Here is a 72,089-nt window from a genome sequence, read left to right as displayed (position 1 = left end):
GAGGAAATTCTTAGGCTCTTTAAGGCAGGCTTTATTAGAACAACCAGATATGTTGAATGGTTGTCCAATATTGTGCCTGTAGTTAAGAACAATAGTAAAATGATGGCATGCATCAATTTTAGAAACCTGAATTTAGCAACTCTAAAAGATGAGTAACCCATGCCCATAGTAGACTTATTGGTGGACAGTTCAGCAGGACATAAGATTTTGTCTATGATGGATGGGCATTCTGGTTACAACCAAATTTGCATTACAGAGGAGGATATCCATAAAATAGCATTCAGATGTCCAGTGAACATTGGCACCTTCGAATGGGTCAAGATGCGATTTGATTTGAAGAATGTTGGGGCTACATATCAAAGAGCAATGAATAATATCTTTCATGATCTCATTGGAGAATATTTAGAGTGTTACATTGATGACATTGTAGTAAAATCCTAATCTATGGAAGAACACTTGGTTCACTTGGAAGTAGCTTTCGAAAAAACGAGAAAGTTCAGGTTGAAGCTTAATCCTCTCAAATGTGCGTTTGGTGAATCAACTGGAAACTTCTTGGGCCATGTAGTACACAAGAAGGGGATATAGATTGATCAGAATAAAGCCAAAGCCATCATTGATGCCAAGCCTCCATCAAGTAAGAAAGAAGTACAAAAGTTCCTTAGTTAGGTTAATTTTCTTCGAAGATTTATTTCTAACACTGTAGGGAAAACTAAAGTATTTTCTTCTTTATTAAAGCTGAAAGATGAAGAGGAGTTTGTGTGGACATCAGAGCATCAAACTACTTTCGAAGAAATTAAAGCTTACTTGGCCAACCTCCAGTACTAATGCCACCAAAGAGCGACAAGCCTTTGAAGTTATACATTGCTGCAGCAGAGGATTCTTTGGGAGTTTTCCTAGCTCAGGATAATGAAGAAGGCAATGAGCAAGCAGTTTATTATCTTAGTAGGTTTTTAAATTCTTGTGAATGTAAATATTCAATTGTAGAAAAGTTGTGTCTTGCATTATACTTTGCAGTAATGAAATTAAGATATTATCTTTTGCCTAATGTTGTCTCGGTAATTGCAACCACAGACTTGGCTAAGTATATGTTATCTCGACCAATGTTGAGAGAAAGAATTGGCAAATGGATATTAGCCTTGTCAGAGTTTCATCTAGAATATGTCCCCCAAAAGGCAGTAAAAGGACAAGTTTTGGCTAACTTTTTGGCAAATCATCCATGTCAAACGGAAAGCCAGGAGATAATGGATCTTGATATGATCAATGTTAAGCCATGGTAACTGTGGTTTAACGGGTCAAAGGCCAATGGTCTAATTGGGATTGGTGTTGTAATTAAGTCACCACAGGGGGTAAAAGCCACACACGGTTTCAGAGTTGATGAAACTACTTGTTCCAATAATCAAGCTAAATAAGAAGCTTTAGTAATGGGACTGGAAATGCTTATCGGATTATAAGCTCATGTAATTGATATATTTGGAGATTCTCAATTGGTGGTTAACCAAGTGAAAGGAATTTTCAAATGTCAAAGTGCAAGCATGTTGTCATACTATGTTGTTGCATTACATTTGCTTTTTCAGTTTCAGATAGCAAATGTGACTTATATCCCAAGGTTCATGAATAACAAAGCTAATAATATAACTCAGAAAGTTTCGAATTTCAGAAGAAGGGATGACACTCAAATGAACATAAGTCAAGCAGCATATCAAAAATTCATACCACCTTTAGGTAAAAGGAATATGGTGTTAGAAGTCAATCATAATGACTTACAAGATCAAGATTGGAGGCGTCTAATAATGCAGTACCTAACTGGCCCATCTTCTAAGGCCAATAAAATGATCAAATTACAATCTATGCAATACATAGTGTATGATGATGCTCTTTACAAAATGAGAGCAAATGGATTGTTATTGGAATGTCTGGGGCCAAAGGAGGTGTTGACAGCCATGGCTGAAGTTCATGAAGGCATCTGTGGTTCTCATCAGCCTGGTGTGAAGATAAGATGGCTGCTTCGAAAGATTCCTACTATTGGCCTACCATCCTTAAAGATTGTATAGAATATACTAGAAGTTACCAGGCAAGCCAAAAGTATGGCATGATAAGACATGTGCCAATAACTAATTTGCATGCAGTTGTGAAACCTTGGCCATTTAGAGGTTGGACTATAGATATGATAGGGAAAATACATTCATCCTCTTCAAAACACCATTGTTTCATTTTAGTGGCCATAGATTACTTCACTAAGTGGGTCGAAACTAAACCATATAAGGTTGTAGACCAAACTAAAGTTATTGGATTTATTAAAGATCTGATTCACAGGTTTGGCATCCCACAGACCATAACTATGGATAATGGGTCTGTATTTGATAGAAAGATGATAAGGTCTTTCGCGGCAAAGTTTGGAATTAGCCTTGTTAATTCTACTCCTTTTTATGCACAAACAAATGGTCAAGCAGAATCATCTAATAAGTCTTTGAAAAAAGGAATACAGAGTGTTGTGGAAGACAATCCTAGGGATTGGCATAACTTATTGTTGGATGTATTGTGGGCTTATAGGACTTCTCCAAGGTCAAGTACATGAGTTACTCCTTATGCCTTAGTATATGGACATGATGCAGTGTTACCTATAGAGATTAACATTAAGTCCTTGAGGGTAAGAGGCCAGGACTAGTTAGCTCCTGAGCAGTACCATCAGAGCATGTTCTTGGAATTAGAAAATGTGAATGAAGTTAGAATTTTGGCATTAAATAGCATTCTCTTTCAAAAAAAGAAAGCAGCCAAAAATTATAATAAGAAAGTCAAGCACATTAGCTTTGATGAAGGTGATTTGGTATGGAAAACAATACTCCCAATAGGAATTAAAAGCCATAAGTTTGGCAAATGGTCACCTAATTGGGAAGGACCATATCAAGTTCATAGAGTCTTGCCTGGGGGAGCATACCATTTGAGAAACACAGGAAGTGTAGAAAATGTTAAAACGGAGAAGTATGAAAACACTCAAATAGTAAATAAAGATTTCATTTCATAAGGAGTTAAGTACATGTAGCCATAAATTGGCCCAAAAATCAGTACAATGTTTCAATTGTTCCCTTACAATTGATTCTCTACTCCTAAGGGATGAGAACAACTGAATGGCTGTAACCATGTCCTGTCTTTGATTAGCCAGCCCTTGATTGGTGATTTGTAGCTTTGTAGCAGTTCGGTCCAAAGCCAGATTAACTGTTGATAACTCTTCCTCTAATTGAGCCTTTTTTTATCCAAAAGCTGGGTTCGAAGTTGAGAAACAGAAGAATGTTTTCCTTTCAATTCAGACACCTCAGCATGTATAGGAGAAATAAATTCCTTGTTTTTTGATAGCTTCTCTTCTGCAGCTTTGGCAATATGGAAAATGTTGACATAAAAATCTATGGTAGTTGCTGCTTAGGACAAGTGACTTGAAATAACCATGTTAGATTGCTCAAGGGTCTTGTGGCACTGGAGGACACCATTCTTGATAATAGGTCTTTGCAAGGCTTCGAATGGAATCCTTGAGAATAATGTTAGCAATTCTAAACAGGTGTCCAAGTCCAGTGAAGGTAAAAAAGCCCTACTGGTAGTGGAAGAGCTCTCAAAAATTTCCAAGAAAGAGTCAGCCAGAACTAATGGCTCATCTTCATTACTGGCTAATGGAATGGTGGAAGGTATGTCAAAATGGCTAGCCAACCTAGCTTCAAAAATGTCCATCTCTTCCATTGATATTGGTGGCGCGGAAAGGGCTCTAGTGGAATGAAGAGATGGCTACATAGGGATAGGAGAGAAGGATGAAGTGTCCTTAGCAATTTCCATAGTCCTGGCCACCAGTAAGTCAAGAAAAGAAGGATTGAAGCTAGATAGTGATGGTGGACAAAGAATTGGTGAGCTACCAGTATCTTCTCTGGAGTATCAGCTATCACTAAAGATGAAGTGATAACTGGGATCTCTTCAGGTGGGGAAGCAGCAGCCAGGATTGTAGGAAGAGTAAATTAGGTTGAGGTAAATGTTAGATGAGGAAGATATGGAGTTAAGCTAAGTGATAAGGATATAGGAATACCCTGCCTCAAAAAAGGTATGGAGAATGTAAAGCTAGATAGTGGAAATATTGTTTGGATAGGCTCTACATTTAAGGGCATATTAGTGTCGACCTTCTTCCTCCTTTTCGAGGCTACCTCTAATGGTTTTTTAACTACAGATAAGACTGAGAAAACCTTTGTCGAAGGAGAAGGTGGAATAACTATTGTTGCAAATCAGAAAGTAAGAAGCAATGGTAAGTTTTATTGCTAAACTTTGGGAAAGGGAATTATCAAAACAAAAACAAAAACTGAAGAAAATTACCATCCTCGAAAGTAGTAGTGATAATGGTTGGAGAACTGCAAAGAGCATAATGTTAAGCAGTTTGTTGCCTCCTTGTAGTTTCTCTTTGAAGTGCATCCGCAGCAGTTGTCTCATTCATTATTATCTGCTACTGTCTCATTTTCTCGGACCTTTGAAAAACCACCAATTCTTTAGATTGCTCTTTCTTGACTGCCTTGGCAGCCGCTTGATGAGCAGGGTCATCATTGAAATTCGATGGGGAGATTGTTATTTTCTTCTTCCTCTTAAGTGGTGGTTCTTTAGATATTTTCTCCTCTTCAGGTACTTCCTTCTCTTCAGGACTAAGCACAAGTTTTCTCTTCCTTTGTTGTTATTACTTTTCTTTAAGAATGTTTAGGGCTTTAGCCCTTTGAAGAGAATTTACTTGTGAAGCTCTTGCATGAAAAAGAAAGCCATAAATAAAAGAGTTAAGCATTATAAAGAGAAGAGAAAAAAAAGATAAGGAATACATGCCTTTCTTCGAAGCAGCCTTAGTAACTTTAGGAGAAGGAGGAGAGGCAGAATAAGCTCTCTTTGTGTCAGCAGGAGCAGAAACTGGGATGGCAAGAGTTGTAGAAAGAGTAATGAATCCAGTCCCCTTAGGTTGGGTCTGAGAAGACCAGTCTAGTCCCACTAGTAGGTCTTTGGGAGGTATTGCTAGGAGCACCTCCATATTTGCTGACCACCAGTTCTGATACCTCTTCAGTACAGTGCCTTGTGGGATGAAGGGAATGAACTGAAATTCGATTAAATCCTGAATGAGTTTGGAGGCTGCCTTCTCTAGCCTGGATCTTTGTACCTTCAGCTCTCTGGTGGTAAGATTGGGGTTGGTTTGACTGTAGAGAGGAATAGGGATCCCTTGGGTAAGCCCAAATTTCCTGGCAAATTGAGCAGGGCAGTAGGCTTCTGCTATGCACTTGTAAGCTCTAGGGTTTAAAATGCCAATAAAAAGCTCTCTGGAGTCAAAATAGAATACCACATATCCTTGTGCTGAGACTGGGAACAATTTCTATCAGCCAAGAAAGTCCTCAACCAGGCTAGGCCAATATTGGCTTCGAAGGGACAGAAAAAGGTGTGAGAAGAAGGGAAGCTGGGAGTTTATGAAAAAAAGTAAAATAGAAGGCAAAAATGGAAGGATAAAGTGAAACTCTGGCATATTTTATTCCATAAGAGGTAGGGTTTGATAGTAGAAATCTCAAACACCTAGAATGCAAAACAGTAAAATAAGCAAAAAGCCAGAGCTGTATATACATGGCTCATAACATATGGAGCTAAGGCTATTTTCTTCCCCAAAGCCAGAGCCTTAGTAAGGGGAGCAAACTCAAGCATAATCCTTTGAGAAGAGGTACAAAATAAGAATTTACAAAGCCAATATAAAAGAAAGGAGAAGAACTCTCTGTCTGTCACAAGGCCTTCCTTTGGATTTTCATAGTGTGCAAAATCACTGAAAGAGGAGTTCAAATGAGGGATGGAAAATGACACGTTAAGATCGGGATAGTCATGACCAAAAAGAGTGCCAATGGGGGATAAACCTAGAAGATGGCATATATCCAGAATGGTAGGGGCCATCATATCGCATCGAAATTGGAAAAAATTAAAAGAAGAATTCCAAAAACATAATGCAGCAGGTATAAGTAAAGGGTCGTTAGGAATAGAAAACCTGGCTAGTCGAAGGGCATCAAGGAGGTAGAGTTCCTGAAGGTCAAGTGTCCTAGCAGGGACAACTCGATCATACCATTCTTCCCATTCAGGTCTCATTGTAGGCCAGTAGTGGTGAGGTCGGTTCAAACTCTAGCTTCCTAGTCAAGTGCCCCTTCATAGAGTAAGCAATGATCCTCCAGACGAGGATATAAGGTAGGGAGCTGAGCGGGGGCCTCCCTGAAAATGGGTCCAAGTACATACTCTCCTTGAGCATAATGGCGAGGAATAAGAATGCGTCCATCAATAGCACACCGTTCACTAGCTTTGTATTTTTCACATTCTTTATTGATGAGTCTCCTTAAAGCTAACGGTTTGCACTTTCAGAGAAGTCATTATTGAAGGGGTGGAGAAGGAAGGTAAATAAGAAGCGAAAGTTGCAGACAAGTTCGAAAAGGAGAGAAAGGAAATTTTGGGCAAGTATAGGTAAAATATGAAGGAAAAAGGTTTTCGAACCTTTTGATCCAAAAGTTATCTGAACAAGTTGAGTGGGTCAGGTGGATCCAAAATGATTATTTTATGATTTGGGTCCATGTGAAATTAAAACCCTCATTTTAAAATATGGAGGGTCCCAAATTTAAAGTAAAGAAAAATTTATGGAGGGAAACGTATGTTGAATATCCAGATTGGCTTCGAAAAGCAAGTATTTGGCTTCGAAATTAAGATTTGGCCTTAAAGCCAGACGTCCAACATCCTACAAGGGCTTCGAATGCAGGTAGTTGATTTCGAAACACATTTCATACCTAAGAGTACAAGAATGCTCAAGTTTTTGTTTGCTTCAAGGAGATTAAATACATGCTTTTAGGTTTCTTGTTGAAAATAAAATCCTTCGAAGTAGACTATGAAAAACTCTGCAGCTAGAATTTGTTTGTTTTAGACCTCGAAGTTGCAAAAAACCAATATTTGGTCAAGCAGTGAAAGAACCCAAAAGGACTCACTCTTTAAGAATAAAGCAATGTAATCCCTAAGGGAAGTTTTCATACTTCCAAACACGTAGATTGTTTTTTTTTTTCGAAGCAAAGATAGTCAATTCGAAGCTGTTGATTGTGTTAACCATATGATTGGAATTAGAAGACCTAAGGCAAAAATTGTCAATTATACTCCATATGTTGGAGATATTCAAATCAAGTTTCAAGTATTCCATTGGAAATGCTCAAATTAGGTTTCGAAGGACAAAATTGGTAAATTTGAAACTTTGATTTTGTTTGATTGAGGCGAATAGAATGGTCACAAGTATGCAATTGGAATATAAAACCAGACCATGTCGAATAAAGAAAGAAAAACCTAGCTTTATTGATAAGAAAATAATTACATTAGAAAGCTTTCTTGGCTACAAATTCAATTTCATAAAAATAAGGAATATAGAGAATAATAAGGTCATAAAATTTTCCCCAGTAGTGGTCGATGAATTTATGTTCTTTCTTCATTCTATCCTCTGCCCTATCTAAGCTGGTTTGTTGTAGCTGATATGTTCTTATTTGATGGAAAAGTTGTTCAACTTTCATTTCGAACTCCATTTCCTTCAATCCTTGTTCTATCTCATCCATATCTAGATTATCCCAGCATGCAGAATCCTTATTCTTGAATTCATTATATTCGTCAATGAGATTCTCTGCTTTGTATTGGGTTTGAATTCGATGGGCCGAGATTCTATCCAAAGAATTAGTGGTAGCCAAAGAAATTTGGTACCAATGGAGAAAAAGCGAAAGTTGATCCAAAAACATTTGAAGTTCTGCTTGAGCAACGGGGTTGAGGACATGACCCCGAGTCATAATGTCACAGGCCCATCGAAAGTTCTTAAGAGGAATATCATCTCCAAGAACATTGAAGGGCAAGTGAGAAAAGGCTGCAAGCAAAAGTTGAGCTTGGTATCGCTCAAATGTAGTGGGAAGATCTGGAGGGTGGTAGGAAGGAAGAAACTAATTCTCAAAGAGAGTAAGCTTCAGTTCCTCCATCCAGTGAGGATTCTGAGGAAGAGGAGGCGCAGGAGGGTCCATTCCAAGGGAAGAAGGGAACTGGGGGTTATTTACACATTCAAGCCAGTCAGAAGAGTAAAATTTTTCCTTCTTGGCTAAGAATAACGGATTGTATCCTTGTGCTTCCTCTGGACGAGGAGTTGCTCACACTATCTTCGTAGGCATGGAAGATGTGTACCATGCTACAAGTAAGTTGTCCTCCAGACTACGTCAGCGATTGATGGATGCATAAGGGTAAACCACCGAGCTCCGAGCAAAAAAAGGAATTGACAGAGGATCAGGGAATTCGACAAATCGATAGTGAATTCGCTCTCTTAGTTTGGATTCATTAGATTCTGGCCAACTTCCCCAGCCAATAGACCTGGAGGAAGAAGGAGCAGATGTGTCCCGTGTAGAGGTTGGTGGGGTAGAGGAAGAAGCAGTTGTGTCCCATGCAAAATATGGTGAGCCAGAAGAAGAGTTTCCAAGATCCATTTTTGCAAATGCTTGATCCAAGGGTTCTTAATTGGCAAACTTTGGGTCTAAAGGTTGGTACGTTGCAAAAGCTTCCATAACTTGCATAAATGGAGGCGGATAGGTGTGATCAATAAATGCTTTGAGATTCTTTCGAGGCTATAATCATCTTCTATAGACTCCTCGTATGCTCGATCAATGTAAGAAAAGGTTTGCTTGGCCATAAGGACTGTATTAGCCTTTTCGAATGCTCAAATAGTGGGAAATGTTCAAGGTGTAGAAGAGAATTTAATGCAATACAAACATTGCAATGATGGACGTTGTAGACACCCCATTTTTGACCGACCTTAAGACTCAGACGTCACCGATTGAGCGCTTGGTGATATTGCATAATGTGCTCGTTCAGAAGTCTCAGAGTCGCGACCGTGAGCCCTGCCTCCGGACTTCCGAACCCTTTTCTATGCCTTGTCTCGGTTTGCGAACCAGACTCGATTTTCTCTGTTTCTTTTTCCGAGGGAAGGGAGAGGTCCCGTAGACCATCTCTCAATGTCCATAGGCTACATTTGGTGGCCGTAGGCCGTTTTGCCCATTTCGGAGTCCGGTTCCCGGTTTTCGGAGCCGTCAGGCCGTGTGTCTCGGTTCGGGACCGCTTAACCATCTCCTATTGCTCTGATTTTTGGCATACATCTTATTTCATCCCTTTTGAGGGACACTGGGGGCTAAGAAACCCACTTCGAGGTCGAATACCATTTTCGGTGCTTAACAGCCCATTTTCGGGACCCCGAACTGCGTGTTTTGGCCCCGGAACTTTCGTTTTGCAACAGTTTTCGTTCATTTTTGGCAGGTACCTCTGTTTTATCACAAGGAAGGTCACTGAAGGGTGGGAGGCCAGCAATTGTTGCAACAACCAGTTATCTCTCTTCCGGAGCCTCCCGGCGCCCGTTTTTCGCACTTCCGGGCTAATGTTGAATACCTTGGAGCTAATGTTGTCAACTTTCAACCACATATCTGTGATGTACACACCTGAGAGGCCCCTAAAAGTTGGTGGCCGGCCATTAAGGTCACCTGACCCTTTTGACCCCTTTCTTCCGGGCTAATGTTGAACCCCTTGGACCTTTTTTCTTGAACTTTCAACCACATATCTGTGATGTACACATCTGGGAGGCCCCTAAAAGTTCATGGCCGACCAGTAATTCAACTTGACCCTTTTGAACCCCTCTTTCCGAGCCAATGTTGAACCCCTTGGACCCACTTTCTTGGAATTTTAACCACATGGTTGTGTTGTACACATATAGGGGTACCTCTCCAATAGCTGGCCGGCCAGAAAATCACCTTGACCTTTTTGACCCCTAGCCGGCCGGCTAGGGGGTGTGGCCGGCCGGCCACCTCCAGCAAAAGTAATGGGCCGGCCGTGTTCTTTGCACTGTGCACTTTACAGCTGTGGGGCAATGTCCCCTAGATATTTTCTGTATCCGGGGGATATTTTGTGGGGGAGTTTTGCCCTCCTTCTCCCCCACCTTTACACCCCATTTTGAACCCTTATAACCAGCTGGTGGCCTTCTTTGTAAGGGTTAGAAAATTTACTCTTCAAAGCTCCATAGCCAACTCCATCTTCTTCCTTCTCAATTCTTCAAAAAACCCTAAGTCCCTAACCATCATTCCTTCTACACCAGCAAGCTCTACCACCACCATCTCATTTCCAGCAACAAGGAAGGATTCTTGAAGGCTAAAGAATCTGCAAATCCATCCAAGAAGCAACAAAATTTTGAATCTTCAAGGGTAAGTAACACTTTTACCCTTTTGAACCTTTTTCTTGATCTATTTCTAAGCCCCACTTTTTTTTTGGTTTCAAGCTCTGGCCCTAACTGAAAAGGGCCATATTTTGAGCTCATCTTCACTTCTCATTAAGGGCTCAACCTTGTTTGAGCCCTCCATAATATACTTGCTTCATTGATCATCTTGTATGTCATAGTTTTGCATGCTATTTTTGACCCATGAGAAATTTATTTTCGAGCATGTTGTAAACTGATATTAGGCTTATTTTGAGCCCCTCTTCAACATTGAGGAAGGGCTCAACCTTGTTTGGTGTCTCCATGTGTCACTTGTAGCTCAATCCCTTATTTGGCCCCATTTTTGCATAAATTGGTAGCCCTCTTTGCTTCTGTTTTTGGACCTTGGTCCGAACTGAAAGTGGTCTTATTTTGACCTATACTTCATGTTTCATTCACACTTTTTTTCTATTTGGTGATTATTTTATATACTTCATGTTATAGCACCTTTTGAGCCTTGTTTTGCATCACATTGTTAGCATGTTTGTATACTGATTTTGAGGCTTCCATATACTGTAAATGTTCATATTTTTGGTCCATCTTCAGTGTTGTAGAAGGAAATTTTTCAGTTTGAGTTTTTCTTATACCACTTGCTTCATTACCCCTCTTTTGGCCCCATTCTTGCATGCTATTTTTCCCTTACTTATACTTGCTGTTTGGCCATGTTTATAACTGTGAAAATGCATCTTTTGGGACTGTCTAGCTTCTGTCTTTGCATTGCATGTCCATATTGTGCATGTTTGGCATGGCTATAGGCCATTTCGGATGCCTAATGTTGCATTTCGGGACGTTTCCTTGCATTTCATGTCATTTCGTTTCATTTCGGGACTGTTTTCCCCCATATTTTAGTGCTGAAATTCCATTAGTATGCTTGCATATCATTTCTGCCACATTTCATCACATTTTAGCATCGCCTCGGTTTGCGTGCCCGTGTGCACGCATTTCGAGGCACTTCATTTTCTGCCATCGGCATCTTATGTGAGTGTGGCTGAGGCCCTCTCATGTTAGTATAAGTCCATGTTGCATTTTCCATGTCCTTCGCATCGCTTTTGCGTCGCCTCGGTTTGCGTGCCCGTGTGCACGCATTTCGAGGCACTTCATTTTCTGCCATCGGCATCTTATGTGGGTATGGCTGAGGCTCTCTCATGTTAGTATAAGTCCATGTTGCATTTTCTATGTCATTCGCATCGCTTTTGCATCGCCTCGGTTTGCGTGCCCGTGTGCACGCATTTCAAGGCACTCCTTTTTTTACCCCCAGGCATCCGATGTGAGTGTGGCTGAGGCTCACTCATGTTGGTATAAGCCCACTTGTCATTTCCATGTCATTTCACAGCATTCCATCATTGCCTCGGTTTGCGTGCCCGTGTGCACGCATTTCGAGGCACCCTGTTTTTATCCACCGGCATCCTATGTGAGTGTGGCTGAGGCTCACTCATGTTGGTATAAGCCCATATCATGTTTTCATGTCATTACATTGCATTCCGCCATCGCCTCGGTTTGCGTGCCCGTGTGCACGTACTTCAAGGCATCTCATTGTCATTCGCATTGTTTCATATCATCGCCTCGGTTTGCGTGCCCGCATGCACGCATTTCGAGACACATATTATCGCCTCAGTTTGCGTGCCTGCATGCACGTATTTCGAGACACATATCATCGCCTCGGTTTGTGTGCCCGCGTGCACGCATTTTGAGACACATATCATCGCCTCAGTTTGCGTGCCCGCGTGCACGTATTTCGAGACACATATCATCGCCTCAGTTTGCGTGCCCGCGTACACGTATTTCGAGACTCATATCATCGCCTCGGTTTGCGTGTCCGCGTGCACGTATTTCGAGACTCATATCATCGCCTCGATTTGCGTGCCCGCGTGCACGTATTTCGAGACACATATCATTGCCTCGGTTTGCATGCCTGCGTGTACGCATTTCGAGGCATCTCATTTTCATAGCATTGTGTATGTTAGGATTGCATCTTAGTTGCATTTCATGCATATCATGCATATTGCATCGTGTCCGGAATAGGAGTTAGCCCGGGCGCGGGAAACGAGGTACATTTCGTACTCCGAGTGACGGAATGTGTCTCAATTCCCCAGTCACCGACACTCCGAATTATCCATGATGGAGTTAGGTTTTAGCTGTAGTTTCATGTGCATTCATCCTATATTGAGTTGTGCATTTCGACTCCTCGGCCATCATGCCTCGGTATGCGTGATTGGTGACACGAGGATCGAGACATGCATATATCTGTGTAAATACATTGCTATGCCCCTTTCTTGCTCTCTGTTACGCAGAATCAGCAACTTTTTCGAGGCTTGGCACGCATTTCAAGAAACAGGTGTAAACAGAGGCTAATTGGGGCATTCCGGTGGATTTCCGTACAAAACAATCCGGACATGCATCATCCATCAGAAGCAAGGCAGTCCCTGGCTTGCATGCCAGTTTTACTTGTTTTCTTAGTTAATTCTTTAATTAATTAGAACTTTGTAATATTTCGGACTGTAATATTCTTTTATTCGGGACTGTAATATTTGGACTGTATTTATTCGGACCCTCCGAGTGAGGGCACAACTGTAATAAGTGTGGGTGAGTGTGATGTATGTCTTCCAATCCCACGTCTTTCTCCCTTTTATTTATCCGCTTTTGATGGTTAGATTAGGGCATTTTTAAATTAGCATACAGTATGACAGCATGTTTTGCATTCATTCATCTGTATTGCATGCACCGGGCTCGGCGCACCATACTAACTGCATCGTACTTTCAACTCCAAATTGAATATATGGTAGTTGTAACATTTCATATACCATCTTAGAATAGTCGAGCCTGTTATAGTTGCATTTTGCATGTGTTGCATTAGGCATTTCTGTATACTTAGGATCATGCATGATTTCTAATACAGTTTTTGTTTTGGCTTGGAGTACTCGGTGAGTTTTATGCTTTAGCATCCTTGCATGCGTGTGAGTGTTGCCATGAATAGCATGCTTACCATGAGGCTAATTGCTTATATGACATAACTGCCTGAATGCCTGTGGGTGAAGGTTGGGTTATCTGAATTGGAATGAATCTGAATTGGAATGAATCATCAATTGTTTCAAGCCTACCTGCGGGTAGCAAACCATTTTCAAAAAACAAACATGAAATATTTTGTTCCAATTTGGGCGACCCGGTCTATATTTGTATGCTGTGCATCACATAGTAACCTAGGCTAATAACCGGAATAAGAACTCGCAATGTTTTCAAAAATCGATATCATGGTTAGTAGAGGCCGGTCTATGACCGGGCGAGCGGGGGTGCTCACGAAGTGACCTTCCCCAACCGTACCCAAGTTCCCGAGCCGAGGCAACTTTGGTGATGACGGACACGTGGCCTTTTGGCACCGAGTCAGGGTTTCCTAAATTTCCCAAAATAAAATATTTAGGTGGCGACTCTGTATCTGGCAAAGCAGTCCATGTTTGGCGCTTCTTTCAAAAAATCAGTTTTCTAAAAATGATTTGCCGGATTTGGACTCTTTGGTTCAGATTAGGAACCGTGACTACAAAAGTCGAGTCCGAGCTGTAGCGAGGTCCCCCGCGGGCTTGTTACAGTTTCTGGCGACTCTGCTGGGGATTTAGAGAACTTGACTCGAACTCATGATATCTGTTTTTGACTACACTTGTGTGCTTCTTTGCATTGCATTTGCATTGGTGCGCCTAGGACACCGTGTTTGCCATCTGCTATTCCTGAACGGTTTGCCGGAGGCTTGTCTTGTCAAGGCATGACCATAAGGCTGACCGGTTGTGGGATCTGCTAGTATGGGAACACAAACCCCGGTTTTTACCGGGGCACCCTCTTTGACCATTCGACCTAGTGCATATTCGGATCCATAGTGACCATTCCAAATTAGGACAGGTTGCTTACCCGATGCTAAGTTGTTTGAAACCGCTGTGTGCATAGTGAAACCCTAGCTCCTGACACAATAGGACAGGGAAACCTTACCCCAACATAGGGGTGTTTTGGCTCTCACTTATCTGTTATGTGCTTTAGAGTGCGTCTCTACAGGAATGCATGTATCAGTATATGAGTTTGGGCATCAAGCCTGCGGGCTTCAGTTCAGAATTGTCAGTATCAGGCCTGCGGGCATCAGATCAGTATATGAGTTTGAGTATCAAGCCTGCGGGCTACGGTTCATGTATTGACAGTATCAGGCCTGCGGGCATCAGTTCAGTATTGTCGACATCAGGCCTGCGGGCATCAGTTTTGCATTACGGGTATCAAGCCTGTGGGCATCAGCCAGTATTTGAGGATTAATTATCTGCGGATATCAGATTCTGTTTCAGGGAACAATGATACAGGGATAATAATCAGTGTTCGAGGCCAGTGTGTATTTCAGCTTATTGACTATGTGTTGATTACGCCCGACTGTGTGTCTTGCATTTTATTTTAAGCTGTTATGCTGTCCGTTTATCTGTTTATTTATTTCCTTTTCGCTTTATTTATCTTTTGCTAGGTCAGTTTTAGCACGATTGCTTCCAACCCAACAGGCATTCCCCAAGCACCTTGGACACGAGGTCGTCGACTCCACCGATCTGAGGATCTAATCGACGGACAGCCAGTGTTCCGTTCTCTACCCCCTGTTACCAGAAGGAAGCCGAAAAGGCGCAGTACGTCAGAACAGAGATTGTCAGAACAGTGGGCTACTTTATCAGAGGACTACAGGACTGAGGTCTCAATTACTGCTGTAGAAATAGACATACCGGTTAGACAGATGGATCAACCGAATACATCAGGGATGGAGGCTTTGATGCGCCAGATGCAGGAGAGTATGAAGCAAATGCACGATGATGCCGCCCGTCAAGCGGAATTCTCCAAACAGCAGGCCACAGTCATGGCCCAGCAGGCTGAGTTGATTGCCAGACTGCAACAACAGAATACAGCGTCTCCTTCACAACCAATCCCTCCTCCGGCAGGAGCCCCAATACCTGAGCAGGCACCTGTTGTTCAGAATATTCCTCCGAATGCCCAGAATACTGTACCAACTGTCCAAATTTTACAAGAGGACACGAGTCTTCCAACGGGGCCGGCTCCGCCCCCGCTTCCACCACAACTGTCCAAGGTCCATACATCCAATCACCCGGACTCTCCATCCGAGGTCGAGGTTGATCATACGGCTCTGAAATTGAGCAAACTGGAGAAGCTCTTCAAAAAATCCCAAGGAGCCAAGGCTATGCCGGATATCGGAGATGGGTATATCGAGGAGGCCGTGACACTCCCCGATAGGTTCAAAATGCCACAAATAGATCGTTTTGACGGGACCGGCGACCCCATGGTCCATATCCGACTGTTCGCGGACGTCTTGCGGCCAATGGGCCTAACACGACCACAGAAACTCTCACTATTCGGCCGAACCCTGTCAAGTGTGGCCTCCCATTGGTACGCAAGATTACCAGATGAAGTGAAGAAGAATTGGGATGAGATGGCTGAGGCCTTTGTCACACAATATTCATATAACACTCAGATCGAGATCACAACCCGTGATCTTGAGACGACGAGACAAGAGCCCAAGGAATTTTTCTCGGACTTTGTGATCCGATGGAGGGCAAAGGCGTCAACGATGACTTTAAGGCCTACTGACAAAGATCAAATTCGGATGATTGTGCGCAATCTCCACCCGAAATTAATGCAGAGAATGATTGTAGTCCCCTTTCCTACTTTCGCAGATTTACATGATATGGGGGTGCAAATAGAAGATGCTATGAGGCAAGGTCTGTTTGACCAGGACAGAGAACAACCGAGGAGGACCTTCAATCGCAATAACAATGCAGGCCCGAGCGGCGCTGCAAATACGAGAGCCTCGGAAGTTGGTATGGTCACCACCACTCCTCCTCCCCCTCCAAGACCTATGACTGCCACACCTTTCTCCGGCGCGTCCGGAAGCAACACACAAGCCAACAACCGATTCCAACCACGAGGCCAAAGAACCTTTACCCCACTATATATGCCTCTGACCAAAGTTCTAGGAATACTGATCAGAAAGAATCATTTAAAACCCCTAGAACCAAAGCCATTACCGAATCCACTCCCCCCCTCTTACGACCCATCAAAATACTGTGCATACCACCAACAACACGGTCATGACACCGACCGCTGTTACAGATTGCGTCATGAGATCCAAGATCTTATTGACAAACAAGTGATCGCGCCTCCTGATCAACCCAATGTCACAACCAACCCTCTCCCATCACATAACCAAGCTCCTCCTCCCAAAAAAATCAACTTTATCCAGACTGGGGTCGCATCTTACGATCCTAGCATCTTTATTACGCCCACCCACCTACCCAAGCCGGAGGTGCTCCTCCCCGATTGCACTGATTTCTTGTGCATGGTGGACATCTCCAAAACCCAACCAGAACCGATGGTGGTGACCGGCGAAGACGGGGCAGGGCAGATTTTGGGAGGAAATGAGATTGTTGAATCTGAAACTGGACAGAATTTTGTCGGGGGAGCCTATGATCCAAGCAAGCACATCCTATCGACGAGCCGAATTGGGCTAAGTGTAGAATTGCCAGAGACAGGAGAGCTATGCATGATCCGGGGGGATAGATCTGGGCTATGGGCAGATGAGCTGACAGCTGCAGGGGAGGACTTTGCCAACCTGCAACTTCTTGATGACCAGGAACTGGGGGAGGCGTCAATTAATTGGTATGATTATGAGGAATCAGAGGAGGCCACGGGATGGCTCGAAGATCAACCGGATGTAGTGGGGGAAGCCCAATCAGAACAGAGCCCGGCAGGGGCAGAAATATCAGTTGTGGCCGGAACGGCCGAAAATCAAGTTGTATCGCCGGAGAGCGCCGGTGTAGAGAATTCCGCTCAGGACATGGGCATTACGGATGTAGGAACTGTTGAGCAAACGACTGTACTGACGCAGTTGGAACAAGGAAAATTTGAGGAGGCTGAGAGAATTAGAAAAGCAAAAGGCCCTGAGGGGACTGAAAGTGCCGCGTGCACGAAAACAGACAACGCTGCGAGCATATGGACAGAGAGCGCTGAGAGTGCGAGTGGACCGGAGCCAGACAGGTGTCTGTTGGCTGCCGGTGGAATGTGGTGGGAAGATGACGACTTGTGTCTTGCCCACACGGATGAAGACTGGGGGAATAACCAGCCGGATGATACTTGGTACCTCGATGAGGTTGACCATATGACAAGAAGTGGGCGGTACTTCAAGCCCCCACACCTAGATCAACCCGAGGCATCCGGGAAAGATAGAGAAGCGGAGAGACAGAAGGAGAAGCAGATTGAGGATGAAGCTGTGCTGAAACAATTAAAGAAGATACAAGCAGACATCTCCATCTGGGGACTGCTAATGGCATCACGAGTACACAGAGAAGCTGTCCTATCTGCCATGGACAAGTCCAAACTCTCCATAGACACCACGCCTGAACAGCTGGTTGGGCTGGTTTTTCCGGGAGGAGGTTCCCCGGCATTAACCTTTTCTGACAAGGAGCTACCGCCTGAGGGCACAAACCATAACAAACCTCTCTATATCTCTGTGGAATGTAGAGATAAGTGGATACCGGTGGTACTTGTTGATACCGGGTCTGCGATTAATGTCTGCCCGACCAGAACGGCATATGCAATCGGGTTGAAGCCCGTAGATTTCGTCCCAACCACCCAAGTGATCAGAGCATACGACAACACCAGCAGAGAAGTGATGGGGACTGTTAAAATTCAAACCAAGGTTGGTCCAGGACAGCACAGCATTGAATTTCATATCTTGGACGTTCCCGCAACCTTTAACTTACTTTTGGGGCGACCGTGGTTGCACCAGGTCAAAGCAGTCTCTTCCACTCTAAATCAAATGCTAAAGTACCCTCACGGGAAAGGGGTAGCGATCGTTTTTGGGAATTCATCAATCCATCCGCCGCCAGAGGTGTCTACACCTGTCTTGGAGATTGAGCACGGCACGGAGGATGTATTTTTATCGGGGTTCACTTTGGCCGAGGCTCAAGTGGTGCAGAATGTCATGGCTGCGAATGAGGGCATGTATGTTAGTGCACAATCCATATACCTCATGAACAAGCTAAAGCATACCCCTGGGATGGGATTAGGGAGAAGTGGCCGGAAAGGCGTCTCAGTGTTGGCCGAAGTGCCACACAACCCTCACGCCTTTGGACTGGGTTATCTACCCACTAAAGAAGACTGGGTGAGGAAAGGAAAAGAAATGGCCGGAAGGGCCAGGGCAAAGAAGGCCGGGAAGCCATTTGATTTAATGCATAGGCCCATCTGGGGTACCCTAAACGGACGTTTCGTCCGGGAGGGGGAAGATTTTCCATTCTGCGGCTTCCCAGAGCCATGGCTAAACGCGGAGGGGACGCGCGTGCCTGGTTTTGAAATATTCTTCGACATACAATTATCTGGGGATGACGTTGCCGAAGCGCAGACAGACCCACCAACTGAGGTTGAGCAATGTGAAGCAGTGGATCCTGAGAGCACAGAGCTTGAAATGGGGGTAGCACTGGCGAGTCTACTATCAGATCCTCCGATCGGCCAAGAGTGCTTGGGGGATAACTCTTCGGTTTCTGTGATTGGAGATGAAATAGCTGCAGGCTTTCCAGCGCCAATCTTGGATGCATCTATCGCACCTTCTCTCATCTGGCAATATGAAGAAGGCTTTTTATCTAGCAGTTCCGGGTCAGGTAGTGAGCCGGAATCTGATTCTACCGAATCTTCTGCGTCGGAATCAGATTCCAGCTCGACTGAGTCTGAGTCCGGTATTCCTGGGGGTGATAACCCGGATACCACAGTCCTGTCTAGGTCGTCTTTTTCATTTTCTTTTGAGTCTGTTGTAACAGAGGAATCTGACGGCTTGGAAGTATTTAATGAGAATGATGTGGATGTGGTTTCCGAGTATTTTTCTGTGCCTTTGGTTTATTGCTTAAATCAGGATTTTCAAAATTTTGATGAAAACAGCGAGGAAGAAATTCCCCCAGTTTTGCAACGATTAATCGATCAAGAGCAGGAAAGATTTGTTAAACCTTTAATGGATGAAATCACTACTGTGAATGTTGGTACTGAGAAGGACCCGCGGCTGGTCCAGATCGGGTCCACGTTGTCTTCAGAGGAGCGCGAGCGCTTAGTCGCTTTATTAAAAGATTTCAAAGATGTTTTCGCGTGGTCCTATGAAGACATGCCTGGAATCGATCCTGAGATTGTACAGCACCGGATCCCTCTTGATCCAGAGGCCCGCCCTGTCAAACAGAAACTCAGAAGGATTCGCCCGGACTGGGCCCTCAAAATTAAGGAAGAGGTCACCAAGCAAATTGACGCAGGGTTCCTGCTGGTATCTAAATATCCAACTTGGTTGGCCAACATAGTTCCAGTGCCGAAGAAGGACGGCAGAATTCGGGTCTGTGTAGACTTCAGAGATTTGAACAGGGCCAGTCCGAAAGACGACTTCCCTTTGCCGCACATTGATGAATTGGTGGATTTCACGGCAGGACACGCCTTACTTTCGTTTATGGATGGTTTCTCAGGCTATAACCAGATAGTGATGGCACCCGAAGACCGGGAGAAGACTGCGTTCACTACCCCGTGGGGGACATATTGTTATAGAGTGATGCCATTTGGGTTGAAAAATGCTGGAGCTACGTATCAACGGGCAGCGACTACAATATTGCATGATATGATCCATAAAGAGGTCGAGGTGTATGTGGACGACATGATTGTCAAGTCCAAAGATAGAGAAGGCCACTACACCACCTTACAAAAATTCTTTCAAAGGATCAAGGAGTTTCGGCTGCGACTGAATCCCCAGAAATGCACGTTTGGTGTTACAGCAGGGAAGATGTTAGGGTTTCTGATCACACAAAGGGGCATCGAGGTCGACCCTTCCAAAATCAAGGCCATCTTAGAAATGCCACCACCAAGGACTGAAAAGGAGGTGCGAGGCTTTCTGGGTAAAGTGCAATTCATAAGATGGTTTATTTCTAAATTAACCTTGACTTGTGAACCACTTTTTGGTCTCTTGAAGAAAGGAAAGAAATTCCAATGGGATGGCCGATGTCAAGCAGCTTTTGAGCAGATCAAAGAATATCTACAGAACCCACCCGTGTTGTCACCGCCAGAGCCGGGGAGACCGTTGATACTGTACCTTTCGGTAACTGAGACCACCATGGGCTGCATGCTCGCGCAGGAGTCAGAAGACAAAGCGGAAAGGGCCATATACTATCTGAGCAAAAAGATGCTGGATTACGAAACCCGCTATACACCGCTGGAGAAGGCTTGTTTGGCCTTGGTATGGGCAACCAGGAAGCTGCGGCACTACCTGTTAGCCCACTCTGTAATGTTGGTTTCGCGTTTGGATCCCATCAAATATCTTTTCGAGAAACCAGCACTTACGGGTAGGCTAGCTTGTTGGCTGCTGTTGCTCTCCGAATTTGATTTGAAGTATGTAACGCGCAAGTCAGTAAAAGGCAGAGCGGTAGCGGAGTTCCTTGCCGACCACCCGGTTGAGGGGGATGAAGCGATTGAGTATCTATTCCCAGATGAAGCCATTCTGCACGTAGAAGATGAAACTTGGACAATGTACTTTGACGGAGCGTCAAACCAGTATGGGTATGGGATAGGGGTGTTGCTGATAGCGCCTGATGATTCCCGTATCCCTTTAGCATTCAAGCTCCGGTTCAAAGTTTCCAACAATGAAGCAGAGTATGAGGCATGTATCGCTGGCCTGGAAGCAGCCCTGGAACTGGGGGCAAGACGAGTGGACGTCATTGGGGACTCGAACCTTGTTGTGTCTCAAGCAAAAGGAGATTGGAAAGTCAAGGAGGAAAGGATGATAATCTACCACCAAACCTTGGATTTGTTAATTCCTCGGTTTGAGAAGCTAAATTTCACCCACCTCGTAAGAGAGAACAACAGGTTTGCAGATTCATTAGCAACTCTATCTTCTATGATAGACATCCCGTCCGGAGTCCGGATGCGTCCAGTCATTATTGATCAGAAGTTCGTGCCGGCATACGAGTCGATTTCCGCCATAGATGAGGTTCAAGACGGCAACCCCTGGTACTACGACATCTGGAACTTCTTGGAAAAGGAGACATATCCACTAGGGGCAAATGCCAAAGATAAGAGGGCTGTCAGAAGAATGGCTGCTCAGTTCGTTATCTGCGGGGGAAATTTGTACAAAAGGGGTCATCTGGGAATGCATAAGCTCTGTGTAGAAGCTGAAGAGTCAAAACGCCTGATGGAAGCCATCCATGGGGGGGAGTGCGGTGCACACATGAATGGAGTAATGCTGGCCAGAAAGATCCTCAGACAGGGCTACTACTGGTCAACCATGGAGGAGGATTGTATTAGTTTTGTTCGGCGATGCCACAAGTGTCAAATCCATGCAAACCGCATGAATATCCCACCGTCAAAACTGTAAAACATGACTTCTCCGTGGCCTTTTTCAGTGTGGGGAATTGATGTGATCGGAGCTGTTACCCCGAAGGGGTCCAATGGGCATGAGTTTATCCTAGTAGCGATAGATTATTTTACAAAGTGGGTCGAGGCCCAATCATACGCGGTGTTGAAGGCGTCGCACGTCGCAAAGTTCATCAGGAACAATATCATCTGTCGCTACGGAGTGCCAAACGAGATAATTTCAGATAATGGTTCCCACTTCAAGAAAGAAGTGATAGACTTGTTAGAGAAATACAATGTGGCTTTCCATAAGTCATCTACATATCGGCCGCAGACCAATGGAGCAGTTGAGGCCGCCAACAAGAATGTCAAGCATATACTGCAGAAGATGGTGGAAACCTATCGGGATTGGCCAGACAAGCTGCCATTTGCTCTGTGGGGCTACAGGACGTCAATCAGAACTTCTACTGGAGCAACTCCATATTCATTGGTCTATGGAATGGAGGCTGTTCTACCCATTGAGATTGAGGTTCCGTCGTTACGAGTATTGGCTGAATGCCAGATAGCCGAAGCAGATTGGCAGCAAAGCAGATTCGAAGAACTCATGCTCTTTGATGAAAGAAGACTGAAAGCACTGTACCACATCCAAGGCTATCAACACAGAATTGCCCGGGCTTTCAACAAGAAAGTTAAGTCCAGGAATCTGAAAGAGGGAGATTTGGTGCTCAAAGACAACCGAGCTCCCATCCACGACCCAAGGGGCAAGTTCAAACCCAATTGGACTAGTCCTTACATCATCAAAGCTATCTGGTCAGGTGGGGCTGTGGTTCTGATGGATCTAGATGGCTTGGAGTTCTCACAACCGATCAATATGGACAAGTTGAAGAAATACTATCCTTGAGAGGCTCGCTAGGCCGAAAACCCGAAAGGGCGACCTAGGCAAAATTCAGGGCACAAAAAAATAGAAAATATAAAAACTGAGCTCGCAAGGTTGAAAACCCGCAAAGGGCGGCCTTGGCAAAAGTTAGAGCGCAAAAGGAGAGTGAAAATACTCGAGTGAACCTCAGCCTGAACTACGTAAGGCTTGATTCCCATCCTTGGGATACGTAGGCAGCTTCACCTTGAAGTTCAGTCATAAACTTTTTCCCGATCAACTCTGTTCATCTTGATCATCTCAGTCATCTCTATCCATCAGCATTTATCGCGATCTCCGGTACAGCGCTGTTCAGACTAGGGGCAACTTTCCGTTGCCGCGACGATGCAAAGTTACTCAGACAAGGGGCAACTTTCCGTTGCTATGAAGCGCCGCATTGTTCTTCAGACTAGGGGCAACTTTCCAGTTGCAGGGATCTGGGGTTGTGCATTTCAGTGACAGATTTTCGGCGTGTCCAGTTCCGATCCACATCGAAAATAGTTTTGAAAAAGTTTTAATAAAAGTTGACTTTGTTCAAATCAATCTTTTTACAACTAAGACCATTTTTGGACCAAAAGTGGAAAATTTTCAGTACCATAACTTTCAATTTCATTGATTTCAAAATAGAGTTCTCCTGCTCTTGCATTACAATCGAGGTTGCTTATTTTAGTACATTCATAAAGAAAACTTGAAAATGCTAAATAGGCAATAAATTCGAGGCATAGTTGAATCAAGTATCTCTATGTCCCCTCCCGGAGCTGGACGGAGCATCTGATGCCAAGCTGGGCCCAACCTGTGCCTCCTCATTGAGCCAATCCACGCACTCATAGGATAAAGTGCAACTGAAAGTTGGGGCAGGGGCCAGGAGCTCTCTAGTCCTCCATGTCGTGGCATATCGGGCAAGCTGCGCACCCCGAACCGGGAAAGCGGCTGGATACTCAATCCCCTCCGGTGGACAGGTCTGATCATGGCCAAACTGACGTAGGAACCGGAACGGAAAATAAAATACACAATGGGTTAGACCAATCAGTTGGATCCCGATCAGCCGAGACATACTGTAGCTCATTGCCGGGAGGTTGAGCCAAGGACAACGCCAAGCAATGCCGTCTGCAGACAAATTGCACATCCAATCGAACCACCACCTTTCGTCAAGAGCATTGACTAGGCGCTGTCGAAAGAAGTAACCTCGAGCTGAATAGGCCGGGCAAGAGTCCACAACCTGCAACTTATCCATTAACCATACCTAGGGGAGGGATGGAAAATGAGAGAATAAAGAATAGAGAGATGTACGATGAGAGAAAAGTAAGACAAGGGTTTTGTGAGAAAAACCGAGCCTGAGGGCCGAGTGATGTGAGCAAATATATATATGTGAGGTCGGGTGGGAAACATTACCTGCAGCAGCAGTGGACTCCCGGCGAACCTAGTCGCCTCCCGGCGATAGACAGAATCTAAACCCATCAATGTCTCGGCCAAGGTCATGGCAATACAACTCTTCCCTTCTCTCAAACCTTGGGCGACTTCAATCAGGCGAATGCTAGCCCCGCCAAAGCCCGAGGAAAGCAGAAAGTGAGACAACAAACATAAGCAGAGGGCGTGTTGCCGGAAACCCTGCCAATAATGGTTGCTGCGGTCACCAACGTCGGAAAAACGATGGATCAAGCCGAGGATGTCCAGCTCTCCACTGCAGATCAGAGATCGAGCGTCATGCGCTGTGAGCCCACACATCCGCCCTAAAGCCTGAGCATGGCCAAAACGGAGCAGAGGCAAGATCACTTCAGAGCACTCAGACTCCATCAAAACTTGAAAATCTTCGAAAGTGGGGCACATCTCTTGACTACCAAAGCTAAAAACATGCGTCACTGGATTTCAGAAACTTGCCGCGGCATGTAGAAAAGGGAGATGTAACGGAGTACGGCTCAGCGTGAATAGTGCATTCAAGCCGAAACCCCGGAAATTCAGCTTTTCCGAGCCATCTAGAGAAGAGATCCAAGATATGATATTTTCCGCGAGAAACGCCTCCATCTTTGCCTAAAACTAAGATGAAATGAATGTTCCCGAAGTTGAGGCTTTTATAGAAGGAAAAACACTATTCACGGGGACACGTGTCAAAAATCTGGTGGCTGCAGGACTGAATGGCCGGCCAGCTACTTTTTCTGGCTGGCCAGCCATTTACTTTTTCAGAAATGGCCGGCCAGCTGTCTCTCTCCACCAAAAATGGCCGGCCAGCTCCCAAGGATGGCTGGCAAAGCTGCAGTGTATCTCCTTGACCCTGTTTTACCCTTCGAGGGAGAGTTCCAAGCATTTCCAGGCAACGGGAGAATCAAAGGCCTTCATCTCCCTCCGTTTCGGATGCGTTCCAGGGCCCAAATCGTCAGAAGTACACATTTGTTGTTGTTAAGTTTTGTTTATCGAGTTGTTGTTTTGCTTATCGAGTTGTTTGTCGAGCGGACGTGTTTTGTGTTTTTGAGTCATTGCTCTCTGTTTAAGCAATTTTTGTTAAAGTCTGGTTTATTTGTGTTGTTGCATTTTGCTTATCGAGTTGTAAACTTTCTAAGGTCCTGTTATATCTTAGTAAGTTGAGTTGTTTAGTTTGTTGTGTCGGTTCACTACCTGACTTGGTGATTACACAATGCGCATTTCCATTCAATTTTATTTTTGTGCAAAATAAATTGATGCGATACGATGCTAAAAATACAAACACCTTTTCAAAAGCTATTTCATTTCATCATGCTTTACAACATACAAAGGTACAAGTTTTACAAAAAATAAAACTGCCTAACAATGTGCAAAGTGCTACAAACTACTAGCAAAAAGAAAAATAAAGCAGGAAATAACAACATCAAAGTCCTCGGGAGCGGGAACGAGAAGCACGCCTCGTCCTCTTTTGCGGGACGACCTCCACACCATCATCTGAGTCGGAGCCGTCATCCTCAGGATCCTCCTCAGCCTCGCCTCTGTTCCCCCAGCCAAAATCGGAGCCTCCCTCCTCAACAGATGTCTCGAACTGACGGTCGGCAGCATCCTCCTCCTCCTCATCAGGCTCCACCTCCACAATGTGAGCCCTACATCTGCGGACGGGCCCTCCTCGAGCTCCTCGGAAAGGCCTAGATGGCCCGGATCCTCTGGAAGGCCGAGATGGCCCTGCCCCCTGAAAAGGCCCAGATGGCCCAGCTCCCTAATGAGGCCCGGGTGGCCTGGTCTGCGGCTGACCGGACCATGAAGGCATCTGAAAACAAAGAGTTCAATTCAAATGCATCAGTCCAAATATATACATCAGATGCAGATACAAGCAAAGGCTACATGAAGTGAGTGCATGTAAGTACAGTGTATAAGTGGGGTGTGTGTCAGATGTGCTCTACACAAAAGGTCTATCGATGCAGTAGAAATCAGCATGTCATCAGAAGTATGATAAATGCCAGAAAACTGAAGGTACCTGGATGCCCGCGACAGACAACTGTGCCTCCCTACGCAGGACCATGCCTTCGAGTGTGGCCACCAGCCCAACCACCTCCTCCATGTATCCTCGCGATGGCTGCAAAAACGAGTTCATAATCATCAGTGAACAGAAGAGTGTCTAAAACATCTGAATGATGAATGAAAAGAAGTGGAGCATACCGGCGGTGAGTCCGGATCAATGGCGTATCGATCACTAGGCATCGGAGGCTCTAGTGGAATCAGAGTCGGAGAGCTAGCCCCGTACTGCCACGCCATCAACTCAGTAGGCATATCTGGCCATCCGACATGAGAATGAATCGACGGAGTCGGAGGAACCGGTCTGCTCCCGCCTCTAGATGTGCCAGCCCTGCTAGAAAAAGGGACGTCTGTAGCTCGAGCCCGAGCCTGACCCGAGGATGACATACCGGCAGGCCTCATCATCGGGATACGAGCTTCCGTCAATGGGGGCATCAAATATATGTGACGGTAGGTGGCGTAGTCCCCCTCCTCAGTATATAGTAAGGCTTCAGTACCCAGCATGGCGCCGACTACCTCTGAGTAAGAGAGCCTGTCAGCGGTCCGCATACTAGCTGGGGGTGCTGCGGGAATATCCTGAGAAAGATACCCCCATACCTGGCGCAGAAAGCGCTCCCCCAGGAACCATGCCCTGCCAACCGGCCCTTCAAGCAGGACCCTATACTGGGAGATGCCTGATGCTTCGGTATACTGAAGTCGGAGATCATCACCCAGGGGTGCCCAAGGCTGCCATGTAATCTGCGGATGACAAATGCATAAACCGATCAAAAATCAAGAATATACGGTGCAAATCAAAGATGAAAATGAAAAGAACTGAAAGTTCTGAGGTACCTCTGAATGTTGCACCGTGTCGAAATACTGTCGCAGGCGAAGGAGGGTCTCTCGAGGCCTCGGCCGGTGCGGGCCCTCGAATATCAATGAATATGGAGTCACGGGAATCCCTACCACCTCCAGCTCTGGGGCTAATGATGGGAAGCATACATAAACCCATAGCTGAGAAAAGCAGTGCAGAATGTAAGTACGAAATGCTGAGAGCAAAATACAGACTGTAAAAGTGCGCTGTGGGTGCAATGTACAAGTAATGAGAAGCAGAAATGTAAATCAGGGGGACAGAAAAGTACCTCCCAGGCTCTCCAGTAGCCGCCAAGTAAGTCGCCCCGCCCGCGGGAGGTCGCGCTCATATAAAAGTAGAGGGTAGCCAGGCCGGCACCACCCCAATCATATCTACTGACCTGTGATAGGTCAACTAGAGCGCTCAGCAGGTATAGCCCAATGGTGTTCCCTCTGTCGGCGAACAGGGTAGTCCCGAAGAGGAACATCAAGAAGCCACGAGCATACTGCTCTGTCTCCTCGGGAGTCTCGGGCACCATCTCCGCCCGCCGAAAATGGGAAGAGAACCAAGTGTATCGGACTCTCCCAGAGACCCTGTCAACAGGTGGGTGAGCCCCCAATAAATACATCCAGGCGGCCTCCCACTCGCCCATGTCCTCGTCATAGGGAATGGACCAACCTCCGACGTCAAGGCCGGTCAATACAGCAAAGTCAAAAGGGGTCATGGTCATGTCCCCGGTAGCAGAGAAATGAAAGGAATTGGTGGTGTCCCACCATCTCTCTACCAAGGCTGCCATCAGCGTCCTCCTGGAAGGACAACGTGACAACCCGACGCAGAAGGGGCCGAATCCCGCTAAATCTACCAAGTCTCTGACGCCCTCCGGGAGCTCAGCATACCAATCCCTCGCGGCAGTGGAACCATACCCCCGCACACTGCGGGAACTACCCTGCATTCAGAATGAATACATGTGTCAATAATGAAATGAAATGGGCTGTGTGCCAATGAAATGAAAAAGGGCTGTGTGCCAATGAAATGAAATGGGCTGTGTGCCGATGAAGTGAAATAAGCTACTTTCAAAATCTACCTGGGCTGCGTGTTCAGAAAATTTGAGATTTGGGCTGCGTGTTCAACTTTCAGTTAATTGTGGGCTGCGTGTTCACTATCTACCTGGGTTGCGTGTTCAGAAAATTTGAGATTTGGGCTGCGTGTTCAACTTTCAGTTAATTGTGGGCTGCGTGTTCACTATCTACCTGGGCTGCGTGTTCAGAAAATTTGAGATTTGGGCTGCGTGTTCAACTTTCAGTTAATTGTGGGCTGCGTGTTCACTATCTACCTGGGCTGCGTGTTCAGAAAATTTGAGATTTGGGCTGCGTGTTCAACTTTCAGTTAATTTGTGGGCTGCGTGTTCACTATCTACCTGGGCTGCGTGTTCAGAAAATTTGAGATTTGGGCTGCGTGTTCAACTTTCAGTTAATTTGTGGGCTGCGTGTTCACTATCTACCTGGGCTGCGTGTTCAGAAAATTTGAGATTTGGGCTGCGTGTTCAACTTTCAGTTAATTTGTGGGCCGCGTGTTCACTATCTACCTGGGCTGCGTGTTCAGAAAATTTGAGATTTGGGCTGCGTGTTCAACTTTCAGTTAATTTGTGGGCTGCGTGTTCACTATCTACCTGGGCTGCGTGTTCAGAAAATTTGAGATTTGAGCTGCGTGTTCAACTTTCAGTTAATTGTGGGCTGCGTGTTCACTATCTACCTGGGCTGCGTGTTCAGAAAATTTGAGATTTGGGCTGCGTGTTCAACTTTCAGTTAATTGTGGGCTGCGTGTTCACTATCTACCTGGGCTGCGTGTTCAGAAAATTTAAATTTTGGGCTGCGTGTTCAACTTTCAGTTAATTTGTGGGCTGCGTGTTCACTATCTACCTGGGCTGCGTGTTCAGAAAATTCGAGATTTGGGCTGCGTGTTCAACTTTCAGTTAATTTGTGGGCTGCGTGTTCACTATCTACCTGGGCTGCGTGTTCAGAGAATTTGAAATTTGAGCTGCGTGTTCAACTTTCAGTTAATTTGTGGGCTGCGTGTTCACTATCTATCTGGGCTGCGTGTTCAGAGAATTTGAGATTTGGGCTGCGTGTTCAACTTTCAGTTAACTTGTGGGCTGCGTGTTCACTATCTACCTGGGCTGCGTGTTCAGAAAATTTGAAATTTGAGCCGTGTGTTCTAATGTGGGCTGTGTGTTCGCAATTAATTAATGAGCCGAGTGTTCAGAAATTCAAGTGTTGAAACTACATGTTCAAGCATGGCAAAGGTGCGAAATGTAAAATACAGAAGATAAGGTAAATACCTCTCGGGCCTCGTGAGAGAGATGCTGCTCCGGCTCTCTGAGAAGCAGATCCATGGGTGCTCGCTCGTCAAAGCTGGTAAAATGACGGAAGACGGCACGCGGGAGGACGTGAGCTGGCGGACGGTACCTCCCGGGAATGAAAGGTCGGGTCCTCGGAGGTAGAGTCATGGGATCGAAATCATCTCCGGCACCTGGAAAACCTCCGCCATGGGAAGAAGTACCCGCCATTTTCAAGAATCTGCAAAAGGGGAGCACAAATGAGCAAAATGGGCCAAAATCGAAAAAAGTCAACAAAAAGTCAACTCTCGGGAAATAAAAAGTCAACAAAAGTCAACTCCCGGGAAAATATTCCAAATACTGAGACAAATTTACCTCAAGTGGTGAAAATGCAAAAAGAAGCTCCGAAGTCGGAATTTAATCGCTCCAAAGTGCTTAAAACCGAGTGTTTTTACGGAAACAATTTGCGCGGGGCGTTGGAAAATGCGCGTGAAACTCAGATCTAGAGAGAAAAGTGTTGAAAGAGGCAAGAAATGAAGTGAGGCTCGGCTGCCTTTTATAAGCCTCAAGCCTTGGTTGAAAAGGCATGCAAAAAGGAGAGGAAAAGACCAAAATGCCCCCGGGAAAAGGGCATGGCCGGCCGGCCTCTTTTTCTAGCTGGCCAACCATCTGCTTTTTGCAGAAATGGCCGGCCAGCCATTAGCTTTTGTGGAAACCGGTTGGCCACCTCCCCTTGGGAAGATAAACGGCCGGCCATCACCCTCACATGCTCACCTAGCTCTCTGCAAATTTTGAGGAAGATCGGAGTTCCCGGGACCTGAAAAAGTTCAAGAAAAGTACACTTCCGGCCGCGAAATTGCTCCGTCGGGATTTCGGTTTCAAGTTCTGACATGTGTCACATCATCATCCATCGAAATCAAAGTGTATCCCTTTTGAATGAGTTGTAACCTTTCAAAGAAGCAGATCGGAGGCCGCGATTGAGTTACCTTCGCCGAAACACGCTTTTCTGTACTCGTTGTTTCATGACAAACGGGCGCCCTGATTTTTGCTCATGTTACATTATCTTGCATTTTCATGAACATACCTGCATTAACATGCGCGTTTCTTGATGTTAATCATACCTCCGTGTTTGAGCATGCGTTGTCACGCATGTTCCATTCTTGCATTGCGATGCATTCACTCACCGGCACTGCGTGTGTCGAACTTTCGGAATCACATTAAATACATGTTGTTAGCATGTTGTGTTTGTTGCAATTTCTCTCTTTTGCAGGCACGATATTGTATGTACGGTTCGATTGAGGCTGGTGCGACCAGACGAATCGCGCAGGTATCGTATCTTCTCCGTGTGAGACGTGGCGGGGATTGAATAATCCTCCGCATTCTTAACTGCATAAAATGTAGTTGTTGCTTTGCATTCTTGCTAAAAACTGTTGCATCTATTTGCGAATATTTGCTTCATTACAGCATGCTGCATCTGCACGATCATTAGGTTACCTTCGGCTTCTTGCATATCATTTGCATTTCGCCCCCTACCTGCGGGCACATCTCTGTCTATTCCGTATGTTTGTCTAAGTCTTTGGCCTTGTCAAAAATGGGTCGTCTCTGGACTTTGACATTCACTCCCGTCACTTGTGACTTCCGAGTTCTGTCAAAGAGGGGCAACTGTAGACACCCCATTTTTTACCGACCTTAAGACTCAGACGTCACCGATTGAGCGCTTGGTGATATTGCATAATGTGCTCGTTCAGAAGTCTCAGAGTCGCGGCCGTGAGCCCTGCCTCCGGACTTCCGAACCCTTTTCTGTGCCTTGTCTCGGTTTGCGAACCAGACTCGATTTTCTCTGTTTCTTTTTCTGAGGGAAGGGAGAGGTCCCGTAGACCATCTCTCAATGTCCATAGGCTACATTTGGTGGCCGTAGGCCATTTTGCCCATTTCGGAGTCCGGTTCCCGGTTTTCGGAGCCGTCAGGCCGTGTGCCTCGGTTCGGGACCGCTTAACCATCTCCTATTGCTCTGATTTTTGGCATACATCTTATTTCATCCCTTTTGAGGGACACTGGGGGCTAAGAAACCCACTTCGAGGTCGAATACCATTTTCGGTGCTTAACAGCCCATTTTCGGGACCCCGAACTGCGTGTTTTGGCCCCGGAACTTTCGTTTTGCAACAGTTTTCGTTCATTTTTGGCAGGTACCTCTGTTTTATCACAAGGAAGGTCACTGAAGGGTGGGAGGCCAGCAATTGTTGCAACAACCAGTTATCTCTCTTCCGGAGCCTCCCGGCGCCCGTTTTTCGCACTTCCGGGCTAATGTTGAATACCTTGGAGCTAATGTTGTCAACTTTCAACCACATATCTGTGATGTACACACCTGAGAGGCCCCTAAAAGTTGGTGGCCGGCCATTAAGGTCACCTGACCCTTTTGACCCCTTTCTTCCGGGCTAATGTTGAACCCCTTGGACCTTTTTTCTTGAACTTTCAATCACATATCTGTGATGTACACATCTGGGAGGCCCCTAAAAGTTCATGGCCGGCCAGTAATTCAACTTGACCCTTTTGAACCCCTCTTTCCGAGCCAATGTTGAACCCCTTGGACCCACTTTCTTGGAATTTTAACCACATGGTTGTGTTGTACACACATAGGGGTACCTCTCCAATAGCTGGCCGGCCAGAAAATCACCTTGACCTTTTTGACCCCTAGCCGGCCGGCTAGGGGGTGTGGCCGGCCGGCCACCTCCAGCAAAAGTAATGGGCCGGCCGTGTTCTTTGCACTGTGCACTTTACAGCTGTGGGGCAATGTCCCCCAGATATTTTCTGTATCCGGGGGATATTTTGTGGGGGAGTTTTGCCCTCCTTCTCCCCCACCTTTACACCCCATTTTGAACCCTTATAACCAGCTGGTGGCCTTCTTTGTAAGGGTTAGAAAATTTACTCTTCAAAGCTCCATAGCCAACTCCATCTTCTTCCTTCTCAATTCTTCAAAAAACCCTAAGTCCCTAACCATCATTCCTTCTACACCACCAAGCTCTACCACCACCATCTCATTTCCAGCAACAAGGAAGGATTCTTGAAGGCTAAAGAAGCTGCAAATTCATCCAAGAAGCAACAAAATTTTGAATCTTCAAGGGTAAGTAACACTTTTACCCTTTTGAACCTTTTTCTTGATCTATTTCTAAGCCCCACTTTTTTTTGGTTTCAAGCTCTGGCCCTAACTGAAAAGGGCCATATTTTGAGCTCATATTCACTTCTCATTAAGGGCTCAACCTTGTTTGAGCCCTCCATAATATACTTGCTTCATTGATCATCTTGTATGTCATAGTTTTGCATGCTATTTTTGACCCATGAGCAATTTATTTTCGAGCATGTTGTAAACTGATATTAGGCTTATTTTGAGCCCCTCTTCAACATTGAGGAAGGGCTCAACCTTGTTTGGTGTCTCCATGTGTCACTTGTAGCTCAATCCCTTATTTGGCTCCATTTTTGCATAAATTGGTAGCCCTCTTTGCTTCTGTTTTTGGACCTTGGTCCGAACTTAAAGTGGTCTTATTTTGACCTATACTTCATGTTTCATTCACACTTTTTTTCTATTTGGTGATTATTTTATATACTTCATGTTATAGCACCTTTTGAGCCTTGTTTTGCATCACATTGTTAGCATGTTTGTATACTGATTTTGAGGCTTCCATATACTGTAAATGTTCATATTTTTGGTCCATCTTCAGTGTTGTAGAAGGAAATTTTTCAGTTTGAGTTTTGCTTATACCACTTGCTTCATTACCCTTCTTTTGGCCCCTATTCTTGCATGCTATTTTTCCCTTATTTATACTTGCTGTTTGGCCATGTTTATAACTGAGAAAATGCATCTTTTGGGACTGTCTAGCTTCTGTATTTGCATTGCATGTCCATATTGTGCATGTTTGGCATGGCTATAGGCCATTTCGGATGCCTAATGTTGCATTTCGGGACGTTTCCTTGCATTTCATGTCATTTCGTTTCATTTCGGGACTGTTTTCCCCCATATTTTAGTGCTGAAATTCCATTAGTATGCTTGCATATCATTTCTGCCACATTTCATCACATTTTAGCATCGCCTCGGTTTGCGTGCCCGTGTGCACGCATTTCGAGGCACTTCATTTTCTGCCATCGGCATCTTATGTGAGTGTGGCTGAGGCCCTCTCATGTTAGTATAAGTCCATGTTGCATTTTCCATGTCCTTCGCATCGCTTTTGCGTCGCCTCAGTTTGCGTGTCCGTGTGCACGCATTTCGAGGCACTTCATTTTCTGCCATCGGCATCTTATGTGGGTATGGCTGAGGCTCTCTCATGTTAGTATAAGTCCATGTTGCATTTTCCATGTCATTCGCATCGCTTTTGCATCGCCTCGGTTTGCGTGCCCGTGTGCACGCATTTCAAGGCACTCCTTTTTTTACCCCCAGGCATCCGATGTGAGTGTGGCTGAGGCTCACTCATGTTGGTATAAGCCCACTTATCATTTCCATGTCATTTCATCATATTCTGTCATCGCCTCAGTTTGCGTGCCCGTGTGCATGCATTTCGAGACACCTCTTTTTTATCCGCCGGCATCCGATGTGAGTGTGGCTGAGGCTCACTCATGTTGGTATAAGCCCACTTGTCATTTCCATGTCATTTCACAGCATTCCATCATTGCCTCGGTTTGCGTGCCCGTGTGCACGCATTTCGAGGCACCCTGTTTTTATCCACCGGCATCCTATGTGAGTGTGGCTGAGGCTCACTCATGTTGGTATAAGCCCATATCATGTTTTCATGTCATTACATTGCATTCCGCCATCGCCTCGGTTTGCGTGCCCGTGTGCACGTACTTCAAGGTATCTCATTGTCATTCGCATTGTTTCATACCATCGCCTCGGTTTGCGTGCCCGTGTGCACGTACTTCAAGGCATCTCATTGTCATTCGTATTGTTTCATATCATCGCCTCAGTTTGCGTGCCCGCATACACGCATTTCGAGACACATATCATCGCCTCGGTTTGCGTGTCCGCATGCACGCATTTCGAGACACATATCATTGCCTCGGTTTGCGTGCCCGCATGCACGCATTTCGAGACACATATCATCGCCTCAATTTGCGTGCCCGCGTACACGTATTTCGAGACACATATCATCGCCTCAGTTTGCGTGCCCGCGTGCACGTATTTCGAGACTCATATCATCGCTTCGGTTTGCGTGTCCGCGTGCACGTATTTCGAGACTCATATCATCGCCTCAGTTTGCGTGCCCGCGTGCACGTATTTCGAGACACATATCATTGCCTCGGTTTGCGTGCCTGCGTGTACGCATTTCGAGGCATCTCATTTTCATAGCATTGTGTATGTTAGGATTGCATCTTAGTTGCATTTCATGCATATCATGCATATTGCATCGTGTCCGGAATAGGAGTTAGCCCGGGCGCGGGAAACGAGGTACATTTCGTACTCCGAGTGACGGAATGTGTCTCAATTCCCCAGTCACCGACACTCCGGATTATCCATGATGGAGTTAGGTTTTAGCTGTAGTTTCATGTGCATTCATCCTATATTGAGTTGTGCATTTCGACTCCTCGGCCATCATGCCTCGGTATGCGTGATTGGTGGCACGAGGATCGAGACATGCATATATCTGTGTAAATACATTGCTATGCCCCTTTCTTGCTCTCTGTTGCAGCAAAACGCAGAATCAGCAACTTTTTCGAGGCTTGGCACGCATTTCAAGAAACAGGTGTAAACAGAGGCTAATTGGGGCATTCCGGTGGATTTCCGTGCAAAACAATCCGGACATGCATCATCCATCAGAAGCAAGGCAGTCCCTGGCTTGCATGCCAGTTTTACTTGTTTTCTTAGTTAATTCTTTAATTAATTAGAACTTTGTAATATTTCGGACTGTAATATTCTTTTATTCGGGACTGTAATATTTGGACTGTATTTATTCGGACCCTCCGAGTGAGGGCACAACTGTAATAAGTGTGGGTGAGTGTGATGTATGTCTTCCAATCCCACGTCTTTCTCCCTTTTATTTATCCGCTTTTGATGGTTAGATTAGGGCATTTTTAAATTAGCATACAGTATGACAGCATGTTTTGCATTCATTCATCTGTATTGCATGCACCGGGCTCGGCGCACCATACTAACTGCATCGTACTTTCAACTCCAAATTGAATATATGGTAGTTGTAACATTTCATATACCATCTTAGAATAGCCGAGCCTGTTATAGTTGCATTTTGCATGTGTTGCATTAGGCATTTCTGTATACTTAGGATCATGCATGATTTCTAATACAGTTTTTGTTTTGGCTTGGAGTACTCGGTGAGTTTTATGCTTTAGCATCCTTGCATGCGCGTGAGTGTTGCCATGAATAGCATGCTTACCATGAGGCTAATTGCTTATATGACATAACTGCCTGAATGTCTGTGGGTGAAGGTTGGGTTATCTGAATTGGAATGAATCTGAATTGGAATGAATCATCAATTGTTTCAAGCCTACCTGCGGGTAGCAAACCATTTTCAAAAAACAAACATGAAATATTTTGTTCCAATTTGGGCGACCCGGTCTATATTTGTATGCTGTGCATCACATAGTAACCTAGGCTAATAACCGGAATAAGAACTCGCAATGTTTTCAAAAATCGATATCATGGTTAGTAGAGGCCGGTCTATGACCGGGCGAGCGGGGGTGCTCACGAAGTGACCTTCCCCAATCGTACCCAAAGTTCCCGAGCCGAGGCAACTTTGGTGATGACGGACACGTGGCCTTTTGGCACCGAGTCAGGGTTTCCTAAATTTCCCAAAATAAAATATTTAGGTGGTGACTCTGTATCTGGTAAAGCAGTCCATGTTTGGCGCTTCTTTCAAAAAATCAGTTTTCTAAAAATGATTTGCCGGATTTGGACTCTTTGGTTCAGATTAGGAACTGTGACTACAAAAGTCGAGACCGAGCTGTAGCGAGGTCCCCCGCGGGCTTGTTACAGACGTCGATTGCATTTCTAAGAAGATGCAAAGCCTATGCACGTCCTAGGATGTGGGTAAAGTGCCATGATCCACTATTATCACTAAGTATTGGGTATATTAGTACGGGGGGGTAATGTTGGCTGTATAATTTGTAAAAGCCAATCACAATTCAACACGTGGTATGAAGAAGGCAATTTAGGGAGTTAATATAAGTTGCCAACCAAAGTTAGACACATGTCAGCCTGTATTGATAATAATGGATCTACGTAGTACTGGAACAATTGAGGGATATAAGGTGATATGGCCTAACGGTTACTCACAAAGTTTAAATTCAAAATTCGGAGGGATGCCTAACTGCAAAGGTGGCGTAGTGAGACTGACTGTGAAAGAGCATGTTTAACAATCATGTGAGGACATTTCGACGGCTAGAAGCCCACTTCGACGGTTTTCATTAAGAAGTATAAATAGTAAAAAAGGCCCCAGAATGAAGGACCCAAACTCAGATAAAACAATCAGTTTATTTACTTCGTATTTCCTTCTAGTTTTTTACAGTTCTTTATATTTCTGCACTTCAATTCTTGTACTGCACTTCATTCCTAGGAGTAGTTTCAAATAATTTATTGCTGTAAACCTCTACGAGGCAGGGTCAGGTCATTGTAAGTTTTTCATTTTTACTTAATGAAATTCAGATTCTGAAATTATTCACTTGTTGTTATTTATTAAATTCTCCTAAAACAAGCTACCAGTAAAAGTCGTCTTCATTGAGACTGAGAGAACTAAAACACAATCGTCTGATAATTGATTGACAATTAAATATTCTGTAAGGATTGATTGATCCTTACTGGCACGCTTAAAATTACATTATTAACTTTCGAAAGCCAAAAAAGTCAACAATTACCAAGCCTCGTTATTTTAGTTAACGCACATTATCCGTTTTCTTTATCAGGATAAACAACAACTAGAAATTCCCCAGTGATCAACTTGTGAATGTATCCTAAATCAGATAAAGAAAAATGGAGAAAATAAATGACAACAGTTTTAGGTAAAGTTTAACCTTAGACATAAATACGAAAGGATCAAAACTGGAAATTCGCACAGGCTAGTGAGGAGGCAACCCAGGGCTCGAGTCAGTGTGCTCAATGCTATCTCTTCTTTACTACTTTGAACAATATTTTTATTTTTCTATTTAATAGTGCTGATATGAGAAGGTTGCTGCAATGCTAAGTAAATGTTTAATAGCATAATAAAAACACTCCAGAAAATATTTTAAAAATTTATACATGATATGTTAAAATAAATATAAATGGACTACGTCATTCTCTATAAAATAAAAAATTACATACAAATTCTAGCATTACCTTTTTATATATATATTTCCTAGAATAATAGCGCACACGCATTTATGCAATATAAATTTGATATTTGGGTTTAAATGTGGTGTGTTTAACTGGATGTAATTGGTTGTTAACTGATCAGGCCTGTGTATGAAGCGGATTTTTTTTTTTTTTTTCAATGGTGAAGTGATTTTGACTTTTGAGTGGTTATTATTTTATGCTTTTGATCTAGCACAAACCTAGCACCGATTAAGAATTTTTTTAAAAAATAATTACAGTAATAAATTTTATAAATATTAATAATTAAAATTAAAATTTTTATCATAAAATTATAATAATTTTTTCAAAGTACTATGATAATTTTTCCTAAAAACAACCACTGTTGTGGGCTTTGGTGTCTACGTCAGTCCATTTATCATTTCTTTATCACTTATGAGTTCTTGTCATTTAATGTGGCATCTCATTTGACATTTAAAAAAAAAAAAAAACAATAAAGAGTGTCTGATCTGTCACCTTGATTAATCTCCTTCCTAATCCGATTAAAAACAAGTCACACATGCCAAAAGTAAAGAATTTATGAAAATTACGCATATGATTGGACACTTAGGTCCTTTTTGATTCTAGAATATAAAGGGTGGAGTTGAATATTATATCATGTGCGATCTACATATCTCATATTTGTAATTTTTTTTCAAAGAGGATATAATATCCCATGAGATTGTATATCCCTCAAAAGTGGAGGATATACAATACCACCTCCTATTATATCATATCCTCTTGGTTGGGATATGATTTAAAAAGTCTAATTTACCCTTTTGTCTATCTAACATAAAATAATTAAATATATTTTTTGAATTTAATATAATATAAATATTATTGAATTTAATTTAATATAATATAATATTATTTAATTCAATATAATATAATTTAATGCAAATTTTGAATTTAATATAATATAATTATTGAATTTAATTTAATATTATTGAATTTAATATAATATAATATTATTGAATTTAATTTAATTTAATATAATTTTTGAATTTAATATAATATAATATAATGAGAGCAATCTTGAAAATTATTTGTTTATATCTCACAATATATTTTGTAAAACAAATATGGATAATTTATATCTAGTCTTATATATCAAGTCAACAAATATGAATTAAAAGATATATTATCTAATACTTATATTTTATTCACTATATATCCTGACTAAATCACAAATCATATTATATTTTTCATTTTATATTCAGTGGAACAAACAGGACCTTACACTCTAATTAGTGGGTCCACCAAAAGTTCCTCCCCTTTCTCGTTTCCCAACACTTGATTTTGTTGGAAACAATTTAATAAAAAAAAAGATTTTTTTTAAACTTTAGTTTAATTTTCAAGCAAGACTAACATATAGGTGGCGGGTTTAAGTGGTAATGCATTCTATGTCGTATTGTGATTCACGTAATATATTTGGTTATTTAAAATTATTATTGGGTGAACGAGAAATTGAAGTCAAAGTGAACTCTACGAAAATAGTATATTGATAGAATTTCCATAAAGATTTGAGTTAAGATTTGTCCTGAATTGGTTTGGAAGGCAAACTTTATGTGGATTTATAAGGCTTGGATTTGAAACTTGGGGTAGGCTCAGAGGGGAACTTAAGTTTTGTAAGGGGAGGTTATGGGCAAAGTGGGTTAAACCCATTGGACTCAAAATAAATGCGCGCTGCTGTCAGTCCGGGCGGGCTGGGCTCTAATTCTTTTTAGATAAAAAACACTTGAATTTTTTATTTTTTATTTTTGAAAAAATAAATTATGGCCGTTTGAATTCAAATTTTGATTGAAAAAATTCAATTTTGGCTTGCACATTTCTGTACAGATTCATATGTGTTCATTTCAAGCCTAAACAGTTTCTTATCTGTTCAAACAGTACCGAACATGTGCCATACTTGTTGGATTCAAATTTGAAAAGCCACAATTTCTCCTATAAATAGACAAGTCCCTCATTTGGATTTTCACTCAATTTTCGTCCTCAACTCTACCATTACTCTATGTATTTTGCTGCATTTTATTTTCCAGTGAAAAAGAGTATAAATACAAAGGTGCCGTTTGATAACACTTACGTTTTCAATTTTCTGTTTATATTTACAAAAATTTTAAAAATTAAAATAAAAACTTGTTTGGCAAAATTTTTGATTTATAAATCAGTGGTTTTAGTTTATAAATTTGGCCAAAAAATGAAAACACAAAAAATGTGTTTTCGTTTTGAGTTTTGAATTTTTTTTTTCCACCCAACATTAGCCACCACCTCCCACCATTTTCCACCACCGTCTTCCGCTACCATCACTTGCCACCACCACTCACCACCCACCACCAGCCACCCACTCGCAACCACCACCATCGCCACCCACTACCCACCTGTCACAACCCACCACCCGCCACCTACTTGCCACCACCACTCACCACCCACCACCACTAGCCACTTGCCACCCACTCGCCACTACCACCCACCACCCACCACCACCATTACCACCCATCACCCACCTGCCACCACTACCCACCACCACCACCACCACCACTACCACCCATCACCCACCTGCCACCACTACCCACCACCTACCACCCACTCGCTACCACCAACCACTCACCACCGTCACCCACTCACCCACCACTACCACCACCACCCGCCATTTACTTGCCACCACTCATCACCACCCGCTATCCGCCATCCACCTGTTGCCACCACCCACCACCTGCCACCAACACTACCACCACCAACTACCACCTACCATCCTCCACCGTCACCCACTCACCCACCACCACCACTACCCACCACCATTTGCCATTCGCCACCACCTGCCGCCAACACTACCACCATCCACTCGCTACCACCCACCACCGTCACCCACCCACCTACCACTCGCCACCACTGCCCACAACCCGCCACCACCACCACCACCACCACCCACTCGCTACCACCCACTACCTGCCATCGTTACCCACTCACCCACCACCACAACCCACCCGCCACCAGCTACCCACCGTCAGCACTTTCCACCACCGTCTTCCCCCGCTACTTGCCACCACTTGCCATTTCTCACTCTTTTTTATATTTTTAAATTTTTTAAAATATTTTGTCAATTACCAAACGCATTTGTAGTTTATGTTTTTCTAAAAATAAACAAAAACCAGTTTATAAAATTTTTATAAATATAAACTGAAAACGTAAACGTTACCAAACACACACAAATTGTGTTCGTTGTGCGAATAGTTTGTAGTGCTATTACTATTCGTTGTTGATCATTTTATCTTGTGAGATAAACGTCCACAATCTGAAAGTACCGTGGAGATGACGAATCTGTCTTCAGGACACAGTATTAAACACTCGACTTGATCAAAATTTTGTTCAAGAAATTAATAAGGTAAGTAATTAATTTACTATCTGTTTTATTTTTTTTCCTTTTTTCAGATTCTGATTTTAGTTTTGTAACAAAACAGGAATCTGTTGTTTCATTTTATTTTATATACTAATTTAATATTTGTAATCAAACAGTCTCTCTTTCTTCTTTAATTCTTTCCTTGAATATATTGGAGATTGTCCATCATATTTCCCACCACCACCACCAACAAAACCCAGACATTATTAGTTGCCACCAGCACCACATCCTCATCCGCTTCTTCATTGTCCACCACTAGCGATTAAAAATCAAAATTTTCAGATGATTTAAAATAATAATAATAATAAAAAAATAAAAATATAACAACTCATCAATTTATCAGTTCCTTCTTTCATAATGCCAAAGCCACCAGAAGAACTCGTTGAGACCTTGTAGAGGCAACCAAACCAAGGCCAACCTTCAATTTCTCTCAAAAGGTGGTTTGTTGGTGATTCATTTCTTCCCTCGATGCTCTTTTCAATGTCTTCGAAGACAATGGTTGATTGGGCAAATGATGTGGTTCCTATTTACTTACACTTTTACTATATTTAGGCAAAGTTTGGGAAGACTAAATAAGTGCACTTTTTGACTTTTTATGAAATATGAGTTGGTTGGGTTTGGTTTAAAGTGATGTGCTAGAGAAGTGATGTAACTTAAATAAGATGATGTGGCTTAAATAGGATAGTATTTTTTTGACTTTTTAAATTTTTTGAAGGATGCCAAACTTGGCCTTACTAGATTTAAATCTCACGTCTAAAAGTAGATCTAGGTTTAAAAGATGAGGGATGAGTGTTGTTAGGGATGGGGCTGTGACAAGGAAGGGCAGAAGACGACGCCGGATGATTCGGCAGTAGGCCAGCCTTCCTTTGTGGCAGTGAATGGTGGTGGTGGTGGTGGTGGAGAGAGTAGGGAGAGAAGGCATTGGGAGAGAGGTGAAGACACAAGGCAGTGGTGGTTCTCGGTGACGGTGATGGCGCGTGGTTATGTCCAGGAAAGAAGAAAGAATCACTTGGAAGAGAGACGTGAAAAGAGGGAGATTCTTTGTTGGGCCCATTTGCTCATGTGTTGTGGCCACATCCCATTGAGTCCGGATCCTCTGCCGTGTTTGTCTGCGGCGCTTCCTGCGGTGTTACCAAAACAACGTCGTTTTGGTATTTATTTATTTATTTTTATTTTTTTTCCTTTCCTTTCCTTTCCTCCTTTATTGTTTGCTCTGAAAGGTCTCAAATGTTTGTTTGAGAGACCACAACAGAGAGATGAAGAGGAGACAGGTGATCGGACGGAGGTGAAACAACATCAGTCGGTGAGTCGGCAAACCTTTGGGTTTGATTTCTCATGTGTTTGATTTCTTTGGTTTTCTGTTCAAAAAAAAGATTTCTTGAGTTGAAGAAAGTTGTGAGAAAGAAAAAGGTAGGGCTTGCTTTGAAGGGTATGAATCTTTGAAACTTGCAAACGAGATTGAGAGAAGAAAAAATTCCCACTGTGTGGTTTTCTTTGAGGATATCTCTGGTACATTGAAGCAAGAGGCACATTGAAAAGCCCCCAAGTTGTAGCCCAAGATCTATAGGGAGCAGTGAGTTCCTTAACCCAATAACCCATGAAGTGATTTTGAGCAATTCAAGGTGTGAGCTCAAAATTACTGGTTTTGGGGGAGGTAGTGGTGGTTTGGGTTTGATTTCTCATATGTTTGATTTCTTGGGTTTTCTGTTAAAAAAAAAAAAGATTTCTTGGGTTTAATTTTTTGTGTTTCTCATGTGTTCCTTTTATTAATTTTCTCAATGGGTCTGATCTTGACTCATCTGGTAAGATTTCCAATATTATATTGCGAGTGATGGGAATTACTTCACCGGAAAAATATGTTAGTATGTTTTCTGGCTATTGCAGAAGGGAATTACTTCACCAGAAAAATAAGAAATGGTTTGGTGATGATTTTTTTTTTTTTTTTCAAGTTCATACCCATTTCCCCAAAGTTGAGTTGAGTTGAGTTGGAAAGGAATTCTACATTTTCTCGGAAAGCAAACAAATTTGGGACCACTAGTGAAGCTTGAACTCCAAAACGCCTAGTGATGCAAAGAAATTTCGTCTTTGTTCTTGCTCTGTTCTTGCTCTGTTAGGTGGGTTAGGGCCAAGAGAAGAAACCAAGGGAAAGGGACAGAAAAGAAAGCACGAGGAAAGGGCCACAAAAAAAAAAAAAAAAAAAAAAAAAACCAAAACCAAAACCAAAACCAAAACGACGTTGTTTTGGTAGCGCCGCAGACAAACACGGCAGAGGATCCGGACTCCATCCCATTGCCATGTTAGATGGTATAATGATTGAAGAGTAATGATTGTGCCCCCCCAGATTCATAAAACTGAATCGCTCATGATAAGAATTTCACACATATATGAGTGGACTCCATATATATATAAAGGAATATAATCACTTTAGAAGTGTAGAGGTGATCTCCAAAAAGGATGCCAAACATTTTTCAATGATTGAGACCCCACAAAAACTCTACCCTACAACTCTCACACTATTTTATGTGAGAGAAAGGGGGAAAAAAATTAAAATTAAAAACACACATAAACCAATTACACACATTTAAGGATCATGGGATTCCCAAATTAGGAGTCCCACGCTTTTCCCTATATATATACTAGCATATCACCCGTGCTATGCACGGGTTGTGTTTATAATTATTTATATATGTGAATTGCTATTTTTAAATATATATATTTTTTAAATGTCTTTTTTTTTTCTTTTTATATTATATTAAAGTTTAATATTATGATAATAATCATATGTGTTAGACTTTTCAAGGAATTAAATGTCTTTTTTTTATTATATTATATTAAAATTTAATATTTTGATAATAATCATATGTGTTGGACTTTTCAAGAAATTTTTTTTATGCTTGTTCTTAATGTATTAAAGTGTTATTATGAGGGATAATAATCATATGTGTTGGAACTTTTCAAGGAATTCATATGTGCTGGATTTCAAAAAAAAAGAATTAGGCTTGTTCTTTAGGCATTAAAGTGTTATTATGAGGGTGAGACTTGGGAGTTGGGAGATGTTAATAAATACTAAGTTTTTTTTTTTAAAAAAAAATCAAAAAATCAAGAAATTTAGATTGAGAGATTAGAACTCTCACAAAACTTGGGATTAAAAATCTTATTTTACTTAATATATAGTATAGATATTGGACATTAATGCATCATCATCATTTCTTACCAACTAACATTTTATATATGACCGAATTTTTTTTTTTAAAAAAACTATCCACTGGATCAATTATTGATTTTCATTCATGTATACCTTATCAACATGTAAATTGTTATATGCTACAGTTTTATGTTGTAATTGATTCCGCACGTTTGAAAAAAATTATTTCCTTGGAATAAAGTAAAAATATGTCAAAAAATTTAGATAGTAAATTGAAATAAAGATGTAAGTGAGATTTTTTCTTTATATAAATTTAATTAAGATAAATATTATGTGTAAAAGAAGAAAGAAATTTGTGAAGTAATATAACATATTGCTACTTTTTTTTAATATATTTTGCGAGAAACTAAAAAGTAGTGAGATTGTACACAATTTTTTAATTGTAATTTTCAATATTCTCATATTAAAACATATGAAATTTTCATTTTTCATTTTTGTCCACACTTTTCACCTCTTTCATCCTAATTAAGTTGTGTTTCCCTCAAATTTTTATCCAAATGGTTGATGTAAATATAATAATAAAATGTTTTTTTTTTTTTTTTAATTTTTAAATATAATCATAAGTCGTCAATACTATTATTTTTGATATAATTTAGAAAGAACGGAACTTAATATGTGGAGCGCATTTAGCTTTCATCGGTATCCCTGGACAGTCAATGATCTTGGTTGCTTCAATGTTGCTACACAAGCCGACTTGGTAGAGCTGAGGCTTCCCTGATTTGTCCTCGTTGCATCATAACCCTGGCATGTACCCAACTGCCTTTCGTATGCCCTCTTCTACACCCGTGGCCGCGTCGTACGTTGCCCCATTTGGCTGTATTCCTGCAACCAAAAAAAAAACAACAACATTTGTATGTGATTTAATAGGATGATTGGCAAATTGACTTATAAATAGTGTTAATTAGTCTCTATTCTCACCTTCATTAGTGAGTATTTTGAGGAGGTTCACTTGTTTCTTTAGTCTAAGAGCTGCTTCAAAGTAGTCATGTTGGTTCCATTCGTGCGACCATAGCTTATTCTCACTGTCGCTGCTTGGGCAGGCAAGGGCTGGCCAATTTGTTTGCAAGTTTTTGGTTAGGTTTGAGGTCTGTTGTACCATAAAAATCATTACACTACCCATGATTAAATTTATATATATAGCCTAGGCCTAATTAAGGACCATAGGCAAAATAAATATATAAATTGGAAGAACCATGCAAAAGAACTTAAAACTTAAAGCAAGCACCTTAAATATGGTTATACATTTGAGATTATAGAACTCTGGGTATTATGAAAAAATTGTTGCCATTATAGCAAAGGATAGTGAAAATTTTATTGGCATTGAATCAATTTTGCTAAAACCATGAAAAATTGGCACCATTGCAACTTCCTAGGTCAAATGCAAAGAAACTTAAAATGTGTCTTCCCAGATTTATTTATTTATTTACCTGTTTCACATTGCATAGCGTAGAATACTAGAGATTTAAAATTAACCCAAGTTCAATAGTAGAAAAAGAGTACCTTAGCTATGTTGAAATGACTATGAGAATCGCAGAACTCTGGGATTGTAGCATCCAAATAACATGGCCATAGTCCAGCGATGGTGAAATCTTTTGCAGGTTTCCCAGTCTTTGGGTAGCAACAACCTTGCTTCCCACCAGAGTATGACCCTGGCCACTACATCAAAAGTAGAAAAATTAAAATTAAAAAAAAAAAAAAAAATTAATGACATAGCAATTTGGTAATTTCTATTCGGTGAAGTAAATGTGACCCAAACAAAGCACATTGGCAATGACAGTTTTTTGACATGGCTAGGGATATGGTCTCCCAAAAAAACCTCATTGCTTCACTGTTCTAATGTGCTCTCAACAATACCATATAATGCGTATTGTACGGGCAAGAAATAATCTTCTTGTATAATCCTGTTGATCAAGTTTGCGCTCCTCCAAACGTCGTCGCTTTACTCCCTGAAAACACAAACGTGAGCTAGCCGGCGGATGTGTGCCGGATACCTCTCCGACGCCTAAGTCAGCAAGATAGACAAATAGACAAAAGCTTTGCGTATTCGGGAGTCAATGTTGTGTTACCTCTCCATAGGTGATGTTATGAGCTTTTATAGGTTCTGCGTGGCATAATCCTAGTAGGACTCTTATTCCTCTATGCAGAGTCCTCCTAGGAATCACATTCCTGAAAGATAATGCTTATCCTTCAACACCCCCCTCACTGCTTAAACCAAGTGAGATGGTTCTACCACGCTTGGATGTCAATACGACCGAGATAACATAGCCATGCTAAAGCCGTAGACTAGACCGAGCTTCCACTAGCTTGGTTCTTCCTTTCACTACGTGTACCTCGGTTTGACATATTCCAATTAGGTTGTCTGAGACCGCACTAACCACAACGAGTTTGGACCGAGCTAACCAATAGCAAAGTTCTGAGGAAAGCCCACCTTACTTTGGCTCAACATGGTATGACTGAGCTAACTGTTACCGCTCTGAGTGTGGTGACCGAGCTAACTGCAGAGCTCTCTTGGACCGTGCTAACTTCTAGTCCCTTTTACTCGGCCTCTCTTATTATGGCCCATAGATCGGCCCATTACCCAGCTCGGCCTAATTTACATATAAATTACCCTCTCAATTGCCCCTTAATTCCATTTGCGCAGCATGATAGGGATTACCTGTTACCAGCCGAGCTAATAGCTTTGGCTTGTCAATCGAGCTAAAAAACCTTAGCCTTCCAACCGAGCTAGAAACTTCAGCCTTCAACCAAGCTAAACTCACACCGGGCTACTTTAATATGCCCGGTCAAAAAACGTCTCTTCAATCTTTGTAACTGAACCGTTTCTTTATTCCAAGGACACGTGGCACACCCTTATTGGCCCAGTGTAGCTGTCACGCCTCCCTTGTACCTCGCGATATTTGAACAGTCCCGCCCAAAACTTGAGCTTTTCACCAAAACCCTACTTTTTGAATCATTTACTCGTACTATTCACCACTTTGTTTCTCTTCGAACTTCTTCTCCCTTATTCTCTTGGAACTGTGGAGCTCGTGTTCTTGCTGATACTACCTCCATCTTCAGTGTCGTCACCTTGAACTGGTAAGTGATTCGAATCTTCTTCTTTTCTGTTGATTTCACACCTCTTTTTGCAACACAAAGCATGTTTATGTTTTTCAAAGCGTGTGTTCCATTTTTGCTTCCATTTTCTGGAAAAACCTTTGTAATATAACCACTGGTACTCACGAATAAACTGAAGAATGATGTATCTGATCCAAAATCACGCATCAATCGAACTAGGATACTGTTTGTATTAGATGCAAGCCTAGCCACAACCAACAACCGCACTAAAACTTATGCCATACTTGTGGTTTCCATAAGTTAGGGACCCTCTGCTTCTTTTAACTGAGCTATCGAACCGCATTAAGTTTGCGCAATACCGTGCTAGAAAGCCTCAACCACCGACCGGGCTAAAACTTAGGGCTAAACCAGCTCCCTTAGTTCAGACCGAACTAAGAATGCTGCCCCAAAGACTTAACCGGGCTAAGGACCCTTGCTCAAACCAGGCTAAGAAGGGGTAGTGGCCCGCGTAGCCGAGTTAGGACTTCATTTATTTTGCCTTTGTCTCTTTTAGCATGGTCCAACGATCTGTGCTTAACACCTCTCTTTTTTCACTTTGCAAACTTAGGCTGCCAGGCACTCCCTTGAACGCTCGACCGAACTACTGAGCGTCCTTTCAAGACCGAGCTAAAACTCTGCTTATTTATTCATAACTTAAAACCTCATGGGCAAATATAGCTATTTCGTAAACACCCCAGGTGCTATGGCCGACTTCAGAAGGGACTACCATATCCCTGATGATGTCCACCTCACCTAGCCGAGCTAGATACCATACCCTGGGGAAACCCTGGCTTTGTTCCCTTTACACTTCTTTCCATTGTAGAAACCGGACTAAGATTCCCTGTACAGCCCCTTATATGTGAATTCCTTAAACCGTCGGGCTGGCCTTAATCTTAGTCTAGCCGAGCTCTTCACCCAATACTCCATAGGATCGATTGAGGATGGCTGGGTTTACTATTTAAGAGTAAGACGCTGTCGTGAAAAGATAATAAAAAATACCCTGGATAAAGACGTGAATGATGATGATTTCTTCTGGGTATCTGGGAATTTTGAGGACCAACAAGCCCAGATCCCGGGCAACAGAATAAATTGGAACAATGGTGAAGCCGGTAGATTACCTCGGCTCAATTCCATGCTTTTCTTTACTTCGGTTTTCTGATCTTGAACCTTCGCCAGAGCCAGATCCATCCTTGCCTCAAATCAATCTCATCCCACTAACTGCCGAACAAGAAATGGCCAAGAAACGAGCTGTAAGGGCCCTCCTGACCGAAACCAACCAGCCCGAGGTACCACCAGCCGGCCAGACTCAGGAGATTGTGGTGGCCCTTCCATCCTATCAACCCTCATTATCTCGTCCAAACAAGCGTGCTCGGACTTCCACAACCGAGTCACGCCTTGTTGATGAAGAAGATACCATCCTTCCGCCAAGCCCTCCCCCGAGCCCACAACCGGAGTGCTCTGACCGAGCTAGCTCTTCCAAGTGGGCTCCAAAGATCACTTTTAAGAACCGTGCTATACGGGATACTGATTCAGTGGTCGCTGAAAAAGACCACCTAATGGCATTCAATCTGGCCAAGAGTGTTTGCCTTCTAGTCGACATGGAGCACCACAACCATCTCACCGAGCTGAAGGCCATTCGCTCGGCCACAAAGTCAATGGTGCTGGTAAGTAACCTCATTTGCTTATCTTTCTAATTTGCACGACTTTCTGCTCGATTTTACTACAAGTCACTTTCTATTTTTTTGCAAGCCATGCAGAAGAACCACATCGCTCACAAGCGTGTATTGGAACTTCGCAAAACAACAAGGCAGGCAATGGCAGAGGTAACCAAAAAAATCGCTGAGCTAGAACAGGCCAGGAAGCAGATAGCTGAGCTACAAACTGAGAATGATTGTCTGACCGGTCTTGTTAGCTTGGCTGAAGCAGACAAGCAAAAGGCTGCGGCCGTGATAAAAGATAAATATCTGCGCGAGTTGGCCAAGCTTGAAGGAAAAAAGAATGCCGAAATAACAAAGGTTGAGAAGAAGCTGGAGGATGCGGAGAACCGCGGTTTCAAAGAAGGCGAAGCCCTGTACATCAAGCAGTGTGAAGCTACGAAGGACCTGTTCTTTAAATGTGGGTGGAGGGGGCTGTGGCGCAGCTCGGTCATGGACCTGAGACCGAGGTCTTCAATCTTCCTCCATATTTCATACCGAGCTCACTGGCAGAGTATGCTGCTACCATTCAGCAGCAATTTCTGGAGGAGAAGGATGAAGATGAAGCTCCAGAAGAGAACACTCAATCCGCTCGCCAGTCTACCTCCCCAACTCCAGAGGTCTCCATCCCACCTTTGCCAGCTGTGTCCGATGTTGTGCTTTTAACCGAGCTTAACCAGAGTGTGGTTGCCACAACTGAGCTACCTCTGGGCGAAGACTGGGTGGTTTTAGATGCTGACTTAGATGACCTGTTTGCTTGACTATGTACTTTTCTTCTTTTTTGCTTTTTGTAAAGGGAGACTGTAACCGGGCTGAAGTCCCCCCTTTTGTACTTTGACTTGGTATGATCAATGAAATCTCTTTTGTTCCAACTGTTATTTCGGTTAACTGCCATGCATGTAACTTTCTAACTGTAATCTGAATGAAGTATAATATTCTCGGGCCGAGATACCTTATCCTGGTCATAACTTTACAATCTGACTGGCCATACCTGCCAACCTCGTTAGCCTTGATCCTTATCTCGGCTAAAGAACAATAAGCGTTGGTTTTTCCAGCCAACCACTCTTCAGCCTAGATCCTTACTTCAGCTGAAGAGTACTAAGTGTTAGTTTTTCCAGCCAACTTCTTCAGCCTAGATTCTTATCTCGGCTGAAGAACAATAAGTGTTGGTTTTTCCAGCCAACCTAGAGTAAAGCGTTTGGTTATGCCGACCAAACATACTGCAGCCTGGATCCTTATACTGGGCTTAGGAAGGGTGTTGGTTTTTCCAGCCAACCTCTAAGTTGGTTATTCCAGCCAACCTAGAGTAAAGTGTTTGGTTATTCCTGCCAAACGTCCTGCAGCCTGGATCCTTATCCTGGGCTTAGGAGGGGTGTTGATTTTTCCAGCCAACCTCTAAGTTGGTTATTCCTGCCAACCTAGAGTAAAATGTTTGGTTATTCCGACCAAACGTCCTACAGCCCGGATCCTTATCTTAGGCTTAGGAGAGGTGTTGGTTATTCCAGCCAACCTCTAAGTTGGTTATTCCGGCCAACCTAGAGTAAAATGTTTGATTATTCCGACCAAACGTCCTGCAGCCTGGATCCTTATCTTAGGCTTATGAAGGGTGTTGGTTTTTCCAGCTAACCTCTAAGTTGGTTATTCCTGCCAATCTAGAGTAAAGTGTTTGGTTTATTCCGACCAAATGTCCTGCAGCCTGGATCCTTATCTTGGGCTTAGGAGGGGTGTTGGTTATTCCGGCCAACTATGCTTACAAGGCGCCTAATTCACTAAAACACTCTTTTATAGAAGGAAACAACTATACTGAAAAGAAACTACTTATTTTATTGAGAAAGAAAAAATTACAAATACTTGAAAGAAAAGCTAAAAATAAAATAGTTTGAGATTGGCAGTGTTCTATGGCCTGGGAATGGTTTGCCGTCCTCGTCTTCCAAGTGGTATGCCCCTTTTCCTGCTAATCCAACCACCTTGTAAGGTCCTTCCCAATTAGGCCCTAACTTGCCATCTTCGGGTATCAAGGTGTTGCCCATCACTTTGCATAGTACCCAATCTCCGATTTTGAAGTGTCTTGGATGTACTATTTTGTTATACTTTTTGGACAACTCCTGTTGGTATGAGGCGATGTGAACCAGTGCTCTTTCTCTTCTTTCTTCTGCAAGGTCGAGCTCTAATGTGATGGCTTCTCCATTTAAGTCTGGATCAAAATTTTCGCATCGAATGGTGGGGAGGCCAAATTCCAGTGAGATTACTGCTTCCATGTCGTAGGCTAAGGAGAATGGTGTTTCTCCCGTTGATCGTCGAGGTGTGGTACGGTAAGCCTATAAAACATGAGGAAGCTCCACAACCCACTTTCCTTTTACTTTTTCTAATCTTTTCATCAATCCATCCAAGGCAACTTTGTTTGATGCTTCTGCATGGCCATTTGCTTGGGGGTGTGCCGGGGTAAAGTTATAGAATTCTATCTTGTACTCCTCACAAAAGCCTCTAAAAATTTTGCCGTCGAACTGGGTGCCGTTGTCCGATATCAGCGCCTTAGGTATGCCGAATCGAGTGATGATATTTTGCCAGACGAACTTCTTCATATCTTTCTCCTTTATTGATGCTAGTGCTTCTGCTTCTACCCACTTTGTGAAGTAGTCTGTTGCTACAAAGAAGAACTTCCTATTGTCGGGTGTTGTTGGAAGTGGCCTTACGATGTCCAAGCCCCACATTGCGAAGGGCCATGGACTGGTTAAAGGTAGAAGCTCTCTGGCTGGTTGATGCATTTCGTGTGCGAACTTCTGACATTTCTCGCACTTCTTGACATACTTCTCCGAATCTGCTTGCGAAATTGCTCTGTAAGCCAATGATCTCCCCCCTTGGTGGCTTCCGCATACGCCTTCATAGATCTCGAATAGGAATGCTTCGACCTTGCTGGGATGGACACACTTCAGGTAAGGTCCTGTGAAGGATTTCTTGTACATGGCCATTGATAGAGAGAGCCAAAATCGCTGTGATTTTGCTCTTATCTTGTTGGCCACTTTCTTCTCTTTGGGTAAAATGCCGTCTTTTAGGAACACTATAATGGGATCCATCCATGAAGGGCCTAGTTCGGCGCAACATACCTCTTCTACTTCAGGTTCTTTAATGCTTGGTCTGGTAGGAAATCGATCAGTAGTGGATGTGGGATGGATGTATTTGCCATTGAAGCAAAGCCTGCTAGTTCGTCTGCTCTGCTGTTTTCTTCTCTGCCAATTTGCTCCTATCCGCACTACTTCGAACTTCATGATCTCTTTTCTGACTAACTCTTGATACTTAGCCATCCTTTCGTCATTTGCCTCGTAGTCGCCTGAAATTTGGTTTACCACCAGCTGTGAGTCACTGTAAACTATTAGCTCGGTGGCCTTCATGTAGAGTTCTGATTTTAGTCCTGCTAGAAGCGCTTCATACTCCGTTTCGTTGTTTGATACTGGGAAGCCAAGGTTGACTGCCTGCTCCACTACTAGGCCATCTAGTGAGATGAGGACTATGCCGAGTGTTGCTCCGTGCCTGTTGGATGCTCCATCCACAAAGTGCTTCCACATCTCTCCAACGAACAGTTTCCAGCAAGTAAAGGGATCGGATAATGCCTTGGGGTCCTGAGTGTTGCTGGTGTTTTCTTCAAAGTCCACACTTACTGTTTGCCCCTTGCTCTCTGATTGAACCAAGTCTTTATTTGGGTCTTTGCTTGGTGCAGCATGGTTTGTTTCTCCCTCCTTTTGTTCATTCTGGTTTGTCCTGGGATGTGGCTGGGTATCCTGTACCAGGGGTTGCGCTATTCCGGCGTCAATTTCCATCCCCTTGGTTGTATCAGTCAAGTCCACTGGGCAGATGTGATGACTTCTTGGAGTGAGTTCTGCCACAAAGTCTGCCAAAGGTTGGGCTTTTATCGCGGTTTTGGGTTGAAATTTGATGTCGAACTACCCTAACTCGACTGCCCACTTCAAGACTTGTACAAAAAAGTTTGCCCTCTCAAACAAAGCTTTTAATGAAAAAACTGTGAGGACGATTATTGTGTGGGCGTGGAAGTAATACGATAACTTTCTTGATGCCGTCATCAAGGCTAAGGCCAGTTTTTCCAATGGTAGGTACCTGGTTTCTACGCCCAGCAATGTCTTGCTGACATAAAAGATGGACAGATGTTGGATCCCCTCTGCTCGGAACAACACTGCGCTAATTGCGTGCTGTGAAACTACAAGGTACAAAAATAGTTCTTCTCCAGGTATTGGGGTCACTAGTAACGGTGGAGAAGACATGTATTCTTTCAAACTTTCTAGGGCGCAGTCGCATTCTTCATCCCATTCAAACTTGGCCTTTAATGCTTGAAAAAATGGTCAACATCTGTCTGACGACCGACTTATAAACCGGTTGAGCGCAACTGCCATGCCGGTGAGATGCTGCACTTCTTTCACTGAGTTGGGCCTCTCTAGATCTTTGATTGCTTTGGTCTGAGAGGGGTCTGCTTTTGTACCTCGGTTGGTCAGCAGGAAGCTTAGGAATTTGCCAGATCCTATGCCGAACGCACATTTGGATGCATTAAGGCGTAGCTTGTGCTTTTTTAGGATCTGAAACATCTCACCTAGGTCCCTCAGATGGTTATTCTTATCCTTGCTCTTGACCACCATATCGTCGATGTAGGCTTCCATTGTTCTGCCTAACAATGGTTCGAACATCTTGGTGACCATCCGTTGGAATGTTGCCCCTGTGTTCTTAAGGCCAAAGGGCATGACCTTGTAACAATACAGTCCTCTTGGTGTCGTAAAAGAGGTGACCTCCTGGTCTGGCTTATACATAGCGATCTGATTGTAACCTCTATACGAATCAAGAAAGCTAAGACGGTTGTGTCCTGCTATCAGATCTACCAGTTGGTCTATCCGTGATAGAGGAAAGCTGTCCTTTGGGCATGCCTTGTTGATTGTTTTGTAGTCCACGCAGACACGCCATTTTCCATTCTTCTTTGGCACCACTACTGTATTGGAGATCCATCTAGGGTAGTGCACTTCTCTGATAGCTCCTACTTCTAGCAGGTTTTCCACTTTTTCCGCCACTATCTCGGTATGGTGGAGTGCCGATCTGCGAGTGCGTTGTATTATTGGTCTGGCAATTGGGTGGACATTCAATTGGTGACAAATGAAGTTTGGGTCAATGCCAAGCATGTCATATGGCGTCCAGGTAAACACTTCGATATTAGAGGTCAAGAATTCCATGATCTCTATTCTCTTGGTGCTAGACATAGATGAGCCAAGCAAGAAGAACTTTTCCGAGTCCTTTTCATCTATTCTTACCTGTACCAAGTCTTCCACTGCCTTCTGTTCAGCGGCTTTGCCAAAATCCACAAATAATTCATTGCTCTCGGGTTCTTCTACCATCTAAACAAACCCTTTGGCAACCCGGCTGCCATTTACTATGACGAAGCATTGCTTGGACATAATTTGGTCTCCGTAGACCTCTTCAATTACTCTGGTTTCGTTGGGGAACCGCATTATTTGATGGTAGGTTGACGCTACTGATCTCATGGCATGCATCCATGTTCTTCCCAAAATTATGTTGTAAATGGAAGGAACTTTCAACACCCAGAATTCCACTTGTTTCGTCATGCTTCCTGCTTTGATTGGGAGGATTATCTTGCCAATTGGCCACTCTGGCATTGAGTTGAATCCAATCAGGGGAGATACGGCAGGTGCCAAGTCTTTGTCCTCCAGTTTCAATTATTTGAAGGTTTCGTAATACATCATTTCACATGAGCTCCCTTGGTCAATCAAAATTCGCTTGACGTCGTAATCCTTGATGTGAAGAGTGACGACTAGTGTATCATTGTGAGGGCAATATATCCTAGCCAACTCTCTGTCTGAAAAAGACATGGACGTTCGTGGCCTTTGTTTTCCCCTTTTTAATGGTGGGCTATGCAGTCAATACCTCCCTTAAGTGCTCAGCCTTCTTTATTATGCCTCTGAGCTCACACACTCGCTCAGGCTCGAATACCGCATGTATTACGTTTATCACGCCTTGAGGTGGGGTGTCAATCGGTGTTCTGTCTGGGTGATCGTGGTTTTGGGCGGTTGGCTACGTCCCTCCTTCTATGTACCGGTCCAGGTGACCAGCTACCACTAACTCCTCCAGATGCTGTCTCAACAGCGTGCAATTTTCAGTGCGGTGCCCCTTTTCCTTATGGAAGGTGCACCGAGATCTTTCGTCGTAGTCCTTTTGTGCTTCTCCCAGCTTAGCAGGCCATCTGACGAAAGGTTCATCACGTATCTCACTGAGAATTCGGTAGATTGGTTTCTTGAATACCGTGGTAATGGCAGTGCGGACTCTCAACCATCTTTTATCTTGGTCTTCTCCGTTGTCTCGCCTGCCTCGCCCGTTCTTGCTTAGACGTTCTACCGCGTTGACTTTTGCAGAAGTCTTTTTATCTAGCATTGCGGCTGTACCAGACTTAGTTTTAGCACGCGCTCCATCCTCCTCTACCCGAATGTGCTGGTGTACCCTCTCCATTAAGGCTTCCATTGTGAGGGGTGGCATCATGGTGATTGAGTCCCTCAATCTGTTTCCGACTGGAAGACCTCTTTTGTACTGCGCGATGGAGAGATTTGTGGGGCAATCTCCTATCTGGTTGAAGGTCTCTCAATAACGACTGTTGTAGGATCTTAACGTCTCCTTGTCGCCCATGTCAATGGAGAGTAGCTGATCGATCTCTACTAGTGTCTTGGTATTCGTTCTAAACCTTGTCACGAATGCCTACGCTAATTGCGCCCAGGAGGCTATGCTGCCTTCTGGTAGCCTTTCGAACCAGGTTAAACCTAAGTTGCCAAGGCTGGATGGGAATAGGATGCACATCAAAGCCTCGTTCCGCCGGTATATTGCCATGACCTGGCGAAAGTGGCTTAGGTGCATGTAAGGGTCTGTCTTCCCCTCGTAAGTCGTAAATTTAGGCTGGATGGAGCCTGAAGGTAATGGTGCATTCTCAATCACCGAAACGAACGGCGAGCTATGTAGCCTTGCCAATGCTTTATCTGTTGGTTCGTAGGCAAGGTGCGGTATCGGCATTCCTACCTCAACGCTTCCGTGCGTCCGATGAGCCAACCGCTGAAGGGCTTCTGTGCGGGTCGCATGCCCTGGCATCTTCCTTCCGTCATGCCCTTTCTTCAAGCACAGTCCGTAAGTCGGACGATCTAGGTAACTCCGTTTGCCTGGATGATGTCTGGTGCGTATGTGAGGGCCGATAGGTACTTCCCTCAGTGTAAGACCTCAATGATCTCGTTCTCTCAAACCTGGAGTAACGAGTTCTGGAAGTCCTTGATTGAGTGTCGTCTGTCTTGAGACTTCTACTCTTTGTTTGCGATGGCGTGGTATGCCTACCACGATCTTCTGAGTGGCGATGAGGCATATTGTTCTTGCGCCCCACTCCTGTCGCCACCCCATTCCCTTTTATCTGGCGCTTCATCAATTCCATGTCCGCCGCCATCTTCCTGATTAACTCGTCCTGCTCCTTTACTCGATCCTCCAAAACTTGAGGGTCGATCCTTCGCCTCTGTCTATCAGGACTTGATGAGCGACGGGGGCTGTTACCCCACGTCCCCCTTGCATCCCTCCGGGGGTTCTGTCACTGGGGCTCTAAGTCTGCCATGGGAGGGATGTAAGGCAAACCTTCGCGCCTCCCACCTCCTTCTGGGGTTTGTCCGTCAATGGCAGACTGTGACAAATCTTCATTGTGTGCCATTGCATTTAATCTAGCGAGAAAAACTTTGACCAAGAGGTTTTGTTCTTTCTGTGATTCCCACAGACGGTGCCAATTGTACGGGTAAGAAATAATCTTCTCGTATAATCCTGTTGATCAAGTCCGCGCTCCTCCAAACATCGTTGCTTTACTCCCTGAAAACACAAACGTGAGCTAGCCGGCGGGTGTGTGTCGGATACCTCTCCGATGCCTAAGTCTGCAAGATAGACAAATAGACAAAAGCTCTATGTATTCGGGAGTCAAAGTTGTGTTGGCTCTCCATAGGTGATGTTAAGCTTTTATAGGTTCCGCGTGGCACAATCCTAGTAGGACTCTTATTCCTCCATGCAGAGTTCTCCTAGGAATCACATTCCTGAAAGATAATGCTTATCTTTCAACACCTCCCTCACTGTTTAAACCAAGTGAGATGGTTCTACCACGGTTGGATGTCAATACGACTGAGATAACATAGCCATGCTAAAGCCACAGACTAGACCGAGCTCCCACTAGCTTGGTACTTCCTTTCACTGCGTGTACCTCGATTTTACATAATCCAGCTAGGTTGTCTGAGACCGCACTAACCACAACGAGTTTGGACCGAGCTAACCAATAGAAAGGTTCTGAGGAAAACCCACCTTACTTCAGCTTAACACGGTATGACCGAGCTAATTGTTACCGCTCTGAGTGTGGTGACCGAGCTAATTGCTGAGCTCTCTTGGACCGGGCTAACTTCTAGTCCCTTTTACTCGGCCTCTCTTATTATGGCCCATAGATCGACCCATTACTCAGCTCGGCCCAATTTACATATAAATTACCTTCTCACATATATAGAATAACATACATGTTGGACTAGGTAGAAGAAATCAACTGCAAAACATGGAAGTGCAAAAGAAAAGAACATTAGTGGAAAGATGATGAAGAAAATGGAGAGTGGATTGAATGATTTCAGGGTTTTCCTACATCCTTTCTCATGGGTTCGTTACAACGATCTTTATAATGGGGAAGGCCTTGGGCCATGTTTTTCAAATGTAATGTAGTATTTTATTTCTTCTTTATTTTTGGGCAAGTGGACTACCAATTAATTGTACCCATGTGGTTGGTACAGTGCCATTAATATATTGTCGGGAGACACAATAATTAAATATTATTTTTTTTGCTTTTTTTTTTGGGTTACTTTTTGACTTCTTTTAAGGAAAATTTATTCATAAATCACATTTTGGGAAATGATAATCTATTTCATATAAATGATTTTCTTATAGACTAATTAGTCTTATTAATTTTGAAAGACAGATTTAATATATTATTTAGAAATTAAATTTATAGTTATACCCTTATTATGTTTCATTCTATTTATTTTTTTTTCTTCTGTGCTAGAAAGGTAGTATATACAATTTATGAGAATTAAATGTAATATATACAATCTATGAGAATTAAATTTGGGATGAATTTTTATATGAGAAATTTTTTATTTGGAAAACATTTCAAAATGAGTACAAAATTTTTTTAGTAAACTTTGGACAAATGTATAATTTCAAACTGTAACACTCTAATGTAACATTTAAAACAAAATTCTTAGTATATTTTTTCCAAACGTAATACTCCAATATAATACTGTAAAAAAATTTCTTAATGTAACATTCCAATGTAACACACACAAAAAAAAAAAATCTTGGTGTACTTTTCCCAAAGAGTAAATATCATTTTCCCCTCAAAATATCACATGTTTTTCATGCGTACCCCCATACTTCGATTTATTTCAATTTAGTATCTGAACTTTCCACAAATTGATCAATTAGACCCCTGCCATCACCTTCCATCCACAATTGGACAGAATGTGATGAGCTGTCTCCCTGAACTATCTTTTGGAGGGAATATAAGAGGGTTTCCCGCCATATGCAACCTCTCCCTTCTACGATACAACAGAGGCAAGCTACCAAAAAAAAAAAAAAAAAAAAACAGAGCATCGTTTTGGTGGTGAGACAGAATGAGAAATAGAGAGTCAAGAAGTCTGGGAAGATCGAGCTCAACTGAAGGAAGATGGAGTTCAAGTGACATGGAAGACTTGAGATGCATTTTCTATGGAAGATGAAGGGTGATACAAACATCATGGATTGATGCAAATCCTGGTAGGAGGTTCCCCAACTGTCCCACTAATGGTTGTAATCAGTTCACCTGGGTAAACCCACCTATGTGCTCACGAGTAGTGCAAATCATCCCTGGGCTATTGAAGAAGGTCAATAAGCTAGAAGCAAGATTGCAAACAAGGAATAGAAGAGAGAGAGAAAACAATGGATATGCTTGGCTGCCTCATGGTGTATCATTTTATCAATGTGGTTTGTAATGTAGTGTAAGAAAGAATGTAATTGGGGGGGGGACTATTATGAATGAATGAATATAATGGGGGCAAATATTATGAATGAAATGTAATGAGGAAAGTATTTTGAATGAAAATTTCAGATTTTGTGTTAAGGTTTACTCTTAAAAAAAACAGAGCATCACAGCCTTGTTTGTCCCTTAAAAAAAAAAAATTTGTGTTCATTGTTATAAAAACATGGCATTATCATTTCTGTAAGGAAACCTCTTATATTCGGGATGCTAGAGTTGTTTTATCACTTGAAAGGGAAATTTATTTTGACTGTCATATGCTGGCAAAGCAGGATTATTACTGACAATGACATCAGAAATTACTTCATTAGATACAATTTCGAAAAATATAATAGTTCTTTTGGGTTAAAGGATCACATATTTCTTTTTATAACATTTCAGTTGGAAGTAGTTTTTCAATCAACTAATTTGTTTATAGATCAAGACAAGGTAAAGCTGACAGTAAGATCCAAGACAAGTTCCCATCATTATATATACATCTATACACAAATAAAGATACAATTACCCATGTAAATAACACAAAATATTAAGCATGGATTACAGACAACTATTCGAGCAAGGTGGCTGGTGATGAATACCTCAACAGTTCATGGACATATATGAAATAGGAAGAGTAATTTTATTAATAAAAAATCTTAACAGAAGTTCAAAAAAAATATTTTATAAGGAAGTCCTAATTGAACTGTCTATCACACCAACTTATTTTGTAAGGAAACCCTCTTATATTCCCTCAAAAAGATAGTTCAGGGGGACAACTCGTCACATTCCGTCCAATTGTGGACGGAAGGTGACGACAGGGGTCTAATTGATTAATTTGTGAAAAGTTCAAGTACTAAATTGAAATAAATCAAAGAATGTGGGTACACGTGAAAAACGTGTAATAGTTTGGGAGGGAAAATGATATTTACTCTTTCCCAAATGTAACACTTCCAAAAAAAAAAAGATATGATATTCTTCAAACCATTCTAAAAGGAGTACAAAAATTCCTTAATAAGTTTTGAGCAAATGTATAATTTCAAATTGTGAATGTTACGTTTAGAAAAATTACATTAAGGAATTTTTAGTATTTTTGTGTGTGTTACATTGGAGTGTTACGTTTAAGATTACATTGATTGGAGTGTTACGTTTGGAAAAAATACATTAAAGAGTTTTTTTTGTGTGTTACATTGATTGAAGTGTTACAATTGAAAAAAAATACACTAAGGAGTTTTTTTTTTTTTTGTATGTTACATTGATTGGAGGGTTATGTTTGGAAAAAATACACACATGTTGTTACGTTTCGAAAAAGTACATTAATGAGTTTTTTTAGAGTGTTACGTTGTTACGTTTGGAAAAAGTGCACCAAAGAGTTTTTTAGTGTTTAACATTGATTGTTACATTAGAGTGTTACATTTTTTTGTCATAATGTGTGGGATTTGTTCTAGGAGGGAAATCCAAAACCTTTATATACGAATTGCCGAAATATGTAATTTTACATTTAGAGAAACTCACTTTTGTTCTTAAAAAATTAAATTCAAACATGTAAGTGACTATCTTTTTGTGTAATTTTCACTTTAATAGGACCTTTGGGTTCATAAGAAAAAAGAAAAACTTAACAGTTTAGAAGATCACATTTTAAGATTTATTGGTATTTCACTCATTTTTTAAAAAAGGATTTGGAAAGTTTTTTGTTTATACTTTTTTTGCTTTTTGAAAAATATTATCATATAATGTCACATCATTAATGAAAATTATGAAAATTTTATATTTCCCTCATGTACATTTGTGAAATTACCATTTTACTATCAAAAAGTGAGTGTATTTCGGTAATTATACATTCAGCTTATTTATCTCTTCACAAAAGAAAATGTATAACTCAAAGAAATTATTTTTTGCTTATTTGAAAAAGAAAAATGCCTGGTAGCTTGAAAATTGAAGGGGGCTCGAATGCCCCAAATCCTGGCAATGCCAAAACGACGTCGTTTTGATTTTTTTTTTTTTTTGTTATTTTTCCTTCTTCCTTCCACCTCTCTTTTCTCTCTGAAATTGGTTTGAGAGAAACAGAAAGGCGAGAGAAAGAGAGAAGGAGGAAGAGAAGAGAGGGAAGAAAAAAAAAAGAAGCAGAACAAAGGAACCAGGTCGCAAACCACTTGAACCACTACAACCCAACCCACCGCCATGGATGGAGAAGCCGAAGCTAGATCTTCGACTATTGATTTTGATTTTGGGATTTGATTTTGATTTTGGGTTTGCTTTTGATTTTGGGTTTTGATTTTGATTTTGATTTTGATTTTTGATGAACCACCATAACCTAACCCACCGCCATGGACGGAGAGGCCGGAACTAGATCTTCTGCTGTTGATTTTGATTTTGGGATTTGATTTTGATTTTGGGTTTGGTTTTAATTTTGGGTTTTGATTTTTATTTTGATCCTGAGTTTGGATTCAAAAAAGAACAGAGGAAGAAGATAAAGGAAAAAGACAAGAGGAAGAAAGAAGAGGAAGAAGAGAGGGGGAAGGAAAAAGAAAAGGAAAAAAAAAAGATGGCAAAATGATATCGTTTTGGCACATTCGAATCATTCGAGTCACTTCACTTTCAAGCTACCCAACATTGTTATTTGAAAAAAACAAAAAGCTACTTTTTTTCAACTTCCGAAAAAAAGCACCAAGTCAACTTTTTGTATATTTAGGGTTATTTTGGCAAACAATTATTTTAATTGATTTTTTTAAATTTTTATAAATATTTTTTTATATAAATATAAGTAGAAGAGTTGAATTTTCATTTTTTATTTTACTTTTTAACTATTTTAAAGTGTTCCCAAAACTGCCATCAATATTTAAGAAATGTGTCATTATGATCTATTTATAAATTTTTTTACTACGATACAAGGTGCTTGGAAATTATATAATTAAGCATTACAGAGATATTTTGAATTCTGATGCCAAAAATTATGTTCCTATATTTAATGATTTTCAACTAGGGTCCAACTTGTCTCATGTTGAGATCAAGACTAGACCAGTCCGATCCATTGGCTCATTTTTTTTGTTCCCGTTTCGATAATCCGAATCGTTGAATGTGTAGAACTCATCGAGTACTATATCCCTTTAAAAAATAACGTTGATCGGATATCGATAACTATTTGATCGGATCATAATTCTGTCAACCATTTATTTTTTTACCGTTCATTTTTTTAAATACAAATTTTATCCGATCAAATAACTATCGATATCCGATCAACGTGATTTTTTATAAGAATATAGTACTCAACGAGTTTTACATAGTGAACGGTTCGAATTTTCGAAACAGGGTCCAAAAATGGGCCCGTGAGCCTGACTGGACGGGTCTAGTCTTGATCTCTATATGAGACAAGCTGGACCCTTTCAACTATATTATAATGATAAAAATTGCAAAATACGATGAAAATGTATTGTAAGGGGTGAACCCACATGATGTGATGCTCACCATTTGTGAGATATCTGTGTCACATTTTGTATTTAACTTTTACGCACCTAGCATTTCTGATTACAATAATATTGGATAAAAGATTTTACACGAGCAGTCACCTCTGTCAATTTTTTTTTGTTTAAATATGTATATATAATATTTTTTTTAGATAGGATAATGAACAAAACAAAGACCAAAATATATACATAATGATTATATATACATAGTGATTATGTATATATCATATTAAATAAATTATTAATAGAATAAAGCTTAGTAGCTCGAAAATTTTGAGGCTCGACTAGCTCGAAATTCAAAATGACGTCGTTTTGAATTTTTTTTTTTTCCCATTTTTCCTCTCTTTTCTCTCTGAAACAGGGAGAAGAGAGAAGAGAGAAGGGAGAAGAAAGAGAGAGAAGAGAGAAGGGAGAAGAAAGAAAGAGAAGAGGGAGGAAGAGAGAAGAATGAGAGAAAAGGGAGGAAAAGAGACAATGGGCTAGAGGGAGGCGATGGGCGACGGAGAGCAACAGACAATTACTTATTTGCTTGGTTGTTTTATGTGCATTCAAAAAATGACTACCCAGTTGTACATAGATTCATGGAGATCACTCCAATCTCTTTGAAAATAGAGGGATTATTTAGAGTTAATCAATGCATGTTAATATGCATGGGTTTCACCAAAAATGGATGTTTTAGCATGTTAAACATTCAAAATTCACCTTCAAATTCAATATAAGATCCCTTAATCATAGGCTATTAACTTTACCGGTTCAATTTTTGACATAGAACACTGTCATATTTCCAAATTGCCAGGAATTTCACTGAACTTTGGCAATATTGTCAAAACAGTGATAACCACCCAGGTCATAAACATAATAAACCTATTTACCAATGTGAATGTGTGGTACAAATAATAATTGAGGGAAGTGTTTCTCTATTGCAACCCTGCTTTCTTTTGTTAGGAATAATGAACTTCTGCATCTTTTCATTCAATCCAGAGGATATCCATTGGATACATTGTCGCAGCTTTGTGTGAGATATGGCTTCCATGTTCAAAGGTGGAGGGGAGTAGGTTTTTTTAGGAGATATTATTGGCAATGGTTAGTTACGATATCTGGCATCATTCTATGTTTTGTAATGTTCAAGGCTTGTGCATAATATTTGAAAAGTTGGAGTTATTTACTTGAAGAAACTTTAATTTCACTTCTTTTGTTTCCTTTTATGGGTTGAAATATTGGGTTTTGGTAGATATTTAACTGTCCTTAATATATTTTACTAAACACTTAGATTCATCTTTCAAAACTTTTATGAGACATGAAAGAGTAGTTAAGGAGTATAGAGCATGATTTTACATTCACAAATTATAATCTAAGTCAAAACTATATTGTACTTAAAATTAACCAAGCAACCAAATCACAACGCTATGCCCAATTATATATTTTGTGAGAAATCTATCTATTCTTAAATTAAAAATAATAAATAAATAAATGCAACTATGTGATTCTGGTATTGAAACTTTCAAATAATTATTGAAATTCAGCAGATCAAATTTTTATACATGGATATGATCCACCCACTCAATGTTGATTGCCGACTTTCCATTTGTTCCACTTTTAATTCTTCACAAGATGAACTGATGTTCATAAAGTTTTTGAAACGAAGTTTGAAACATTTATTGTTTAAATGAATGGTTAATTCAGTTAAATAGAAAAAAATTCATTTTTTTTTTTTTTATCTTCTACCCCTTTCAATTCGTCCCCTTCAATAGTTGGTGACAATGTGAAATGCTATTTTGTAGGTGCATTGCATGTTCCTTGTAGGTAGTATACTTGGGGTTGTCATATGGCCTGTAAGTTCTAAATTGGAAATTCGAATTACTGAGCTCAACTTTTGTGCCTCCCACAAATGGAAGCTTTGTTTACACTATAAGATTATGCTCTATACTCCTTAACTTTCCTGCCAACAGCTAATTTGTCAAGTTGACACTCTCTTGGAAATTTTAGGGATGTTGGTAGGAAGACAAATTTGTGTGTGTGTGTGTGTGTGTGTGTGTGTGTGTGTGTGTGTGTGTGTGTGTTTATTGTGACTTGGTTGGAATGTGAGTTCGTTGACTTTGAAGTGGAATGAATGTGTGAGCTTACTTTTATCTCCAGTCACTGCGGTTGAATTTGAATATTCCAATCTTCATGCTTTTTCAGAGCATGTGATTTATTATGGAAACCATGTTTTGTAGTGTTCAAGTCAACTTAAGACAGAAGGATGTCTATGCAATTCTTAGTGATTATAGTGATTCTCAAATATTACTGCATTAAGTATCAACTCGTTTCTTCCTTCTATTTGATATTAGGACATACATAATAGCATAATACTTGCTAATATGTGAGAAATTACACAGAAGATAATCATCCATATTACAAAAACTTGTTAAATAATCTAAATCCTCCATTTATGGAGTTTGTCATATTAGGTGACATGTTCCACAAGAGGAGATCATGGACCTACCTGTAATGCTGCTGGAATGATAGATCGTTGTGTTCTTGGTCTTAATCATTAACATACAAAACCTGTTTATAGAAACTTGAAGGTAACTCTATTCTGAAGGTAAAATTTTGTAAAATTCTGGTTTACATTTTGCAATCAATTGATTCCTATTTGGTATCCCCTTCACAGGAATGCAATATTTCCAGCATTGGCCAACTTTCAGATAATTCACCGTCATGGTGTCATACTCTTTTTGATCCTAAAGGTATATTAAGGTGTCCAATCTAATCCTTTCTTTTTCCTTCATGATGGTACTTCAAAACCTTTGTTCTATTATGTATCGTCTTATCATCGCTGTCTTCATTGTTATTACATGAAATGCAATACACTTGAGATATTGTATTTTGAACTGGTAATATGATGTCATTTATATTTGACTATGATTAAATGGTTCCTTAAATTGGATTAGTCATGAAAGCATATTTAGATTTATAACTTCTATGATTCCAGCACATTTGTTTAATAGTTTGAGTTTAGATATGCAGAAGTGACTGTACTTCATAGTTTATTAAACCTTCAAGGAGTTGTTATGTGTACTATTTGTTGGAAATGGTTTAGAAAATTCTGGGTAAAACAAGAATTTTTTCCTAACTTTGATCTATTATTTAGGTGGGACCTGAGCGTCGCTGGTCGCGGGTCAAAGTGGTAACGCGTTCTATGCCGCGTTGTGATTCACGTGGTATATTTGGTTGCTCAAAACCATTACCAAGTGAATGGGAAATCGAAGCCAAAGTATGCTCCATTGAAATTGAGTTTTGAATAAGGCTTGTCCCACATTGATTTGGTGGGAAGTTTTGAATGGATTTACAAGGCATGGGATTGGAACTTGGGATGTGCCCCAAGGGGTATCCAAGTGTTTTAGAGAGGGAGGTTATGGGCAAAATAGGCTAGGCCCATTGGACCCAAAAATCACCACACGCGCGCGTCGCTGTCTGTCCGGTCGGGCTGGGCCTGAGCGCGGGTGCGTGGTGTGGGATTGGACTTGTCCGGCCCAATACCTTTCTTTTTGGGTCAAAAACATTTGAATTGAATTTTATTTTTTGAAAAATAAAATCCAGAATCCGGAAATAAACTGGTTCGGTTTTACTGTACACCCAAACAGGGCCCTTTCCGTTTTTTATCTGTTTGAATTTTTGAACCCAACAGATTCAAATCTATTTAAATTCAAAACCAAACAGGTTTCATACCTGTTCAAATAGGTTTGCACCTGTTTAATTCAAAACCTGTAGCCACCATTACATCTACAAATAGGACAGCCCTCATTTGATGTTTAGACATTCAGAAAATTCATACTTCATCTCTGCAAATTTATTCTTCATTTTGCTGCATTTAATTTTTGTGAGAAAGAGTATAAACACTTAGTGTGTTTGTTAGGCAAACAATTTGTAGTGCTACTATTGTTTGTAGTTGATCATTTCATCCTGGGAGATAGACATCCACATTCTGAAAGCACCGTGGAGAGGACGAATCTGTCTTAAGGATACAGTGTCAAACACTGGACTTGATCAGATATTTATTAGAAGAAATTAATCAAGTAAGTTGTTTAATTTATTATTCTGTTTTATTTGTTTATTAAATCAGATTTTAATTTTGTTTTAGTAACAAAATAAAATCTATTTTTATTTATTTATTTATTTATTTCTAGTTTGATTTTTGTAATCAAACAAATTCTCTTATTTCCTTTATTTCTTTATATTCTTGTTGTTGTTTAGTACACAACAGAATTAAATCTATTTAAATACAGTGAAGATTGTCCAACAATCTTAAGACATAACCATTTTTGGTATCTTCATTGTATTTAATTTTTTGTGATTTCATAAAGACATATTCTGATTAGAAAAACAAATAGTGGTTTATGCTATTTGACAGATAGTAGTAATATGCTGTCTCTTTTCTTTGACAACTAGCAGTAATCTACTGGTGTCATTAACAATTGCAGAATAATAATTTGTGTCACAGAAAATTATTGTGGTATTTTATTTTTCTAGTTTTAGTAACAAGAAAAATAAAATTATTTTATGTTATCATTTATTTTCTAGTTTTAGTAACAAGGAAAATAAAATTATTTTGTGTAATAATTTATTTTCTGGTTTTAGTAACTAGAAAATTAATTTGTGTTTTAATTTTTTCTGATTTTTGTAATTAGAGATTATGGCTACTACAACTGAAACTGCAACTGGTAGTGGTACTCCAATTGTTACACCAACACCGGTCCCTATCCAGAACCATGTTCATGTACCAATAAATCATGGAGCAAAACCGGAAAAATTTAACGGTACTAAGTTTAAGAGATGGTAGCAGAAGATGCTGTTCTATCTTACAACTCTTAATTTGGCCTGGCTTCTCCATGAAGATGCTCCAGCACTTAAAGAGGGTGAAAGTGATCGGCAAGTTGTTGCCGCTGTTGATGCTTGGAAACATACAGATTTTCTATGCAGAAACTACATCCTCAATGGCCTTGACAACATGTTGTATAATGTTTACAGTCCTTTGAAGTCAGCAAAAGAATTGTGGGATTCTTTGGAAAAGAAATACAAGACAGAGGATGCCGGCACGAAGAAATTTATTGTCGGTAAATTTCTGGACTTCGTTATGGTAGACGCCCAAACGGTAATTTCTCAAGTTCAAAGTTTTCAATTAATTTTACATGATATTCATTATGAGGGTATGTCTCTGAACGAGTCTTTCTAAGTCGCTGCTTTAGTGAAAAAGTTACCACCGGCTTGGAAAGATTTCAAAAATTATTTAAAACCTAAACGCAAAGAGATGACCATGGATGAACTTATTGTAAGACTAATAATTGATGAAGATAACCGTAAGGCTGAAAAAAAGGAATGGGAAAAATCTCATTGAGTCCAAGGCTAATGTGGTTGAACAGGTTCACAAACCACATAACAAAAAGAGGAAGTTTACTAGAGATGGTCCTAAACAAGGCGATAGCAACAAGAAGTTCAAAGGAAAATGTTATAATTGTGGCAAGACTGGACATCGAGCTTCTGACTGCCGCCGCCCTAAGAAGGATCATGGAAGTACAAGTAAGAAGACTACCAATCAGGCCAATGTAACTAAATTCGATTACATCTCTGACGGAGTGAATGACATCAACCTCTCTACTGTGGTGTCTGAGGCTAATCTGGTTGGAAATCCCAAGGAATGGTGGGTTGACACTGGGGCAACTCGTCATATTTGTGCGGACAAGAAGATGTTCACTACCTACAATGAGGCTGCAAATGGTGAACAACTTTTCATGGAAAATTCTTTTACTTCTACTGTGGCTGGACAAGGGAAAGTGATCTTGAAGATGACATCAGGGAAAGAACTGATCCTCAACAACGTACTGCATGTACCTGACATCCGGAAGAATTTAGTTTCTGGTTCTTTGTTAAGTAAAAATGGTTTTAGGCTTATTTTTTAGTCTGATAAATTTGTATTAACAAAGAGTGGTATGTATGTTGGTAAGGGATACATGAGTGATGGTATCTTTAAGTTGAATGTAATGACAGTTGTATCAAAAGTTGCTATGAATAAGAAGAACACATCTTTTGCTTATATTCTTGAGTCAAATTTATGGCATGGTAGATTAGGACATGTAAATTATGATGCTTTGCGTAGATTAATTGGTTTGGATTATATACCAAAGTTTAAAATTAATCCTAATCATAAATGTGAAATTTGTGTAGAAGCAAAACTAACTAAGGCTCCATTTAAATCGGTTGAAAGGAAAACTGAACCTCTAGAATTAATTCATACAGATGTATGTGATCTAAAATTTGTTCAACTAGAGGAGGCAAAAAGTATTTCATAACATTTATCAATGATTACACAAGATATTGTTATGTTTATTTACTTAGAAGTAAAGATGAAGCCTTAGAAATGTTTAAATTCTACAAAACAGAAGTTAAAAATCAACTTAGTAAAACCATTAAAATGGTTAGAAGTGATAGGGGTGGTGAATATGATGCACCATTAAATAAATTTTGTGCACAACATGGAATTATTCACCAAACTACAACACCCTATTCTCCTCAGCAAAATGGAATTGCTGAAAGAAAAATAGAACTCTAAAAGAAATGATGAATGCCATGTTACTAAGTTCAGGCTTACCACAGAACTTGTGGGGGAAAGCAATATTGTCTGCTAATTATGTTCTTAACAGAATACCCCACAAGAAAACCAACAGCACTCCTTATGAACTGTGGAAAGGTCGACCGCCTTCCTACAAATACTTAAAAGTGTGGGCGTGTTTGGCAAAAGTTGAAGTTCTTGTTCCTAAAAAGACTAAGATTGGACAAAAAACAGTAGATTGTGTGTTTATTGGTTATGCTCAGAATAATAGTGCATATCGGTTTCTGACTTATAAATCAGAAATATCTGATATAAATGTGAACACTATTATAGAGTCTAGGAATGCTGTGTTTTTTGAACATGTCTTTCCTTACAAGAAAGAACATGAATTAAGTTCACAGAAAAGAACTTATGATTGTACACAAAGTCAAGAGACTAATGACAATCAAACACAAGAGACTAGTAATAGTCTCGACCAACAGGATTTAATTGATGATGAACCAAGACGAAGTAAGAGACTGAGAACATCAAAATCCTTTGGTCCAAATTTCCTAACATACCTGTTAGAAAATGAACCTCAAAGCTTTAAGGCAGCAATGACAGGTCTTGAAGCACGTTTGTGGAAAGAGGCTGTTAATAATGAAATTGAATCCATTATGCAAAATCATACTTGGAAATTGGTGGATCTTCCACAAGGTTCTAAACCCCTTGGATATAAATGGATATTCAAGAGAAAAATGAAAGCAGATGGTTCAATTGACAAGTATAAATCAAGACTTGTAGTAAAAAGTTACAGACAAAAGGAAGGTCTGGATTATTTTGACACATATTCCCCTGTGACAAGAATAACATCCATTCACATGCTTTTTTCTATAGCAGCGTTGTTTAATTTAGAGATACATCAAATGGATGTTAAGACAACTTTCTTAAACGATGATCTAAATGAAGAGATCTATATGGAGCAACCCGAAGGGTTTGTAGTATCAGGGCAAGAAAAGAAAGTTTGTCGGCTTGTAAAGTCTCTTTATGGATTAAAACAAGCACCTAAGCAATGGCATGAAAAATTTGATCATGCAATGCTTACTAATGGGTTTAAGATAAACGAATGTGACAAGTGCGTCTATGTTAAAAACACTGACCAAGGATATGTCATAGTTTTCCTTTATGTGAATGACATGCTTATCATTGAAAGCAGTCAAAACATGATCAAATCAACTAAGCAAATGCTTAACAAAAGATTTGATATGAAAGATATGGGGGTCGCAGATGTTATATTAGGAATGAAAATTACTAAAACATCTGACGGATATGCATTATCTCAATCACATTATATTGAGAAATTTTTTGATAAATTTATCAAGGATGATATAAATTTAGCTAGAACACCTGTAGACGTCAATCTTTATTTATCAAAAAATAAAGGTGATGCGGTGTCTCAGTTAAAATACTCCCAAATCATTGGAAGCCTAATGTACCTAATGAATTGTACTCGTCCTGATATAGCTTATGCTATCAGTAAATTGAGTAGGTACACTAGTAACCCCGGAGAAGACCATTGGAAAGCGATCATTCGGGTTCTTAGATATCTAAGATTTACTCATGATCATGGTTTGAACTTTACTCGATATCCAGTAGTACTCGAAGGTTATTGTGATGCCAATTGGATATCGGATACTAAAGATTCAAAATTCACTAGTGGATATGTCTTTACTCTGGGAGGCGCTGCTGTTTCTTGGAAGTCCACGAAACAAACTTGCATCGCACGATCCACAATAGAATCCGAGTTCATTGCTTTAGACAAAGCAGGAGAAGAAGCAGAATGGCTTCGTCACTTCTTAGAAGACATTCCAATGTGGCCAAAACATGTGCCAACTATTTGCATTCATTGTGATAGTCAATCTGCAATAGGCAGGGCACAGAATCATATGTATAACGGTAAGTCACGACATATTCGTCGTCGACATAATACCGTAAGGCAATTGTTGTCAAATGGAATAATCTCAATAGATTATATAAAATCTAAAGAGAATATTGCGGATCCATTAACAAAAGGTTTGACAAAAGAGCTAGTGTATAGTTCATCGAAGGGGATGAGATTAAAGCCTATTACATAAGAGTCGTCATAATGGTAACCTTACTTATATGACTGGAGATCCCAAGAATTAAGTTCAAAGGGACAACTAAGTTATGTGTAGCTTGCCAGAAATCACCAAGGGATTAAAATTCCCTACCCATTCCTATGGTAAGAGTGATAGCTGCAACATATGTTGTCTGCAGGGGTATAAGGATAAGCTTTGCTTTTAATGATTACTTATATCTTGATTTAGGTATAAAAATCAATACAAGTATAAAGAGATACTTACAATAAGAATCACCTATATGAGTGTCGAACTGGGACCGGTTCTATGAGAATGAAAAAGGCTAAATTCTCTAGAAACACTCATGAAAACCAGGAGCATTCAAGGCCAAAATGAACACAATAGTGAGAACCACGATGTGTTAGAAGATATTTTGTGTGAAATCTATTGTCTTGGCTTACACTAACTGCTGAACAATTCAAGGCATCGCGTCCATTGGTTAGCCAGTAAGTCCGATAGGTTATCACTAGGGAAGGTTCAAGATCGAAAACTACCTATCCTGATACAAGATATTTTCGACTTATACTCTTTCGATAAAGTCTGCATATTGTTGCATTTCCGTTGTCATCAAATTCCATTCATGTGGGGGATTGTTGGAAATGGTTTAGAAAATTCTAGGTAAAACCAGAATTTTTTCCTAACTTTGGTCTATTATTTAGGTGGGACCCGAGCGTCGTTTGTCGCGGGTCAAAGTGGTAACGCGTTCTATGCCGCGTTGTGATTCACGTGGTATATTTGGTTGCTCAAAACCATTACCGAGTGAATGGGAAATTGAAGCCAAAATATGCTCCATGGAAATGGAGTTTTGGTGGAAAATCCTTAAAGGTTTGAATAAG

The 72,089-nt window shown here is 41.5% G+C and overlaps 1 protein-coding gene across 1 annotated transcript; it reads right to left on the bottom strand.

Annotated features, from left to right (window-relative positions):
* Positions 1-44,912: 44,912 nt before the first annotated feature.
* LOC114276456 (ribonuclease 3-like) lies at positions 44,913-47,440 on the bottom strand. The gene is made up of 4 exons (XM_028218241.2): positions 47,225-47,440; positions 45,680-45,835; positions 45,098-45,266; positions 44,913-45,001 (listed from the first exon to the last, which is right to left on the bottom strand). Exons 1-4 carry the CDS (start codon positions 47,438-47,440, stop codon positions 44,913-44,915), a joined length of 630 nt encoding a protein of 209 aa, XP_028074042.2.
* Positions 47,441-72,089: the final 24,649 nt, after the last annotated feature.

Source organism: Camellia sinensis, chromosome 1 (genome assembly GCF_055761805.1).
Source record: "Camellia sinensis isolate YWXY chromosome 1, ASM5576180v1, whole genome shotgun sequence".
In the NCBI taxonomy this organism is placed as follows: Eukaryota; Viridiplantae; Streptophyta; class Magnoliopsida; order Ericales; family Theaceae; genus Camellia; species Camellia sinensis.
This window is presented reverse-complemented; position numbering and strand designations above follow the sequence as displayed.

Excerpts from the sequence above, each read along its gene's own strand:
- LOC114276456 (XM_028218241.2), bottom strand. The coding sequence starts at position 47,440 with ATGCGTGATTTTGGATCAGATACATCATTCTTCAGTTTATTCGTGAGT. Across the intron at positions 45,267-45,679 it reads GTCATTTCAACATAGCTAAG|ACCTCAAACCTAACCAAAAA; the intron begins GTACTCTTTTTC and ends ATGGTACAACAG. Across the intron at positions 45,002-45,097 it reads CAAAATACTCACTAATGAAG|GAATACAGCCAAATGGGGCA; the intron begins GTGAGAATAGAG and ends TTTTGGTTGCAG.